Source organism: Rhopalosiphum padi, chromosome 3, assembly GCF_020882245.1.
Source record: "Rhopalosiphum padi isolate XX-2018 chromosome 3, ASM2088224v1, whole genome shotgun sequence".
In the NCBI taxonomy this organism is placed as follows: domain Eukaryota; kingdom Metazoa; phylum Arthropoda; class Insecta; order Hemiptera; family Aphididae; genus Rhopalosiphum; species Rhopalosiphum padi.
In genome coordinates, this window is record NC_083599.1 from 17,310,526 (window position 1) to 17,371,473 (window position 60,948).

A 60,948-nucleotide genomic window follows, 5' to 3' on the forward strand; every position below is an offset into this window, starting at 1 on the left:
ACAAATTATTAATGTATTTGATGTACATTGTTGAGACATTTAACAAATTGGATATGTTGAATGTTTTATTTAAAAATCAAAAAATTAATTAAAAAAAAAAAAAAATATATATATTAACAATTTAATATTTAACTAGTAGCTACTTATGTCCATGTTTCTCTCCATTTTTTTTAGACATTCTAATTAATAACAATATTTAATTAATTATTGCTAAGTATAAATAAAAATGGTGTTTTTATTAAATCTTTTTTTATATTTTATAGCTATATTTACCAACAAGAACTGCACTCGTGTTTTCTACGTCAAACTGAATCATTGAAATTATGCTGGGCTGCTTTAGCAAGTTATGATATAAGAACTACTCAATTTTTACAAAATTAATATTACTTCATATATTTTACAATTTTTATTTTAAAGAATTAAATTTAAAAAGTCTGATTTTGTTTTAAAAAGAAAATTTACCAACTCTATAATTGTTTGAAATTATATTTAAAATCCACTTATATTAATTATTTTTATTATTTGTACTATACGTGGAATAATAAAAAGAAATACCTACTTAATTGTTTACCAATATTATGTCAACAGTGAATAGTAAAATTTTACATAAAAAAGGTTATAAAATGACTTATGATTAAATGAATATGTTAGTTATATATTTTTCCTCTAATGTATATTATTATTTAATGATTTGGTATGTTTTTAATAAAACTACGGTTATTTCTGTTAGAAGAAAAGTTTTCACAAGTTATAAAAATAATAATATATTTTTAAGTGACAAATAATTTTTATTAGGCTGCTTGTAAATAGTCTTATTTTAAATTGGAAATCTATATAACAAAAAAAAAATTGAATTCTAAACAAGGTTATAGAATATTATTTATCATTAAGCAATTATTTTGATGTACTATTTAAAATAACAATATGTATTATAATGACAGACCTTAAACTCATACTCTACTTATATTAGTAACATTATGTGTCATGAGCTGATATAAAGCGCGCGATTTACAATGACCGTTGTGGCAATATACAAACGCAGTTAAATACATATATTTTCATAGTAATAATATGTAGTTTAAGTTTATATTACCACCAACATTTAAATTCACAAAGCTGATCTAAGATTATAATTTAACCATGTCATCATATTATTTGAAAGATAATAATTTAAAGATGTAATTTTATAATTCATTTTTATGGTAACTTGTCCAAAGTATTTGAGTCAAAACCTTTAATACAATAACAATTATGTTATTTAATGAGTTTAAAATTTATTATGATGTTATATTTTAAATATAAAGTGTAAAGCATTTCATGTTTTAAATAACACACCTTAAAATTTAAGACTAATTATTTTCATAATTGTACAACATAAAATCAAGTTAACAGAATATGAGCAGTGTACTATATACTTTGATAACAACTATAAAATGCAAGACATAATTCTTACATTATATTATCAACCATAATTTTTAGAATATCATTTAATTTTAAAGCTTGCCTTGATTACCAAGTTATATAAGATGCACGGTCTAGGAACTTTTTGATATTTAGTACGCCAAGAAATAATTTGTAATATTAAATTAATTAAGTACAATTAAAATAAAACTATCGTAATAACCCAATTATGAAATAAATCAATCTCAAATGATTATTTGTTACATTCAATAAGAAGTATTTAACAGTAAAATATGATTAATATAAACTTACTATTATTTATATTCACTAAAATTTACTACTTATCTATTTTGAGAATACAATTAAAGTCTTGTCAAGCAAACACATGTATAAAAATATGATTTTTATACGAAGTTTAATTCGCGGATTATGGTTATGGATTCTTGATGTCTAATTTTTTACCATTTCATCTGGCTTATCTACAGAAACAATTTCATTAGGCAACAAATTATTATGCCTAAGTTGAGAGTCTTTTTGATCTTTTTCAGCAGTAGAAGCAGTATTATCAGCAACTGATGTCTTTTTAATGAATGATATTAAATCCTTTTTTGGTGGTATAATTGGCTTATTAGGAGGTACTGGAGGTGGTGTCCCACGTCCCACAGTTGTTATTTGTTTCTTAATTAATCCAGGAATATTGCTTTCGGCTGTATTAGGGACCGACATGTTACGTTGAATACCAAACAATGATTTTTTGACTGTACTAGTTGATCCAGACTCTGACTGAATACTACGACCAAAAGAAATGGGATGTTTTTTAATGGTGTCTAAAGGTGTAGAACAATCTTCGTCGTCTTGAAGTTTATCTACCTAAAATATACAGTGTTAGCGTTATAAAATGTATAAAATGTTGTATTCAACAAATATAAAAAGGAACAAAATACCTGTATATCGTTAGTTTTACCACTAACTGGTTTCAAACAACGCAGACTTTGACCAGGATTTACTGATCGAGCAATTCCAGTCACTAAAACAAACACAAAAAAGAGGGAAATCAAACAATAAATTATATTATAAAATCGAAGAAAATATATTTAATAATTATATTTATTAAAAATAAAAAATATTTCAGTCAAATTCTAATGAAAGATTAAATAATTTAAGTGTTTCAAGATTTAAAAAGTGCGTAAAAAATATAATGTCTGTATTTAAATTTTGAAAATAAAAAAGATCACATTTTACGTAAATTCTGAATAATTTTGTCAAAAAGAATTAACCAAAATTATAAAGTATATCAAATAGAGTATTAAAAAAATTACTTGGACCAGAAACTCGAACGCTAGATGCAGTTGCTGTAGGTTGGACCACTTTAGCGACACTACTTGTTATTGGATCACTAGGTGAAGACATAACTCTTACACCTAAAATTATAAAATTACCATTGAAAATTATGCAATTACAATCATAAAATATTAATTTTTAAATAAACATCAAAATGTTGGTTTTTGTGATATAAGTAAATAATTTGTACATATTAAGAATACATACAAACATTGAAATTCAATAATACAGAATAAATATGTAACATGTAGGCTATTGGTAAATTGATTAAAATATATTTTAACTAGAAAAATTAATACATTGCCTAATCAAAACATTCTTTAGTTGTAGTAAACACGGACAATTAGTGTGACGTCACGTACGTTATTAATCCTTATCATCATTTTATTTTGAATCCAAACAAAACAAAATACACATTTTAAATGTAAATAAAATAAAATAAGTTTGTAAGTCGTAGTCTTTTAAGACAGCTAAATCTATTAGATATATTCACAAAAGAAAAATGCAAAATAAAAAAAATTTTCGAAACTGTTTTAAATTGTTTTAACAAACAAAATTTATTTGATAATTTATTTTATATACATTTTAAATAAGTATCTTAGTTTGTTTGGATCCAAAACGATTCAATTGATAAAATTTGATAATGTGTATGATGTAAGCACTAATCGAACGTTTAGTTAGATTATAACTTAAATTATTAAAAAAAATTGATAAAATTACAACTCAAGTATTAACTTAAAAATATACAATATTTCTAGTCAATTTAATATATATTGATGACTATTCCTTTTTATGTACTTTTATAGGTACATAAAAATTAAATTATAAAGAGAATTATAATATAAAAATAATATAGCTATATTAAGAATTCAATTGGGGAACCAATATTCTTGATAGTATTTCAACTCGAGCTTATATCAAACTTAATATTATTAACTCGTAATATAATAAATTAAAATAAATAAATTAAACTTATAAAAAAAGAAATTAGTACTAATAAGTCTAATTTTATGTTCAGTAAATTTGATTTAACTCAAAGTTATAACAATCATATTCTATTTTAAAATTATGAAAATTATATGTAACATGTGAGTTTTTATTAGTTTTTTTTTATAATGTTCTATAAAAGTTTGTTCAATATTTTAATTAAAATTAATCAAAACAAAAAAATATTTAATAAAAATGTAAAAATACTAAAGCCATATATAATAAAAAAAAATGTTAAATAAAACAAAAAAATTATTATAGTTTTTATTGCTAGAGCTGGACTAGATAATTCAATTTAGTCTAGAATATATGAATAATTTTACATATTAAGACTTGTTAGGCAGACACATTTATATTATTTTATCTTATTTAATACAAAATTGTTTAACAATAATTTAACGCGGAGTTTACCTGTGTTAGTCACAATAACAAAATTAATTTTACCAAAAAACTGTATAGGTATTAGGTAGTCTCGATAAATAATAAGCACTGATTTTGTAGAACCTTAATCGAATTTGTATCTAGGTTAATATAAAACTAGGTAAATACAACAAAAAAACATGTTATTTCATAAACAACAGAGCTCTAATTTTAACTTATATGGTTTAGTTTTTAAATATTCGGATAAAAACTATAATTTAATATATAACAATCGTAATAATAAATGTATAGAAACTTTAAATTAAAAAACTTTTAAATTACCAATTAAATACATTATATCATATAAAACTGGAATTAAATATAAAAATAAATTTATATGATTACCTGAAGATTTACTGGAAAGCTCCATCAAATTATTATGAAGTGCTTCACTTAGTTCTTTTTCTAATGAAATAATCTCATTTCGACATTTTGCCAATTCCGCTTCTAAAGCACATGTTCTATAACATCAAACATTAATATTTATAAAAGTCTATACAATCAGTTTCACAATTTTACTAAAGCCTTCCTCTGAATTTAAGTTAGGTAATAATAAACCTTATTTATGAGTAATGCTTAATAATCAGTAAGTAAATAGCAATAGCTAATTGTGCTATTACTCTGACAAATATACTCTGCGCCACGAGAGACCGCAACTTTAATGGCAGTTACTGCTATGAGACTGATTGTAGACTACAGTCTGTTTTAGTCACTTCCAGGTTGTGGTCTCTCATATTCCAGAGAATAGCATCTACAATTTTTAAACAATTTACTTTTTTTCTTCTGAACTTAAAGCTGCCATCATCTTTTTACTTTCAGTATCAAATAAAGCCAATTGTTTTTCTAATTCTGCTTCCATCTGTAATGACTTTTTACTTTCTTCTTCCAGCCCTTCAGCCATTGAATCAATTTTACTTTTTTCTTCACTTAATATCTAAAATAATAATTAAAATAGATTTTACCAAAAAATTGTTATTTATTATTTTAGTTTTAAAAATAATTTTAAATGCTAAATATTATGATAACTGATAGGTAAAAAACTATTAAATTAAGAAAAATATACAGTCTTCAATGAATTTTAAAAGAAATTTAATTTGGAAATTTGAAATTTTTACTTTTTTAAGTAAACTTTTATAAATTACAATATTAAGGATGTAACGACCTTTATGTGTTTTCGCCATCTTAATAAACATAAAACATGATAAATTTGCATCTACCAAAATCAACTTTTAAACTACACTAGTATTTATCTATTATCAAATTTAAAGGCAAAAATATAATATATGTTTTCTCATTGTTTTGTTATAACTTATAACTTATAAGTATAAAAAATATTGAAATATTTATAGCTTGCTTTAAAATGAAAATAATGAAATTGGAATTAATACTTTAAACACAAAATTTGAACTATTTTATTGATATTAAACATTACATACCAGATATTTTTAGAATATGATCAACTGACACAAAGAATGATAATTTTTGAATGAGGATTACAGCTTTTATAGTATGTCTCGTTGTTAGTTATTGTAAATTTAATTAGTTTTTATAGTAAGTAATAACTTATAACTTTACAAGATATGAGTAAAAAGTAATAATAAAAATTAAATACAGACATACCAATAATATATAAAATTAATTAAGATTTTTAAAAAGGCTCAAATATATATGTAAAGTTTCATAGTTTAATACAAATTCTGAATTAATCATTTTTTTTTATATTAACTAAAATTTAATTGTGATACTTTAGGTTATTATATTTTATTGAATATTTAAATTATTATAATAAATTCTTAGAAGTTATATTCAACATATTATTTTATCAATCAAAACACTTTAGTGTAAATTACCTTACTTCTATATGTGTGGAAAGTGATCAGTGAATATCAAATGTTCTAAATTTGAAATAAAACTAATGAGAAAACATAAATAATACTCTTGTTCTTGAATTTTATAATACATTAATTTACTATAATATAAACTAATATAAAATGGATTCTTCTAGATGAAATTTTTTCGTAAGACAGATAAAATATTTGTAGGAACACATCGTTTTAATATGAAAAGAAAACTATTCATATAATATTTGCATTTATACTATATTGTTAAAATAATAATTATTAAATAAACTTCTAGTATTGAAATCAATAACAATGGTTAAAAAGATAGAACAATAACATTAATAATAGTAGTGATAAAAATAGGCATTACTTGTCCAAGATCTTCAGAACGTTTTCTTTCTTCAATATATTTCATTACAATTTTTTTTCTCTCAGCTAGTAAAAAAAATACGATTTGTTTGTGTTTTAATCGTTCTTCTTCAAAAGTATTGTGCAATTTTTTGTATTCATATTGTAATTGTTGTTTTTTTAATCGCTCTAGATCTAATATCTAAATTAAATAAATACAAAGAAACAAAATGATTAAATATAATAATTGTCTATATCAGAAGTTCTCTAACTTTTATTTACGCAAACTACTTATGTGTACTATATATCAGTCATGTAAAACTTATGACTAAAAATAGAACTATCCAAAATTTCAATAAAATCTATTTACACAAAACATAAAAAAAAATTATATATTTGTTACAAATTTAATATTAATAAAAATAGTACCGATCATCAGTGTCAAATGGTATTGCATAAAAATAAAATCTGAGATAGAAGACCCCAATAAACAATGAATTTGTTACATTAAAAATATGAGACAAATTGCATATACTTAAATACCTAAATCTTACAGATTACCATTGCCTACATCACCCATCTAAATTATGTATTACATTTGTAATACTTAAACATAGTGATCGGCACCACTGTGCTGAGTGAAGCCAATTATTGGCGTCCCCTATCTTGACTAATAATATGTAATGTTAGCAAGATCAATAAATAATAATTTATAACTAATTTTTGTTATAATATAATAAACTATATAAATTGAAAACGTACAATGGGTAAATGGGTTATTGTGACTACCGCACGCCGTGAATACTATTATATCTAATGTCGTTACAATTTTATTGTAATAAATGGATTTACGTAGGGCATAGCGTTATTATATAGTATTTATTCTATATTTCGAAAAACTGGCAGGGTAACTTTTAGAACAGTGGACTTTGGTAGAACGGCTGTAACATCATAATACTTAATCACGACCACACTGCTATGCTTATTTTTCAGTTCTTTTTGTACTGACGATTATTTAGCAATGGATCTGTGGAGCTTATCAACTACCGAAAAAGATACAATAGCTTTTTTTCAAGAAAATAACATTTTACCACAAAAACAAATCAGTTCTAAAGGTTAAAAGGCAAAACTGTATTTAGGAAAACAAGTGTTTTGGAAGTACAATGTGAAAACTCATCAAAAAAAAAGTTAACATGCATGTTGACAAATTGTTTACGAATAATTGCATTTGAAAACTGTACATTTCATATTTAATAGACAGTAAAAACACTTAAAACTTTGTAATAATACAGTAAACGATTCATGATTGGAATAATTATTTACGGGAAGTATATGCTATAAGTTTGAGTGAAAAAAAAAATAAAAAATTGGAGGAAAAGAGAACTAGTGGAAATTAACGAAAGCTTGTTCACTTAATGTAAAAATAATTGTGAAAGAGTACTACCACAGCAATGGATTTTCGGGGGAATATGTTGTAAAACAAAGGAGACATTTTTAGTAGAAGTTCCTGTTTGGTCTTCTGCTACTTAGATGTCATAAATACATAAAAACATAGAGAAAGGGACCAGCATTTCACAGTGAATCATTCTTATAATTTTGTGGATCAAAGTACACAAATTCACATACAAAATATAGAAAAACATTGGGGTTTGGCGAAATAGAAAAACAAACGTCATAGATGTACAGCAAGACACCATTTAAAATACTACTTGGCAAAATGTATGTAGAGGAATATTCATAAAGAAGACCAGTTCAACATGTTACTTCATTGTATTGCAAAATATTGGTCACTAAAAATTGAATATTAAACTGTTAAAACAGATTAAATTGACATGATAACTAATAACAGTTAGTAGTAGTTACCTATTTTATAAATTTTACGTATTATAGAGATATGCATTGCAGCATGCGTTTGTCACATAGAGTTATACTCTATGATTTATCACCAAGGTAGTTGTGATAAGGTGATAGCAGTCACAATAATCCATAAGTACCATTGAAGATGTTAGACTTAATTGTTCAAAAAGTGATTAAATTTTAAGTTTACTTTACCTTTCGATGCATAACTTGATTATCTTTTAAGACATTTGCTATCCTTAAATGAGTTCTTCTTTGCTGTAATACAAGATTTTCAAGCGATCCTAACTGTTGATATGAAAGACTATCATTATTTGTTTCAAAGGTAGCAAAGCAATCACGTTGTAAAGCTGCTAATGGATCTTTGACAACACGATCACTACCTCTGTTTCTTAACATACATTGTACTTTTTCACACTGTTTGGAAATATAAATAGAATTTAACAAGAATTTATCATATTGTAAACCATTATGTATTACCTTTAAAGTTGCAATAACAATATCTCTTGCTTGAAGTTCACCCTCTAAATAGCTTAAAAGCTTTAATAAATCAGACTTATTTAAATCCATTTTTGGAATTTTCTAAAAAAACATTAAGATTAATATTATGAGTAATTGATTGAAATAAATAAACGTAAAATGTTGGTCTACCTTTACAGTATTTCTATCACTATTCTGACGTCCTTTGGTTTCATTTTGAGAACTATTACAGTTTATTGAATTTTCATTCTTGGTAGTCATAGTGCAAATAAATATTGTACATTATCCTAACAAAAAATAAGAAGTGTTACTTAAAGACAAAGCAAAGTTTATAATGTTTAGATATGACACTCTTTATTTATCCTATTAAAAAAAAAAAAAACTGAAGACATTATGGTAAATATATTATTGATGAAAATAATCTTTTTCAAAAACATTAAATATCAGGTAGGTAACTTACTATGCAACAGTAAGTACACAATATAACAAATCTTATGAATAATTAATAATAATTGAGTTATTCTAAGTGCAAAACACGGGTGTACGTTACATGTCACCTCTGAAGCCAGAATCATAATTATCATACATCTTATAATATTTATGTAAAATTAAATTTGTCATCACTTTGCCTACAAGTCGAACGTACTCAAGAATAAAAGCCACAATGTAACGTGCACCGCTTGCGACTCTAAACACGAATAAAGGTTTGACTAACAGAATATCAATGGGGACAGTGGTTAAAATTGTGATGTATTTGCCGATGAGCAACAACATAGTGACTAGCAGTGGTACCTATGGTAATCAATCGAACGGTCTGGTGATTCGCACCTCGAGAAACGTTGTGTAAACCATTGATGTAACGATGAATCGCCGACAGTGGTCGACGGTGTGCAAACACGATCGAAACAATATTACAGTCGTGATGCGTGCACGCACTCACTCTCTCGTACCAATCGTGTCGGCGGCAGCTATGCGGACCTGTGGAGACGCCCGACGTCCCAACAGTACCGGGAGACGAGGGACAGAAACGGCGTTGGGATAGCGTACCTGGTGGCGACGCGACGCATGACCACTACGACGGGGCGGAGTTCATGCCGATGCCGATGAGCGGTCGACGACGGGACGGTGAAACGGTAGAACCGGCGAAAAACGCAGCAGCAAACCGGAAAAGACGTGAAGAAAACGGTGCGCACGTTTCGAACAACCGGATGACTCGTCACTGGATCCACCGCCGTCCGTGATCTACGGAGATCGTCGTCATTCGCAGTTTTCACGCATCACTCGCGGTATCAATCTCCCAGGTCGCGGTACCGATGGGCGGGGCGCGGTGCGGCGGACTGGCGCGGAATTGATTAGACGGCCGCGATATTCGGCCGGCCGACCGTACCGCACACCGGTGCGCGTCCGAAAAACCGAAACTGTCGCAATTCGGGCGACGGCGAAACGTTCGGCGAACGCACCGGCGGTGCGTGAATCGGTCGGCCGCCGCCGACAGGTGTGCCGATCGCGCGAACCCCGCGTTTCACGACCGCGGAGCACAATGCCCGTACAATAATTATGTAAAATATCGTACCGTATCACATAATATTTTTTACGTGCGCGTATCACATGATTATCGAATGGCAAAACGTAGGCACGTAGCGCGCCTGTGCGTGCGCGCGCCGTCACGCACACGAGCACAAACATACGCACACGAACGCACCGCAGACGGGCCGCGCGGCGCACACCGTCGTCTATCGGCACGGCACCGCTCCCCACCAGACCACCACCCACCGGACCGTCAAACCCACCGAGTCTGCCGGTTACGGTGCCGCGTCGGTACATAATCTTTACGGTCAGGGTCAACGGAACGAAGCATGTGTTGTGTTGTGTACACTGTACGCGCGCTTTGTGTTAACCGGCCATATTGGAATGCTTGTAGTGATTGCACCACGGCCGCGGCGGTGACGGCGATGATATTGTGAACACACGGTGATGGACGGACTCAATGCGTGTACATCCGTCGATTAGATTTCCTCTGCGCCGGTGTCTGATAAAAATATAATATAATAATAATAATATATTATAATAATCGTAATGAAAGAATGACGAATAATGGATAAGACTGTGGAGAAAAAATTATTAAAACAATAATTATTGGTATATTCGGCACGACACGATAAATACCATTTGTAATAACGAAACGATATAATATATCGTAATCGTATCGTACGTCGGCGATTGCGATTTCCTTTTATTTTAATTTTTTTTTTTTTTTTTTACGGCACCGGCGACGACGACCGGGACACCGGAAACCCGCCACGACCGGCTGGCGCGATATAACAATATCGTGTCGCAGAAATTATTGTACGCGCGCGCGCACGGTTTTTTTTTTCTCTCCCCCGACATCAACGCGCGCGCCATTTACGCACCGAGATATTATATTATTATTATTCCATAGTACCGTACTCGGGCCGCCGGATCGTGTAAACACAACGTTACTCGCGCACTACGCACGCCGCCGGTCAGCCGGACAAAACGTCAAATAGTCATAGAGACACCCGTGTCCGAATACCCGTGGATCACAACAGTACGATAATTATTGTTATTAATGTGCTGCCTATCTCGTGGCGGCCAGTGAACGACGGCACCAACAATAACAACAACAACAATAATAACAACGCACTGATAATGATAATGCGACCGCCGCTGTTGGTGCAGCCGTCCGGACCGGATTCGACGATTCAAAGTGTTCGCAATTATTGGTAGTTTTAAACTATCGCGGGACATGACCCATGCAGTTCGGATTGGATGGTAACTGTACCCGCGCTGTGACATGTACCCAGTTTCGTCAGGTAACTAACAAAACCCACGACAATAAATAATAGTTATTAATCCCTCTAACAATAATAGAATTTACTATCACCTCGATTGGAGGACGGCCTCTGGGGAGGATCGAGCGACACACTTACTATACCGTCCGTCTTGTGCTATGTGCACTCGTCTAGAGCTCACCGGCTCTCTTGTAAAGCCGCCGTCGTGTGCGACACCATCTGCGCAATCAAGTATTGTGTCGTATTACGTAAAATTTAATCCTACGACGAGTATGTGATGCCAACAATACTTGTTCACGGTGTACTTGTAGACTCGGTCTCCGGTGTACTGTACACCTATATCATTTGACGCGGTTTCCTCTGAATCCAAACGATAAATCTGTTTTTAACGCTGTCACTATACCATTGAATTTTTGTTGGCTGTACAATCTACATGCATTTGTATAAAGTACGCTATTGCTTAAGGTCAAGGCCTAACATTATTAACTCAAACTAAACACAACTGTCAATGGCACTCGTTAATCAAAAATGCTGATAGTGCCTACTCGATTCGAATAAACAAAATTAGATTAATTAGCGTCAGTAGGTATTAAGTTCTTTATATGATACATATGTTTTTAAAACTCATATCAACACATAATTAACAAAGATAATAATATACTCCAATGTTACTTATTGTCTGTATAAAATTTATTGAATATAAGTATGTTTCAACATTTAATTAATTGTCTTAGTGTTAGATTTTTTTTTATGCTTTTTTTGAATGACCTAAAAGATTTTCATCTTATCATATTAAATTAATATATAGATTGGGTAAATAAATGTACACATTTATATATTTCTTCAAATATTGTTAAATTTTATCTAGTTAAAATAATTTTCTTACTCCTAAAAAGTCATAAGTATTGGTTAGAAAAGATTTACCTTTGGAAAATTTTGTTAGGTTGGACATAAAATAGTTAAAAAAAATTATCTCTCAATTGTAATATTATTACTATAATATTAGTGTAAGAACTTACATTTTATGCATAAATAGCTGTTCCAATTACCTAGCCTTATTACAGTTAGCCTGTTTATTTACCTAAAATACCTTTATCATTATATTATCCACAAAAAAATGCTTTATCAATGTAAATGTCTGATAACTTAAGCTGTCTATTAGTATAATAGGAATATATGATAATTTATGCACATTTATTAAAATCTGAATGAAGTTTTTGTATAATGCTTAAAAGTTTCTTAAAAATCTTATCTACTGTGGTTAAAAAAGTTCTAATATCAATCAACTTAATTGATTAATTTTATGTTTTATATTTTTTAATTTGTTTAGTGTTGATTATCTCTTATATAATTTATTAGGTATTTAAAATAATTGTCTTAAGTAGATTATTGATTAAATTATTAAGTCATTAGTACCCAATAGGTTTCTTAAGTTAATTTAAAAACAATTATCTAGCTATTAAATTGTGAAATAAATTTTCTATTAAATAACCATTTTAAGTTTTAGCCAGTTAAATATATGAATTATATATAATAATAATAATTCAGATTTAAGTAAGTTTAGTTGGTACATTGTGTTATTAATAATAACCAATTGATATTAATTTCTATTCATTTGAATTAGGTCACCTAATTCTTTAAGATTTTTTAAATAGATTATTGAACATTTAGCTTTTTATTATTGTGCCCAACATTTATTATTTATGTATTTCTCTTGATTAAAAAAAAGAAGAAGAAATCTTCTCAGTTAAGTATTAACTATTATTACTTTTTTTGATGATAATACTTGTTTTTTATTTTTAATGAAGCAATTGATCAATAAATATCAAGACAATTAATTTTAATTATTAAAATAGTAAATTACAAATATGTAACTACTATCTATATTCAAAATAATAAATGACATTTACAATGGGTAAAAATATTCATTAAAGAAATTAAATTTTGTGTTATTAATAGTGAATGTAAATAGAGATATGTATACCTAGTCGTTAGATATTTTAGGGGACCATTCTATAATTTGACTACAACTGAAATAAAGGAGTATTAGTTTCATTAACAGATGTTACTATTAAAGTTTGTTTTATGATATAATAGTACTTACTTTAGTATTGACCACTATATATGTGAGTAATTGTATTATAAATTAGATTTACTAAATAATGTTAAATGTTGAGAACCATTATTTAGTCTTAAATATCCTGCCGGCATAACGCCAAATTATTTGACGATGACTGTAAGGTAAAAAAAATTACCCAATGGAAATTCATTAAATTCCGCCATTAGAAATATTTTATTTTTCTTTAAATAGAAAATACCAATGTATGATAATTGGTAGTTAATTGGAATTTATTTTTAAATTTAAATAATAGGTAGCTTTATTACTACCTATAATGTGATTGTACTCTGTGATAAATTTAACAAGCTTTAATTTGTTTTATAGCTTATAGAACTATGATAATAAACCAATTCTCAATATTTATTTAGGCATATATTAATGTGTATATCTTTTGCTATACTCAATTAAAATAATCTCTACAGCTAACAAATATTCCAAGCTTACAGTTAAAATAATAATTAGTATGTTTTAAATTAATATATTAAAGTTCTTATATGTCGCAAAGTGTTAATTATTTTTCGTTTTTGTAATTTTATGAGAAGGCATCTTAATTTTAAAATATTCTCTTAGGTTAGGTTCGGTATTTTATTTAGTACTTTATTGTTTTAACAATATTAGGTAAATTTATATATTTTAGATCTTTTAATAATAAGTTTATTAGTAGTTTTGCATTAGTTAACAGATTATTAAGAAATAAGAAATAGCTTGTATTCTAAAGTATTATAAATTGATATGTTTAAGAATCTTTTGGTAATACAATTGTTTTACCATTTATTTTTATTCCGTGTAATAAATAGTTAACATAAAATCTAAAAATGTTGGTAGAAAAACATCACTACTATTTTTATTGACTATTATTTGTGAATCTATGATAATTAATAATTTTGTATTTTCTATTTATAAAAGTTTATTAAATCATTTTTTTGTACATAATCACAATAATATCACAAACGACCACAAAGTATTATGTTATCAATATATTATTTTTATTTATTATACTACTCATCTACAATTCTAACACTATTTAAGATAAATTTTAACCCAAGGTACTTCAAATATAATTTTGAAATTTACTAGGTACCCAATAATATAAAATTGAACAACCCACAAAAAAATAATCATTTACCACTACAATCATTATAGCATAACACACAATGCTCGTGTCAAGTTCTAAGTTTGTAAAAATCATGTCATGAATACATTTTATAAGTAGAACCAGTAATTAATACTATATCATCTATCAACATTATACCGTTATGTCATACTTAATGATTTATAACTATGAAATAATATAAAATATAATATTTATATTATTAAATAATTTATTAAAGACTATAATACCTATAGGATTATTTGCCAAAATTATGATTAAATAATAATATATATCTATATCTATCTACAACATGTACACAAAATAGTATCCACGGCAACAGATGTCCCAAAGGATAAATAAGATATTTTATACTTTGTATAGAAACCTAAAACTTAGTACCTATCCACAACCATATCAGATTTGAAATCAGCTTTCTATTACCTAACAAAAGTCATATTGTCACATCTTTCATTTTTAGTTGTAAAAACTTTTCCAATGTAAACTAATCAATATATTATTTATATTATTGATTTACTTAATAAAAAAAATAATATATAAAGCATTTAAACAATGTTTGATGCTAAATTACAATAAAACATTTTCTGAAATGTTTTTTAGGTTATTAAATGTGAACTTAAATTGCTTTTTAAAAACACATTAAGTACTTTATTACAATAAATTAAGGTTAATGTTATTTAATTTAATTATAAAATGTTACTGATAATTTTAACTCATTTGATCATTATTTATTACAGATTATTATATTGTTAATATTTTTTATAAAACCTACTGAATTAATATATAATATTTAATCAACCAATTTTAAGTTTCAATTTTGTACATAAATCCTTATTCCCCAAAACAATTTCTAGTGGAATGGCCACCTTAAGCATTTTTTCAGACAAACCATATGTATGCATTTTACTAGTTAATAGTTGAAATTATGATTATATTGTTATCACAACAAGTATATTACTTGGTAAAAATTCAGGTACATAATTATAGTTTCCATTTAGACATATTTAATTATTTTTTTATATACCTATTACTAGCTGATTCTCATATTATTTCAAATAGTTTATATGAATATGCATATTGATGTATAAATAAATTCTAAATGTTTATGTTTGCATGTATGTAATTGATTTTTATATTGCATAAAATATCTCTATATAATAGTATTTACTTTATTTGTGCTTTATCATTATTCCTTTTTATTTTAATTATATTTCAACTTGAAGAAAATTGAATTGGTTTATAATAGTTGTTTATTTCCAGATGCCAACTACCTAATAAAACATAATTTCACAATTATTTTCAATAAAATTAGTTTTTTAATTCTACCTAATGCTAAAAAAAATTAGCTTTAATAACTTAATATGTATTTGTTTTACTATTAACAAACATAATGCATATACATTAATTAAATTATTTAAAATAAAGAGGAACATTAAAGTTTGATATTAATTTAATTTGCTCAATTTATAATGTATTATAAGGTATATTTTAAAACCCAAACTGGTTTTATTGCAATACCTATAGATTATACAGATTTTATGTGAGATTTTATTATTACCTTTTATTATAATGAAAACTGGATAAAGTAAGAACCTATAGATAGAAAAATAAAAATGTTACTATATAAATAACTACTAAATAAGGCATTTGAGCTCATTTTAAACACACCCTAAGAAAAAATAGATGTGCTTTGATTAAATATAATTAGAAATATAAAATAAATTTAGTGTATATTTTATGGTTTTGCATTTCTTCTTCTAATTTTATAACTATTTTACTATTTATTGCTGACCATTTTGGAAATCAGTATAAAATGTGATTATGGAAAAAGAAAAATTTCAACCGTTTGTCAATGATTGAATGTGAATTAAAAATGTTTAATAAATATTTTTAATGCAATAAAATATAGATAGATACTCATACACTTATAATCAATTTTGCATAGTGATAATATAATGACTGTTATTAATACTATACCTACTACCTATTGCAAATCCTTTACTAACTTTCTACCAAATCATTTTTTGAAAATCTGTTTAAAAAATCAATTCTTGAAACTAGTTTATAAACTGATTTTGAGCCTTGCTTAAAGATTTAGAAGAAACAGTACAAATAATTTATTGATGACATTTTAGTTTTAGGTTTTTGAATTTGTGGGTTTTTTTACTTGGCAACTGTACAAGTATCATTTTGTGTATTTTATTAAAACTGTGCTTTATTTTATTTTGAGCAACAGTATATTTTGAATTATAAAAATCAGTCTAATTCCTTTCAACAGTTTTTATATTTTTATTTTATATATAATATTGATTGTCAATCGAGTTGTCAATTTATTAATTGAAAAAATATATAATAATACCTACCTATCTACTTTTTTTTTATTATTTTAACATTAGATAATTTATTCATGTATCATCAATTTACATAACTATTAGTATATTTTGATGAGATTTTTTTTTAAAAAAACATGACACTTAGATTAACGGATGTGTATATAATATATTGCATACTCTCAAGTTAAAGGCTTTGTTGTTATAAATTGTTGTATCGGGATGAGACGTAAACACTATTCATGAGGTTCCTAAAGGAAGGGACTCATAAAATAAATTGTATACATAATCCAAATGTTGTGCATATAATACAAATTATTAACTTGAGTATTTTAAAGTTAAGATATATTTAAAATAATCTTCATATTTTCTCTATAAGGCTTGGAAACCATACACAACTTGTAGAGTATATAGACCACAGAAATAACAATAAAAATGTAATCACCCTGTCTTTCAAAACACGCAATATTACAATAATTTACAATTGGACTTTTGTGTGAACTTCAGTTTTTATATAGGTTATTGGTATGAATATAACTAGTTACGTTTTTATTTTTACATTTTTCACTGCGTAATTTAATGCTAATAAATAATAGTATTTTGATTAAATGGCACTTACTTTTTAAAATATTCAAACTATACCAATCATTTTTTTAACAATTATTTTCATGCAGAAGTGTATTAAATTATATTTAAAAAAAAATCATTATTTGTGCACTTATATTTATGATTGTAAAGGAAATATTATTTTAATAAAAATATTTCAAATAAGATTTGTATTCAAAATTGTTCTTAGAATGTTTTTTTCCTTTTTCTTAAAAAGTATTTGTTCGTATGGTTTTTATAATTGAGAAGAAAATTGAGTGAAATCAGTTTTATATAAATAATTATAATTTATTTAATAGTATTTATACGCGTGTATTATTTATTTTACTGTTTTTGCGAAATATTTCCACCTAATATAATTATTAATATCTATTTCGTGAAAATAAAAATCTAAAAAATATATTAAAAATAATATTTATCATATTTTTTACTGATATATAATTATTATAATCTCGAATATATTTATTTTATATATGTTAATCCTACAATAATCTATTGGGAATACTTTATTATTGATTTAAATAATGCCTCGACGGCTCGACATCGAGGTCATGAGACGACTAATATTTTATAGAACATAAAGTTTATTAGTTTAATATTTTTGAATTATATATCGTCATGTCTTCATATAAAATTAAAAAATGCTGGACCAAATACATACAAATACGTTGAATTGTATTTGAATTTGTTGTGACTTTACTAATACGATGAATAGAACTGCGTGTTTTCGTATTCTCATAAAAATATATATTTAAGATTTATTGTTGAGATATTTTAAATGTTAACAAAGCGGCCTAATGGTTGTGTTAATATGTGCCAGATGGTAAGTCTACTGTGTGAATATTCATCCAGGTGGACCAAGATTTACCTGCCTCCTAGGGTGTACGAAGCAACCCTTGTGTGCCTATTCACTTTTTAACAAGACATTCTTCATTTATTATATTTTACACACGCCGTAAAATCTGATTATTTTTCATTCATTCAACTCTACCCTCTTTTTGAAAGTCGCATCTGCATTTTGAAGGTTATTTCTTTCCACCAAATTATTTAAAAGAAATGTTTTTTTCTAAAGATTAGTTGGTGACAAATAAATAAAAATAACACGTGTCAATAATTATTTTACAAACTGTTTGGTTATATATTAATTTACATATTACATATTGTAACATAAATTTTAGCTTACTATTGCTTATACTCTATACAATCACTGTTAATTATTTATGATTATTCTGGTGTAGTATAAACTTAAATATAGGTATAAAATAAACGTGTGTTTTATTTATTCTTTTCTTAGAACGTTATAAAAATACATTTTGACATAATTTTTTTAATAATGCTGAATAACAAGTAACATAAAAACGTTGTAAATCATATTTTACATTGTTATAATAAAAACAAACGATAATTGTCTATATAAATTAATATAGGTGTATAACACAAATAATATATTATAGTTTTTTATTAAGTAAATAGAATATTATAAAAAAAAAATTTTCGTTTTATTATGAATTGTGATACTCGTATGCTATGAACTGAATATTCTATTGAGCTATATATAAAAAAAATATATATATATAATAAATAAATATAAATTTAATAATATATTAAATACAAATTTAATTTTGGTTTTATTTTGACATTCCATTTTTTAAATTTTAATAAAACTTGTAGCCTTATTAGTTATTTTGAAGTAATATAATTTATTATAGTTATATGAAATATTATCATCAAGTTTTTTATTTGATTATTAATTCAATTTAAATAAATAATTAATGTTTTTCCTTACAAAATATCTCACAATTTACCAAAAATAGACTAATGGACTTCACGTTTCAAACTTTACTAAATATGGTTATATAATTAATATAAACTATTTTACTTTAGTTAATTTTATCTTGTTTATTTTAACATAACTATACATACTTAACCTTTACTCCCTTGTTGGTTTTAAATATTTATTAATTATACGTAATATTTACGTTATAGATATAACCTAATAAAAAATGTTCGAGACTTAAAAAAAACCATTGACAGTTAACTCGGAACCCAGTGGCATAATATTAATTTGTCTCGCTTTTATTGCTTTAGCCCTCGAATAGGATAATATATTATTAAATTAGAAAGATTTGATGAAAACAATTCTAACGTTTTTCAATTGATAGATGATAAGGCCAAGTATTCACCAAAAAAATTTTAAATATTATAATTTCAATCTACAAATGTTGTGGGCCTCGGAAATTCATATTATGATTGTTATTTGATAATACATGTATTGAAAGTAAATTGAGATCTTAGACGATTTTATAATATAATATTACCTACATTTTGTCAAATAATAAGTCTTTATTTGTATTTTAACTTCAATCATAGCTTAGTTATAGTAATAAAAATATAACGTGAAAATGTATTCGCTATTAATTTATAGGTACCTTTTGTTTCCATACTGTTGTTATTAATGTGCCTTTATTTTCTTGAAATATCTGAAATACGTTTTATGTCATACAGATTATGAAATTACCTTTTTACTACATTAATAAAAAAAAACAATCTTTATTATTTATTTCAAAGTGTTAAAAAAAGTGGAAATATTCAACCTATAAAAAAATATATTACCTATCTAACTACGAGTGTACATTTTTATGCAAAATCAAAATGCTTCTAAAATGTTACCGATTCTCTCAAATATTTTGTATCCCCGCGATGCGTATAGTCATATATAAACACACTCAAACAAATAATACCTTAGTATTAGTGCGTTTCCATATAAATCCATACCTATACTCGAATGAATTGTTTTACTAGGCGGTTCATAAAAAATCGATTTTATAGTAGGTAATCGTATGGTTTGTTAAATATCTAATGAATAGGTATATCGATTTAAACTGCCATTAAAAATAACACTTTAATAGGCCCTATTGTTATTGTACACTAAAATATGTAAGAGCGAATTAGTTGCACGTTTAATGTAGATGGATCATTAAATGCCTATTACGACTCTATTATAATTTACTTATAAAATCGAATCCAATAATATAAGTAATACTTATCTTTTAATTGTTTAATTTTTGTTGTTGTTTTTTATTTTTATTTTTTACCCCATCGAAAATGAAATACGACGTGGTATATTAAAAAAATAGGCACGCATTTTAGTCTTTTAGAACAATTTACATCACGTATTAAATACAATATGTATATTTATATACACGTCTATTCTACCGTTACCATGGATACTGTAATACTTTTGGATATAATGATATGAAACGTTTCGGCCGTTTCGGGGATGGTATATCGTTAACTGTAACCTTAATATGTATTTAGATATATAGCGTGTTATTCAACAGTATATTATGTACCGTACAGTCATCTTTTTGTATGCATACACTTACATCATTGGCTGTTTGGAGTGTGAAGTGTGAAGTGTGGGCAAGACGAAGATCACTGTGTCGTCAGCGACCACCAATATGTCCATGTTGTGGTATAGTGTGTTTGCGGTAGTGCGTGCGCAACATTGCGCTTGGCCTACTGACCTGTTTGCTCAGGACCTGCCGAGTGCCGACTTCAGTCTGATTCTAGTCGCCGAACGTGACGCGCGAATTGCGTGCATTATATGTTGTGTCGTACTTCTCACCTCTCCCAGTGAACTATTATTATTATTATTATTATTAGTATTAATTTATTATATTATTTAGTTTGTTTTCATATATTATTCATAAAACATTATTATTATTAATATTATTGTTTTCCTATACGATTCTTATTAGTATTTTCATTACATTAACATATATTCACATTTTAATGTAACGATGAGTTTTTTTGACTCGTCGAGCAGTGGAAAATCATGTCCTCTATAAAACTGCAAAACAGCCTGTCTTTGAGTCCGTTTAATTTCGAAAACGATGCCGATGAACCGTTCGAACCGTCTTCTCCCGATTCGCTGTGCAGCGTGTATTTAGACACGAACAATTCTCGGTACGTTAAATTATTCAAATATCTTCTGGTACGTAACTTATAACTATTTACAAAAAGATTGAAAACAAAATAATGTACAGTGTTTTATTAATATGACATAATTACAATATATTATATTGCTATACGTGGATTGCAGAATATCTGATTATAAAATAAAAATAATTTTTGCATTTACTAAATATATAGTTATCTATTACCTAACCTATCTATGTGTTAGTATTTATTCTGTAATTAAATACATTTTAAATTCAGAATTTAGCTTAGTTAACTCGTTCATTTGAAGGTTTTAGTTATTTCTAGTGAAATATATATCTTTGATTTACTTACGTTTGTCAATTAAATTATAATAATTATTAAAAATTAAAAAATAACTTTAAATTTTTGATTCGTCAACTATTACAATCAATATAGAAATAAAGGTTTATAATAATTCTTAAAAATAGTCAAATACCTATACATTATATATTTTGCTTAGCTGTAACGTATATTACGTGTATTATGATATTGCGCATAGCGTCTAAAGATAAGTTATAAGTTATTAAGATAAGTTATCTATAAGATTGTCTCCATTTTTCTTGTCAATGTGGTTTTATTGTATTTGTACTAATAAATACGACTTTTATTTTAATATTTTGTATTTTTTTCATCGGGTAATTTTATTAATTTACATTTCGGTGAAATAATAATGTAATAAAAATTTTAATTATTTAGAACGTGTACTTTATTAAATATGATGTACTTATATATATTATACTACTTTACAATTATTTAACAAATACAGTAAATAATTATACATATTAAAAACTATATACCTGCTGATATAAATACTTTTTCAAAATGATAATCTAACAAAAAATGATGTATAATTATATTTTATATGTATGTTGTATAATTTCATTTCAATTTTTTGGATTCAGCGATATTAAAAATGATGAGAGTATATAATATATGTGATGAGTGGTTTGTTGTTGACTATTATATTATGTATGAATTAAACAGAAATTTGAGATTTATGTAACAAAGATGCCTTCTTACATTTCACATAAAATAATGAACATCTGTACAATATCTTACATTTATACATTTTTATATTCCCGGAATTTGCTGAGCAAAATATTAATATAGGTATGCATATTTTATATTTACACATAATTATATTTAATATTATTTATTTCATTGATAACACTGTTCAAATGTGGTTAGTGATTAATCTACTATATTATGTTGTGTGTGTGTGTGTATATATATATATATATTATTCGTTTATACAAAATGAAATAGAATAAACAATAAAAAATGTTTTTACAATTCACTGTTGCTGTTTTAGACTACTTAAAAACACGTACAGAGGTTTAGAGACTTATAGAATTTATTTAACTGAGGGTAATTTATTTTTTCTTGTAAACAATACGTGTGTTCTTTAAACTTGTAAATTATTATTTGAATTTTACACTTTAACATTTTTTTAAATGTACGTGATCAAAGTATAAAAATAAAATAGGTAGATACTATTATACTAACAGTATTGTATTCTGTTTATTTAAACAAAATGTATTGGTTCACCCACGGGTCATTTAGTCATTACTGCGAACATTATTATTTATGATCATATATAAATTGTATGTTACAAAATAACATCATTGCTTATTTTTGTTGTATTGTATTGTAATGGAATATATTTTATATTATGTTGTTGATTTCTACCAATATAAAATAATTATATTATTATTTTTATTTTTAAACACACAATACATGTATGGTAGTATATTATGATTTCGATAGGTAACTATGTAATATGCATAATATTATAATACACGAGTAGTGGGCATTATTGTCTATACTTCATAGGTAGTATATTTAAAAGAAAAAAATTTTTTTTTAATTTAAATTTGATTATATATTATTCCCGTTGCTTGGTAATAATAAATATATTTAAATTATGTTATCTGTAGAGTTTAGAATAAACAAATTAATAAATATATAAATTTATATAGTTAATTTTATAGGAAATACGCGTAGCTTTATTGTTGTGCTAAATATGAAATTTAATTTAAGCTTCAATTAATAACTCTCTGATTGTATTCCAAATTATCTTAATATGATTCAATAACTTATTTGATTTTCAATAGACGCCCAACTTGTGCTCAACATATAAAAAAAAATTAAGAAAATCAGTCAACTCCAGACTTAACTTGCTTCACCCACTTCTCTGTTCCAAAATATTCTTTCAAAGTAAATTGTTTTTATTAATTGATAAAGCTTTTAGACTGCTATGGTTTTAATGGTTCTATGGCATATAGATATAGACTATCAAACCTTCTATTGGAAAATTATTCTGGCCTTCCAATCAATTTGCCTTCGTTATATTGTCTCTGCTCCTTTGATCATTAAAAAAAAAAGTCTACTTACAATACGAATAAAAAATTCTAATACTTTCTGATAGGTACCTCCCCACTTCAGTTATTCTCGTTACTTTAAATATGTAATCAAAATTGCTTATAATATGAATAGATTGTAATTTTTATTTTTAATACAAAAAAAAAAAATGAAATTGAATTTTGTATTGAAATTAAACAAGTGCTTTGAATTTAGATATGTTATTTGGTTACATTGTATTTGTTACCGTTTTGAATACATTAATCAGTCTTCGTATACTATTTTCAGTCTCAAAAACATGAATTTGTAGCATTTTTAAATGTATATATAAGTGTATAATACAGTTATTGAAATATTTAATTATTCTCACCACTATTATAACAATCTATTATGTATTCTGGAATATATATTTTTAATTTCGGTAGAAAAACGTAATTTTACCAAGAAGTTAAAAAAAAATAAAAGTTTTTCCAATTTCACAATATAAATTTCCTTGTTAGGTACCTACTCAATTAAAATTAAAATATACACAATTATATTACTTTTATGTATGGAACTCACGAAAGACTTGTAATTTTATATTTTTAATAATTTCCAAGAATACAAAATAATTGCTAAATTAAAAAAAAAAACATTTTTATCGTTGTTATTTCATCGTCATTTCATTAGTAAATATTTTTGTAAACTGCATTGCCTCGTTTTTAATATTTACTAAAGCAAGTTTAAATAACCAATTTGTACATTTCTTATAAAAGTTCCTCATCCAGATCATCATTGACTTCGGGAAAACATAAAAATTATATTATTTAGTAAAATTCACAGCATTGTGAAATATTACATTCGCGAATAATGCTATATTTTCAATTTATTAGTGTTTTTTAATTTGAAACAATACTCGTCGAGCCAAAGTTATTTAGGAACATTTTAAACACAATAATTGAACTAGTGTCATTGAAAAAAAAAACAAAACATCCAGTTAAATAATAGGTAGTTATCATAGATTATGAGGTAATTTAAAAATGAAATGCAAATAATGTAGTGAATTGAAAACTAGAACATCGTTTTGGTTAACTGTATTCCGTGTTTCGCCATATACTGGCCCTCATATGCGGGTGTGCGAAACGTAGTAAATACGACAAACGGCGATAATAATAATATGATGTTATAAATAAGAATATAAAAAATAAATTACAAAAAAAAAAAAAAAACAAGAGATTTTGACTCTGAGTGGTGAGCCAAAAATAATAATAATAACTGTTGTATAGGTAGAAAAAAATAGTGCCCCAATATGGAGAGTTTGATAGTATTATCGAACGTCAGCGATAATAATTATTATTAGGTAGCGTGTTCCGTTCGAAATGCCGACATGGCCAAAAACGATTTGATAATTATTAATTAGTAAGCACGGAACGGCATAGGCGCGTCGCGAACGTACAATAATAATATATAAATTACACAACGCGATTGGGAAAAGGGAGAAAAAGAGAGAGAGTAGGCGAGAGACGACGGCTGTGCAGTGTAAATCGCTCGGGGACGTGATATATTTTATTTATCGTTTTCGTCGTCAGCCGCAGCGTTACTTATATATTATTATTACTGCGTTGCCGAAAAACGCGCGCGTTATCAACATTGACACTGACTGTGGACGGTACCGGCCTACACACACACACACACACACACACACACACACAACTACTGTGTGGCCATCCCGAGTGGGCGCTGTAACGGGGTGAGGTGCGAGGCGGAGGTCGCGTGCGAATAGTATAATAATACGTACATAGGTATATATTATATGTGTACACACCTATATAGAGTAGTGGTGTTGTATAATACACCTTTGGCGCTGTTAGCACCGGTCGACCGATGTGTGTGTGTGTTCGCGCTCGCACCGTACGCGTACGTCGTGCAGTGCTGATGGTGATGTACCTACATCATCGGTGTACGTCATGTATAACGTATTCGCGGTGTATATAATATGATGATGGTGGTAGTGGCGGTGATGGTCGTGGTGGTGGTGGTGGTGTGGTCGTCGTCGTCGTTGTCGTTTACATCGACAGCAGCAATGATTATTAATTACAAGACCGGATCGGTGGTGGTGGTGGTGGTGGTGGTGTGCGCGATCACGCCTTGGATTTCGGGCAAAACCGAAACGTGTCGCCGAGTATAATGTAGTTCAAGAGTAACACACACACGCACACTCGCACGCATACAAATTATATATGATATACATCGGACGCGCGCGCAGGTTTGGTCTGCGGCGGCGGTGGATTCCGCGGCTTGGAGGTTATAATATTTTTATCGGACACGGGCGGGCGGGTGGGACGGAGTGTATACGCGTATACACGTTCAGACCGAAATATGAAGGGCGCAGCGAGCCGTTGCTGAGGGGGTGGGTGGGGGGAGAGACTAGCCGCGGTGCGATATAGTGTCACGGACAAACGCGGGGGGCCCGCCTGCCCCCCGTTTTCAATGGTCGCCAATGTACTGCGTGTTGTGCGCGGCGCCGGTAATGCGGAAAAATCGTCAGGGGGGATAACCCGTGTAAGGCGTTGTGGGGGGGGAGCGGGCGAGAGTCGACGCGAAAAAAAATTGCGCGATTCGGTCGTGATGGAGGGGACGGAGGGGGTCTAGTGTCGCCGGGCGTAGAAGGGTTGGATGACTCTCGCGCCGTTTTTTTTTTTCCTTTTTTTCGCTCTTATCGTGTGCGCGACGTGCGTATAAACCGCGAGCAGCAGCCGCCGCCGCCGCCGCCGCCGTTGTCTCGGTACCATCGTCTGGGTCTGGCGAACGATGAAAAATAAAAGGCCACCCGTTGTCTGGGTGAATGCGCCTCGTTATTATACGCGCGGCCCAGACGGGTCGATCGTTCGCATGTTGTTGTTGTTGTTATTATTATTATTATTATGAGTTCCATCACACCCTCCACGCGTAATCAATTATTAAAATATTATAATATCCTCACTAATCAACTTGACCTACAACACACTTGTGTCGGCGACGCACATGTATAACGTCACATCGATATTATATTATTATTATTATTATTTATTACCCGACAAATACGATCGTCATATAGCGTGTGTGTGTGTGTGTGTGTAGCGGGTGTCCGTATATCCGTGTGTAATAAGGTTTTTTATTTTATTTTTCTATCAACCTGTACAAAAACTACGATCCGCTCTCTCGCATGCCCGCGTGTGTCAGCCGAGTACGAAGAGAAAATATCGTCGGTTGTGTAACGCACGATGCGAATAAAAAAATAATAAAACATTATGCCGCCAATCGTTTTGTACCCATATACCTATTACATATTAATTCAGAGACCGGATTTTTATGTCCTGGTAAAGGTTAAGATTAGATGTTGTTTAACGCAGACCAAATTTAGAAAAATGTAATCACTTATTATTTTATTTTATCCTTGATTTAAAAAAATATATAATTTGCAAAAATAATTAAATCGTGAGTTATATTATAGTTTGTATATCGGAACAATAGTAAATTTAATAAACTTTTAAATGTGTTCTAAAAGTGAAAAGTTCTACATGCAGTCTTACAACGGTAACCGAACAATTCAACACTAATGTAGTCATTAAAATGTTAGTCTTATATTTTACCAACACTTTTATTATATAAGATCTTAATTTCTTTTTAAACAAATTAATATATATATATTTATTTAACATAACCTCTTGGTTAGTTTTATTATCCAGATAAAAAAAAAATATTCACAAAAATATGCTATGTAATTTTCACATTCAACTTTTGAATATGCTTTTTATGCAAAATGAAATTTCTTATACACATAAAATATAACATACGTTGTGATATGAAACATCAGGAAAGCTTTTATCCAAATATACTATACAGCCACAGTAAAAAGATGTAAATACATAAAAAAAAATCCCGTCTACCGGATAATATTATCATCATATTATTATGACTACGTTGTTGTTATTTGAGATCAGTCTGCCGATGTTTCGTCACAATAATGCGTACGACGTTTGCTATGCGTTCAATTCCCGACAGATTAGAGAATAGTAAGAATCGTGTCCGCCGCTTGAGATTGCAGTAGGTAGTTTTGATTACTTATTGACGATTGCACACTGGTTGCCGTGTATATTATTATGGTTGTTTGCGTTTTCTGTCGACAATAATTCTCATTATATTAGAAGATGCTGTATTGCTATGTTTTAAAACACAAAAACCACGTATGTATAATATAATGCTACCGCGTGCGTTATTTGCACTGTTTTGAGATATTAAATTCTGTCCGAACCAGATTTTTTATGCATAATGGATGTGTTGTATTAAAAAGTAGAACGCGCGTATATACACATTTGTATTTTAATGTATCGTAAATGAAGCAAATTATTCAGCAATGCCACTCATTCATATTTTTTTTGCCCTTCAAAACGAATCTGAACACTTTTTAATAATTTCGTATTAAATAATTATTGTGTCACTATACTTACTATATCTTCATTGTAATTTGTATGTATTATATAATAGTAATAAACGTTAACATTTTACACATTTTTAGTATATCATTAATATAATATAATAATTTTCGAATTCTCGCGCATAACTAATCATTATTTAGTTTATATGTATTATGTATATGACTATGAAAGAAATCCTGTATAGAATAACGATGAGAGATCTGCGCTGATTATATAATTTGACAATCGTGACTAGTCAAAGTGAAATTTTCGGGTGATGTAAACAAATTAACTCACAATGATATTGTTTAAGCATTATATTATATATTATATCGATGTTATTAAAATATTTGTAAAGGAACTACAAGGAGTCCAATGTTTATTTTAGAAGCAGTGGTCAGTAGCCACTATTTAATATATATATTATATTTCTAGTTGTATAGATATATTTATCGTTTTATTTTAATAAGATGATTGTATTAATTGGTTAAAAAATATTATTTATTTTTAGTTATTTGTCTGCTGTAGTCATTATTTGTAATCAATTTAAATTAATAACTTAAATACAAAGTGATTAATATATCATTGCAATGGTACCATGGTTATAAAATAAATCCGATAACCTACAATAATCATGTTTCTCATTTATCAGCTATGTGTTCATTAAATTTACTATTTTCTTCGCAGTTAATAAGATATGGTTTAGTACTTGTTAAGCAGAACCATAAATATTTCAAACGAACGTAATTCGTTTTAAAAATGTTCTTTAATAAACTCCGAACAAAACATAAATAGCAGTATCATAACCAAACTTAAGTGTTTTTGGAGTGTTGATGGCCCACCACCACACCAATTGCTCGAAATCATTATTCTAATCTAAAGTATTATATTGCATTCTAGATTATAATATATATTTTTATTTTTATTATTATTATTCAAGGTCTAATTTATTTTATATATTAATATTTTAGCAATTAAAAAGTCAATTTTTAAAACATTAATATACACAAAACTCAAAACGATTTACATATACCGTTATACGCGATACATGATACATCACATATTATATGCATGAACAACTGTACATAAACGACAATTTATTTTTATATTTTATTGATACTTTTGCGAATTGCCGGAAAATAAAAACGTTATTGTAAAAATAAAAAATCGTTTGTTAAATGTATTATTCGGTTCTTGAAATTAAACCGGAAAACGTACCGAACCGTTGTAAATTTATTTGAATCCCAGTTCGTAACGGTATCATTTTAAAACACGTATTAAATTAGGACGGGGCCAAGACATTCTCTCGAAACGTGTAATAATTTTTGTTGGAAGAAACAAACGCATTTACTACACTTTATCTTCTCTTGGTACGCTATTTTCCAGATAACGCTTATCCTGTACTGTGGGTTGTTGACCACACGCACGCATTGGTAAAAACCAAACGTCACTATAATATTGAACATACACGTACAAAACAGTCATCTATAAACCTTGCAACACAGTAGCGACCGAATATATGACGATATTTTGTTATCGGTTATAATGTTCTTTTAATGGTGAAAAAATTAAATAATTTCACTTAAACAAACAAGGACCTATTATATGTGTTTGATAGCAACTGTAATACATATGTATTATATCATGTTACATAGCACATACGACATACCACTATTATTCTATATACTAACAATATGCTTACATTATATTATTTTATTGAATAAATGCGTGGGACAGTGGATTAATATACATTTTATTTATATTATACATGGATTATAATATGTAAAAATTGTATCAGCAATATAGAAATAGGGTTCCTTTATTTTAAAACAATTTTTGAAAGAGGGATAAGTGTTAAAAAAAAACTATTTCGATTGGTGTAGAATACAATTATTGTAAAATCGTATAGAGTATAGGGTATACGTCTCAAAATAGTTCAGCTATCCACGTGTAGATATATATATTGTTATAGTGTGACATTAATGTTCTGTCTTCTTTTTTTTTTTTAAATCTCGTACAATGAAATATCCTGTTTACAAAATCCGTCTGCGATGTTAATATTCCCAAATGTTAGATCGCCGTCGTGTTTACCCGTTACCATAGCGTATTTATTCATTTTTCATAGTAATTCGCTTTTAATTCAAAACAAAAATACGAAGTTGTTTATTCAGCTATTCGAGTAAAACGTGGGTAGATTATTTGTTGCATGTATACAATTTGGTAATAAAAAGGTGAACGAATCACCTGATACTATTATTTGATATGATGATATATTGCTTATTGGTAACAGTATAATTCAAGATCAACATGTATAAATATTAAACATAAAACAAAAAATATGAATTTCAAATATCTATAATAAAAATGTGTACATAATTTAATTTTCAACCAATGTCATTCGTTCTGTTTTTCATTTTGCTCGTATTTCTTGTTTACGAATAAAACTACCTACCCATATGTATTATAATTATACTGGTAAACTTTAATTTAGTTTAGGACACATGCTTATAATTTCTATACTGTTGTGTCAAAACTTTTTAACAGGTTAAGCCGTTGTAATTACATGTCAAAAAAATATTTTCATAGTTTACACTGTTTTAAAACTATTTAATACTATACCCGGGTGTTATAGGTCGAGACGCTAAAATAAGTATACATTTTTGCGTTTATTTTAACTTTTACCACAAATCATTACAGGACCGATTTATTAGTGTTAAATTTTAAAACAAAAGAGTAATTATCCTTATTATGATCAAATCTCATTTCTTTTACCAAAGAGACCACTAAAAACGATACCATAAAAAAATACAAAACAATAATAACTACAGATAAAGTTGATAGTAGACGGGTAGTAAAAACAAGTTTTATTATGCCTAACGTCTATAACTAATATATTCATCCCACAATACGTCATTGTATCCCTCTCACAAAACATTCAGCATAGCAAATATGTAGGTTCCGTTTTGTATCGTTAATTTTAATGTAAGGGTGATTTGACATATGTATCATCAATTTTAAAAGTAAGAATATTATCTCGGGTATCTATAGTAGACTTTTATTGATATTTAAATTATTTATATTATGACTCGAGTTTATAATATACATATAATATAATGATTACAATAAACATATATTTTCATTATAAGCAGTTAACAATAGTTTCGTAATACGTTATGATTTCATGTTTATAGAACACATATGTATTATGTTTATATACTGCAGATGACTTAGTGAGACGACTGACAAGGTATATTATAAAAATAAAATAACTTAATAAGTACGATAAAATAGATCTGAAATCTAAAATAAAATAAGAGAGAATGATTTTTATGGATCGTGGCCAATGTATATAAAAAATTATGTAATTTTTCGAATAGGCTGATGATGGTGATCACATATATTGACTTGTGAAACAATGAAACATATTCAAGTCTAAGAATAAAATGGTATTCGCTAAATTATTTTAAAGATTGACATTCAATTTATATTGTATATTATCTATATTGTGATGATGCATCTGTATTGTGTATACTGCATAGACGTTTGTTTATGTGTGAGGTATAACTACGTATTTTGTGTCCTGTGGTATAGGTGTAGTGTATATGTATGATATGTCGTCGGAGGGTGTTGCAGCGTATGTGACAGGGGCATCATTATATCAAAAAAAACCACCCTTTGTCATACACATCTGTACCCATATGATTATGATTGATATTAAATTTATGGATATGGCATTGTATACAAATCTTTATGCCAACACAACTGATAACATTGTTAACCGTAACGTCGCGTCGTTATGCCTATTTTCTCTGTTTAAATGTTAATTTTTTTTTTATCGCTCAAAAGTTTCTGAGTGAAAAAGATCCATCGGTTCTCTCGCCGTTATATTGACCTAAAAGTGGATGTTCAGTATAGATAGGAATGCCGTATCCGTGTGTTTAATATGAATGGTCTGTGTTTTGTAAAAAGCGTATATTGTGCGTGTAGTGTGTATTATAATATAATATCTGATCGGTTTGATGTGTATAAAAACAACTGCGAGGGAGAGCATATTATAATGCACGCGAGCAATGCACATAATAATAATAATAAATAATAATATATCATATTCGTCTACACCGCGCCGGAATAGTGCAACGTCGTTGTTACTTGACTAGGGTCAAGTTCAAATGAGAGAGACCATCTTCCGACAGCAGTGGCATGTCATATTATATTATGTAAATTATATAATGTTCAACAATAATAATAATAATAATAATAATTTAATATACACAGTACACACATATTATTATATTATCAACCTACTTATAACCGATCTGTTGCCATCGATCGACCATACCGATACCGCGCCAATACTTTTGTTTTTAAATTCGTACTTATTAGTGTACATTGTTGGGTACCCGTGTATATTATATTGCCTGTAGCTAATACTTTGCAAACCGGTTTTGCGGCTAAGTTTTTTTTCAATCGATTTGATTTGATTTTTTTCATATCGCGACCACGACGATGATCCTAGGTCGTGTTTTTGTTTTATATACATAATAATAATATATTATTTACGTCACAGACGTAATAGTAGCCAGTCTACTTATTAAATAATAATAATAATTCTACGTCTGCGTCATGTGCGTCTGTATAATGCATTTATCCGCGAACATGTACACCTGCTAATTTTGCACACTTGCATATTATTATTAGGTATTATTATTATTATTATTATTATTATTACATATATTGTTATTGTTTATCGACTTATGTTTTGGTCTAGACATTGTATTATTATGATTATCGAAGTCGTTCGGCTGCGTCTTTATTTATTTTTCGAATTATTATTCATGTGCTGACGATTTAGTATTTTGCATTGCCGGTACGATCATTGCGCATTTTCAACGTACCTATTATTAGTGTTATTGGTTCATTGCGCAACGTACGCGCTTTATTACGGCGGCGCCTTATCCCACGCGGCGTGTGTCATCCTCGAAGGTAAACTTAAAACGCGTTGCGCCGTCCGATCGAAGTGAGAATCCCAATAAAAAAAAAAAACTGCGGTCGACTGCCGCCACCGAGCTTATCTCCAAATTCCGATTATACGGATTTATCGTCTATATTCACTGTGTTTACGTGCAGAGCACTTGAACTACTGACCTAAATTAAATGCACTTACGTTGTGCGTGGAATACAAATCGATAATATGATTTTCGTTTTTTGATAATAATTACCATTTTGTCTATGTATTATACATGTATTTTATATTGTTACTTTTTATTAATAATATTATAAAGAATGGGACAATAACACAACGTTGGCAACGACGTCGTCGTCGTCGTCGGCGGCGGCGGCGGTGTCACAATATAAACAGATAGTAATGTATAATGTCAATTGCCAATGGCGGCGTATTATTGCATAATGTTTTCTCTTAGTGTGTCTGTCTGTCCCTCTCTTTAGAGTGAACTAAAATATACTTTGGCTATTTGGCGCACGGGGTAGGGGAAACTGTTGCATCGACGTCTACTTTCTTTATTATACAGGGTGATTCGGTTGAGTATCGTGTATGATTATATTATATTGTTGTTTGTATTATATTTTTAATCTCCGATACATGATACTATATAATATATTCAATGGGACTGTGATATAAAAATATTTTTAATGAAAACGTTCAGTCGCGAATGTATAACATTATCCGCGTATAAATTATTTTTTGATAATAATTCAAAACTTTATTATTTTTTTTTAACAATAATACATAAGTAAACGGTTATCGGTATACCAAATACTGAAGATAATTCTGCAAAAACGACATTAATATTACTGTTTACCTAGTAATGCATGATAAATAATAATTATTAAAATGTATATGAATGTTTCGCAGTAAACAATTTAAAACGATATATACACACACAATAATAATGTATATAAAACTCTGTTCATTTTGACTCGTAAGGTAATAAATCGTAAGCAAAAGAAGAAATCAATGAACTGTGTAGTCATGAAAATAATAAAAATATTTATATACGTAGGTATTTTGACGTGTGTAATGTTACTATAAATTATTGGGTAGATTCGTAGATATGATATCTCGTACCGACGTTGAAAAATAATTAATTAAAAAGCCACGTTGTCTTAGTCTTGGATAAATTTATTTACCCAACTCATCACGAACGTTATAGCTTATTGTATAAATAGTTTACTAAAAAATAAATCCAATAATAGTTTTGCGTTTTATATAGATTTGATAAAAAATCACTGTCGCTAACCAAAGTGCAAACCGTTGTGCGCCGAACGTTATCGGAGCCGTGCCCACAGTATGGATACCTATACTACTTATTTAATTAATTAAAACGTATTTTAAACAGCGTCTTTTTACGCTCGCCAGTGATCGCAACGTAGTAATAGCAGACTGTAGTACACATCAGATACGCTGTGATTTGGCAACAGGGGGTTGGAGGGAGATCGTTTTTTTCCCCCTTTTCGTACGGAAATTCGCGCACACATTGTATATCATGCGGATATAATATTAGCTGCAGCTAATCGTGTATATAATCGGTACCGCAATGAAAACGAAACGCGGCGCGTAGTATTTGTGATATCGGTTTTGGCGAAAATCGCCGGCGGTACCACCTCGCCCGCCCCTCCGTACACGGGGGCCGTGTGCCGACGGATGATTAATAATGAATAAAATAACGCCACCGAGACGCGTCGTGCTCGAGAGTTCGTCACTCGAACAGAAAAATAACCATTTACATTATTTAAAACTTGGCAACACTGATTATTTAGCGAAACGATTTTTTTTTTTCATTTCCATCTCACACTACGCATTATCATATATATTTATATATATATACATATATATGTGTATAGGTATATTATATTCATATTATTACGCTCAATATTGACCCCCCCCTCTTGCACACCGACTCCCACTCCTTATTATCCCTCTCCCCCCACCTCCTCGCGTACGCAACCACCGATGTCGCCGCGCGTCCGACTCGGTCTACCCGCACACATGTCGTCGCCACGTTAATATTATTATTATTATTATTATTATACACATAATATATGTATCATATTATTACGCACTCTGGTTTATCGTCGTGTGTAAAAGTGATCGCTGTTGGCGCGTTTCGTATTATTATCATTATTATTATATATGTATAATATATATTTCGCATAATATTATTATTATATTATATCCGATGGCTATTATTTCTCTCGCCGTTATAATAGTAATAATAATAATATAAAAAATATTCCGTTTGTGCGTGTGTGTGTGACTGACGTTTGCGTGTTCGCATCGTGTGCGAGCGACCACGTTTGTTACGCGCTAAAGCGAGACAGAGAGCGGCGGCCGGCCGCTGGCGAACGAGCGAGACGGAACGAGACGAACGGTATAGGCCCCGGCGATCCGCATTGTGTAAACTTAATACGCGTCGCGGCGGGGGTAGAGTCGGCGGTGGTGCCGGCCGTGGCGGCGATGGTGATGGTGGTGGTGGTCGCCGTCGTCGTCGTCGTCGGGGCCGCCGTCGTAGGAAGTGGGAAAGTAATACGCGCGCGCGTGTGTGTATATACACCGTGCGTGCTGCGCGCGCGTTCGCGAACCTATGCGGGAATGACCATGAATCGCCCGTGGCCTCTACGCACCACACCGCGGCGGCGGCGGCGGCTACACTAATGCTTATAATAATAATGTATTATGTAGTTGCTATGCCAGCCACCGACTCACCTATGATAATGTTATGGTGTGTGTGTGTGCTATTGCTGCGGTCCGCAACGATTCCACAATGCGTAAAACTGGCCCGGCTCGGGCGAATTGTTGTTCGCAGTAATTATATGTTCATAAACAATGAAAGAGTTCGAGCGACGTCGTTTCCACGCGTTGCAATAATGGAAAACCGTTTCGAAATGTCGCCGTTGCCATTGTTGTGTTGCGTCGCCGCGTTTCGCGCACATTTTTTTTTTGGCGGCGCGCGCGATGACCGCCGCGAGGATTTGCGTACGGGTGCGATTCTATATTATGCGATCGGGCGTTGGGATCACGCTGCTGTGACATTTGTTGTACGTCTTTTTTATTTTGTTTTCGGATACTCGACCAGTCGAACGTGATTAACAACAGGGTCAAATAAAATCCTATTTGCCGGCGGGGGTGTGTGCGGCGCGTCCAAAATTGTGTTTGGCATACCCGGTACGGTAAATAATTGGTACAATTATTTTACGTTTTTAAGTGTTTTTTCTTTTGCTATGTTCTGCAAAAATTGTTTATAAAAATAAAATCTAAAACTCAAAACGCCTGTATTATTATGATTATCGGTATCTAAATATTTATGTAAAATGTAAATATTGTTGTATACTTTTCCATTGAGTTTTCCCCATGATAAGCTGTGCGCTCGTCGCTCTCAATAACGACTGTCTATAATATATTATTAAATCATTTAAATCTTTAGTTATTATTAAACGATCGCCAGTCGGATAACATAATTAATATGAGAAATATACAAATAGATAAAAATGTATAATAGATACATACAAATAAATATAAATTCAATAATTCAGTCGACAATAAATTGTTTTGATATTTATTTGGTCATTTTTTGGTGCATATCTGTGTGAATCTTAAGTCTAATAATAAGCTTTATTATCGACAAATTTTTAACCTAATCTTAAAAGATTGTAAATCTTCTATAAAAAAAAATAATAAGAAATAATAATAAAAATTATAATAAGAATACATAACAATACAGTTTTTTGCTGAGTACGTTTTCTGCAAAAAAACGTCTGAAACATTCGAGGAAAAGTCAGATCTTCGTTAAGGGAATGCCTTATCATCTACTTTATTTAATCTAATACAAGAAAGTGTAATGAGAGATTTATAGGATAGTCGAAAATAAAAATATGCGGAAAACGGGTAATATTGACGTACACGGATGACATCTTGGTAACGGGAGAGATGAAGTTATAAAATATACTACGCCTAAGCACCTGAAAACATGTAAAACTATATAGATCGTATATAGTATAATATAAACGAAGAAAAATCTAAATACTTAATGATGGCAAAAGGAAGACCATATTATAATAGTTGATAATTATGGTTTTAAAAAATTGTATATGTATTTAAATACCTAAGCGTTAGCATAAACAGCAGCAACGACATGCACGAAGAAATTAACGATCGAATAGCATGCGGTAACCGCTATTACATTATTACTACAATATTATGAAACTCTTTAAATCAAAACTACTGTCACACAATTCTGACTACCAACGAATCATAGTTATTTACAATATATTAATAATTGTCACATACTCGAGTAAAACATGGTCACTGACCAAAGGAGACAGCAGACGACTAATTACTTTCGAAAGGAAGGTACTGAGAAACATATATGGTCCAAGCTCTAACGCAATTCAGCAAATATACAAAAGAAGAAAAATCAAGAATTACAGAAGTTATATGACAAGCCAAATATTATATCATTTATAAAAAGTAAAGTCTGGAATAGTTTTAATATGTTTGGAGAGCGGATGGACGAGTTGTAAAAAAAAGTTTTAGTTGACAAAATAAATAGAAAACGACCATTATTATAGGAAGACCCTGGGTCCGGTGGATGTATGATAAGCCCAAGACATTGAAAATTTAAAAGAAAACTCAACTTTTGACGAAGCGTATGACAATGAGCAACTGCAATAGAGAGGTTTCGTGATGACAACAACAGCTATCAATGAGCTGACAAACTGAGAAAGAAGCCTAAAATCGTCAACACGATCAACGCTCATAATTGATAATTTGTTGTATAAAAAAAGTTTATAACTAGGATCCTTCATAAGTTTGGTATGCCGATGACTGATACCGTTGGTAACCTATATAGCACTTTTGTACAAATTTTTAATACAAATTACAATTTTGATACATGATTATTAGTTGGGTACATGTAACAACAGTGAAACCATACGAACCATATGTTCAAGGAGTGAATACATTATTTGAACAGCTAAATATTTAAATATTTATTTTAAATTTTACAAATTGAAACTATTAATAAATTGAGTGGCTTCAAAATTGTATTTTGCACCGTGGTCCCCAGAGTTCAAGATCTAGTACTGATTTCTATAACATTATATACCTATATAAGAAACTTGTGTCATCGGATGAATATGATATTGGTTTGCAATTGTCTGGGTTGACAAATCAGTTCTCGCATACATAATGAGTGTAACTTTGGTATTTCAATGTTCTATAACCTAAATAGTTTGCAATTTTTATATTTACGAAAATTTTAACATGGCGGACGAACTTTTATTATCTTGTTTACGTTATATTTGAAATTCCTAATTTAGCATAGGTAACATAGAAATCTATCTATGTTATATAATATTTTATCATCGTAATATATAGGTTTATCATTTGTTTTTCTCCGTGAACGTCGTTTATATCCGGCGCGCGTATCTGCTTTGTTGTTTGGGTAGTTTCAATTTTTACAAACCTACTTGATAATCGTCGCTGTTGTTGTCATGTATACCTTATACAACGGTACCGATGCCAACCACATGAGTTTAGAATTTCGTTTTACTCATATATTAAACTGCAGCTCTTATTGTACATAATTATCGGCCAATAGCTAATATAATACATTCTGGAAATTTATAAATTTATAAATAATGCAAGTGTAAGTAAAAATATGGGTACATTCTAGTATGTAATAAGTAGCCCAAAACTATTATTTTATTTTAAATTGTACCTAATCATATTTATTTTTTTATGATATGATTTTTGTATAACAAACCGACTATTTGATACGAGTGTTTTAATTATAAATATTTGAACGTCAAATCTAAATCTATTAAATCTTTTTCTAATTTCACACTACAACAAATATTGAATAATTCCAAAGCCCATTTCTGACTATAAAACTACATTGATTGGCTATTTTTATTTCAGCAGTGACATCAACTGCCAGTTGTTTGAGTAAGACCCTAATTGTGACCTCTAAAAAATGTTAAAGATATGAAATAATAATTTTATGTTTAGAAATGTTCAAAAGTTCACATTTTATTTCCATTAGATAATGGTTCTTAAATGGCATACATTTTTTTTTTCGTTGTACTTTATCAATTTTCAACTTTATTGTCATTGATTTACTATATATAATATAAATTATTATCGTGACTAAAACAACTATAATACCCACTCGCAATATTATTTTATAATAAAACAATTTTTACTGCCATAACTGAATGCTCGAGGTTTTAAATTAAAGTAATTTTTTAATTAACAAAAAGTAAAAATATCAACTCAAAGTTAAAATTTGAAAATCTAATGAATTCTCACTATATCATTAGCTAATACTAAATACACCATAACTATATAGATACTACATTATATCAAATTGAGGTACAATAATTAGTTTGATAAAGTTTTGTAATGTGTATGATAATTAACTTTATCTCGATTTTGGATTATAATTATAAATGATTCCGATACGTTTAATTGATAATTAATTACAAATTATCGTTTGAACAGTCAGAACCTCTATTTGAGAGACATCTATTCGGTAAGAAGAGCCAATAACCGCGTCAATGACCCATTGTGTTTAAATATAATATTTTTAGTAGGTAACATCATGTCACAAGTATTTATAGTGTAAATTATACTGATAATGAGAAGTTTTATTTTTCTTCTTTATTTCTTTTTCTTAACTAGGAAAACTAGTCTGGGACGATGCAAAGAGAACTTGTTTACTGACATGAATTGTAATATAGTATTGTCGTTTTATGGCTATGTTTACCGGTACAAGAAATGCTTGAATAGCTCTCAATGTAATCGACATAAATGAACAGTTATATTATAGCATTCCCTGAAAAAAATATCTAAGAGTTTGTGTTTTAAAAAAAATGTTATTGAAAGTAGATATATAAAATTTTAGAGATTATTTGAAAATCTTATAATAACACAATATTTTAATATTTATCCGTTTTGTCTACTAGCATATATTATGATAAAAGTATTTTTTTAAATTTTTTTTTGATAGTAGTAGTGAATGCATTCATGAGTGCTGATTAAGTAATTTTATCAAACTTATTGTGTTGACTTTACACAACACTATTTATGGTTATAATAAATATAACCATTTAAAATTAGTTTATTAAATAATAATAACTAATTATTTCATATTAAATGCATTCCAAAAGCCTCATAACGTCTATTTTTCGATACAGGGTTTTTATACACATATACTTCAGGAATAATTATTTTAATGCCCTGGATAAGGTGATTATAAAAACCACTATTTAACAAAATATATAAATCCTTCTTTATCCGTATCTTTTTCTGCAATAACTAGGCCCCCAAATATTTTATTCCAATTTACAAGTTATTTATCCTCCGATACACATTATATTATTATTACCATCCTCTCTCTTATCTCAAATGTTCCAGTTTTCCAGATGGGTTTAATAACTTTAATTCTTTAACTTTATAATTATAGATGATTTTTATGTATAATTAGATGTAATATTAATTTGAACGTAAAATATAGTTTAACCTATTAATAATAATGTTCTTTTTTCGTAAATTAGTAAAATTTGATCAAATCTTCTGGATATTTTTACTTACATTCATAAACAATTTACTACGATAAAAAACCGGCGAATGAATATTAATTTACTTCTGGCCATTCCCGGTTTATTGTCTTTCTTATGGTGGATTGAAGCATTCCACTACTTTAAAATCTCAGTAAATCACTAATCGTTACGGGACCCTGCAAGTATAAATATATGCAACACATACATCATTCATTCCTGATAATATACAAAATTGTATCTGTTTATAATTATTGTCATTGTTTTTGTTCGTTTCAAGTGTGTACTAATAAAGTATCTAATCCCCTACTGATCAAAAATGTCTATCTAACCAAATATTAAAAAAAAAACATGTGTGATTTTGCACTTATTGTATTTTATTAAATGCTAAACTAATCTTGTAGAGTACCTATGTAAATTTAAATATTGTTTTACATTTTTAAATTAGTGTATAGCATCATGAACATCATACATGCACAAATCATTTTTCTCGTTGTAATTTTACAGTGGATGTACCTATATCACGTAGTGTTTACACTAGATATATAGCAATTGTAAACATTACCCGTGTTGAATAAATCTTAAAACATACATACATAATCCAATATTTACGTGTCGCGTTTTAATTTTCATTTAATTGTATATTTTATCACAAGGATTTATTAACGAAGAAAAACTACTAGTAAAACAAAAAAAAAATAATAAATCCATACAGTATCACATCTGTATAATTCCCATATGACTCAACCTCGATGTATAGTCTTAGTATGGTCTCTAAATTAGTTCAAGGTCAATCACGGTCGTGGGTGTACAAAACTATTGCTTAGGATATAAGATACAAACACCCACGAAAATTCACTTTTTAACCGGAATCCTTTTTTTTTTAAACTACAGAATTCCACGATAGTCATAAGTATCATAATACTTGGCCAATGTTGTTTTCGTGAAAATCAAATAATAATAGACTAAAGAAAACTTACTATGACGAGTTATTTATATGAAATTAGGGTTTAATTATTATTTATTATACTACAATATAGTTCTGTTGTGATTTTTTTTCTTATAATAATCTGGCATACAAAAAAATTCAATAATAATGAATGGGTTAGTTTCTCAAGTGTTCCTTTGTACTACACACAAAAAAAAATATTATCGATTACTCTAAAAGACCCTATTGAATACTAATTTCCCACGTATATAATATTATATTATATTATATCACCAGTGAGTATAAATTATATTTTTATATTATGACGTAAATGAAAGTCATTTAAACTTCCCCTTCACGTGCTGTTAACGGACAACGGTTTGAGTTTATTATTTTTAATTTGTTTTAAAATACTCCATAATTGTATTTCTCCTTATTATCATAATTATTATATAAAATTTATATATATACACAAGTACATTGTGTAAAAAAAATAAATCCTAACCTTCTTTACAACTGGCTGTTGATTAATTATATTTTCACACGACACGCATTAAAACAGCACATAATTTTGTACTAACATATATGTTCTAAATCTAAACTAATGATGAACCAGTAAATTATATATAACAGCGTTTGTGTATATTTTCAGCCAATTTAAACTTTAAACCTGTTGTATATTTTATTAAGTTATAAGATGGTAGTCAATATTATTTTATCCCTTTTCGGCGGAGACAACCCTTTCAATATTAAACTATCTACTGTGTAATATATATATGTAATTTATATAACTAGGTCAATAAATCAACAGGGTGGTTGGGTTACGATGAACAAGAAATCACATCCTTACCATAAATATAACTTTACAATATAATATAATAAATAATAATGAAATGTGAGATATAGTAATGCATGTATTATTATAAATTTTATAAGGGATCTATGTCATTCGTTGTAATATATTTTTACTCGTGTATCAAAATTTATCAAATAAACGTGAATAACGCACTTACAACCTATCTCTTTGTCAATTTTGAATTGGCGCACAGATATTGTTATATTGTTATCCACCAGAGGCGCCATTTCAGTACATATATTTTCTATAGTTACCTCCGGGCCATTAAATATATTACTTTTTTGTAATTCAATACTTATAATTTTACCCGTGATCTTATTCCGTTATTAAATTGACTAGAATGATCCCATTATTTTTATATTTAGTCAACCTATGATCTATCTATAACATTTGATTCAAAAAAATGCCTTTTTTTACCTACTTAAACATTTTTATTTATACTAATTATTTATTCTACGACCAGCATAAAAATATGCTAATCAAATTATAAAATGTATGTATTAATGAAAATTAGCTAACAGTGTATTATTTGAAATGTCCAAAACAATTGCTATGATATATTATAACAATGTGAATATATGTAATTAATCAATACATTATTTCTTCGGCATAACATCTTTAATTTATTATGATTTTCAATTTGTCCAATATAATGACGACACTGGCTTAAATCATATTATACATGTACAAAATACTTAGTCATTTCTTTATTACTGTTATAATGTTATGAAATAGTGTTTTATAATATACTTAATGTCGTACAAATATTTACAAACAGTTTTATCATTTAACCTTTAAATCGTAATTTATATTTTTTATTTATTTAATTATTACATGGTAATTAATCAAAATTGTCTGAATTTAAATGCATTGTATAATATTTTTAAAGTTATTATTAACTTAAATTATTTTAATTATCTATAGGCTTAAATAATACGAACTTCAAACAAAATTTTAATAAATTTGATGATAATGCCTTTTATTTATTATGTTCGGGAAATTATATTGATCTATTCCAATGTGTTAAAAATATTGTTCAAATTCACTATAAATAGCCAATAGGTACCTAATACATATTAATTAAATCAATTAAACGAGGAAACTCAAAATGCCAATTGAATAAATTAATAAATTAACAATTACATGCATAACTTATAATTATTTTAAAATATCAAATGAGTTATAACTATTTATTTATTTAGAAAGAATCTTTTTTGGAATATAATTAGAATAACGTAGCTAGTTAGTTAAATAATTTGCAATATTTATTTAATTATTTCGTTTATTTTACAGACTGGGTCCATATGATCTCCAAGAGTCTAGGACTAAGATGAGCGGCGGCGCAAGCCCAAGCTCTGCGTTGCCCAAAAAGAAGAAAAAAAGTGACGCCAAGGGTCAATCTCAAATGTAAGTATATTATATTTAAACTCGGTATAGTTATAATTATATTATCTTTCATAGTTGTAGAAACTATGTTTTATACGATCAAATATAATATGTTTATTATTTAGTATATACCTTTTTGGGAATATTTTTAATAATGTTAGTTATTGGCTAATCTCTACAATATATAATATATACATATCTGAATAACCGTGATTTGTTGATTTAACCGTATCATAAATTATACCATATTTTTACTCCAAGATGTTTGATCAAATATTGGAGCATATAATATTTTAATAAATTATTAAATAATATTTACTTCTATTAATAAGCAAATTAAAATAATATAAAGCAAATCTAGGAGTGTTTTATTTTATCAGACCACCTATTATATTATATTTTTACTATTTCCTTGGCCTACTTTTTTTTTCGTACTTATTCATAATAATTTGCTAACTCCTTAAATTTAAAAAAAAAAAATTTTCTTTATGTTAATCTTGTTTAAAAATGTTTCTTAATATAACTTGTGATAAATAAATAAATATACTATTAATTAATTTTCTAACACATTTTGACATTCGACTAAACTAATAGTATTTTACGACATTAGATATTGATTACGAATAGTGCAAAGACCTCTAAAACTTTGATAACCTTACAATACAATATCAAACTTATTTTTATTATAGTTCTATACAAATATCATGCGTTGTTTTTTATTTTAAATTCGATTATGGAAAATTGATTAATTTTAGGATATACCTGTATTTAAATATAAAAGAACATTGTTATACCTAGATAAATTACCTATATTAATCTCCTATTTCAACTTTGTATACTTGTTTGTTTTTTTTCCTAATTTCTTATAATTTCATGGAAGCAGTATAATTAATCAATTTTATAAATTTCTTATAAACAATGAATCGACAAAATATAAATAGGTATTTGTATGAAGTCAATGTTATAACGAGAAAAAATTATAAATTTATTTTATAAAATATGAAAGATTTGAATGACAAAACAATAGATTTTCTTAGATCAAAATTTATTGTAGACATAATATTAGTGCATAATATTATATATATTTCTATGATTGTCAAATAATAATTGAAAATTATCAAATTCAAGTTGTTAAGATATGGTTAAATACACCGTGATGAATTACTTTATATAATATTCATGGATAGAAAAAACTTAAACTTCTATAATTCGTACCTACTGCCTATTACATCGTCAAGATAACGCATTTTTTAGTAAAACAAAATTACATTTAACAGTATCGTAGGTTCATTGTGTTCTTGTAATCATTATTAATATTTGAAGTATTTTTTTCTTCGTCCATATTATTATTATTTGATAAACGTTTCTTTAAAATAAAAATAAAATACATGTACCTATATAAATGTATAACAATGAATAATGCTACCAGAAGGTAGGCACTGGAAGTGTAGTGGCTGTGGCGGTTTGGTGGTTATGGCGGTGGGGGTGTTCATCGTTCTTTAGCGAATCACCTTGTACGCCAGTTAGTGAATTTGACGGGGAGATTTAATTATCGTTTTGGCGTAACACAACTTATTTTAGCAGCTGAGTCGGCGGCAGGTTTATATACTGTGGCTTTCTGCCGCCGCTGCTGCCATCGTCAAGGACACGCGTTTTCCCTCTTTGGTGGCGGCGCACACACCGGCACATGCTGCAGCACAAAGGAACAACGACCAAATAATAATAATATAACATAATACAATTTCTGTTTTCTGTTATAACCGATTCGAATGCTGTGTGCCCGAGTTGTGTGTATAATGTATATATTTTATTCGTGTATACATATATATATACAGCACACAAATTACGTATAAAATACAATACATATATATCATATTCGTAGTTCTCTGATTAATATCATATATATTTATTATTTAGTCGGCGTCATTTGCGGGGTGTGTGCATTGCGGTTTGTAAAGGACCTAATTAATTCCTTCCCCTTTGAGTTTATTTATACACAGCGCCTGCCGCCCTCGCAGCAGCACTACTTCTAACGCCGGAATCCATACTATACACACGATCGTAGTACCTTTTACGATTTCTACATTATTATTATTATAACGTAATATATGTTAATTAACACTGTTATATTACGTGTGTGCATATAATATTGTCATATATATAGCACAGCAATTATTATTATTAATTTACATATTGTGTACATATATCTTCAGTGTATAAGTATATTTAATATATACCTAACCCCCTTTTGATTGTTGACAGATATTAACGGAGAAGTGAGAGAAGGGTCGGTTTTTAAACATTATTATATTTTTCCGAGGTAATTTGTGTCGACAAAAGCAACCGACTGCAACTCCTCAAAAAGTACTCGAAAATCTGGAGGAGCCGTGCCGTAAAATAATGTACGACAATAATTAGGCGCCGCACAATATTTACGTTCGAATAATTAATCTCATTAAACTTCAAGTATCGTGACAATTATTACCGTGTTATTGTGTACCTCGGTCGTTAAAAAGTACTTAAAAGTGATTTTATTACACACTCGGAATCATAATATTATATTATGAATACGAGTAAAACGATTTGTAATGCACTGCACTGTTGTTAATTTGGTGTAGGTAATGCATGATTTATTTCAAAAACAATATCAAGTATAAAATAACGGTGTGTGCTGCTATTAATTATTGGGGCTTAAATTTAGTTGTAAATACATATTCGTTCTCAAATTGTAAAGAAAATAAGTCAATTTTTCACCTTCTTGTATTAATAATTATCCAATTTCCATATTGTAAATTTTATATGCATTTCATTTTTCTCGTGTAATAATATTGTCAAACAAATTCTTATGAAAATATTATACAAATCTGAAGCTTGCTTCCATTTTATATGAATATTTGTGTATACATAGTAAAATGTTGTCAATGTCTGTCCATTGATATACCTTACACAATATTACATGCTATAATAAAACCTGGGAGGTAACTGGTGTTATCATTTTTGGCTGACAGCAAAGTTTATAAAATGTCATAATGATAATTGTATTAGTTAAAATAAATTAATGTTCATTCCTAGTTCCTACCAACATAATATATGATTTTATTTTAACTAATTGAATTATAGTTTCAACTAAATGCTATATTGGTTTTAACTAATGCAATTATATCAACATGTACTTATATGAGATAGGGTTTGGTTGTAAATTCTTGCGCTCCAAACTTTTTTCAATACGATTTGCAAAAATACGTACTATAGAAAATCTATCATAAACTAAAATCTTATTTTATAGTTTTTATAATATCTATGATTAACCAACATCTTTAGTTTAAACTAAATATTGCCTTGCATCATTGTTGGTTTGGGTTAAAATCTTATTTTATCCATTTGTTTTTGTAACAATTAATTAAAATTCATTTATTGAACTTTTAAACAACATGTTACAACCTGTAGACTATTGGATTTTATAGTTTTCCTCCTACAAGAAAGTACATAGTACTTTACAGTAGGAGGGAAACCACAATCACAATTTATTTACTATATATTAATTTTTTATTTTATTTTACAAGAATATATGATGTTCAGCTGAGTAAATAATTTTAAAATGATTATTTCCATAGAAAAATAATTTTCATTATACTAAATTTGTGATTTAATTGATTTATTATATTATCAATTTATTTAATTATTATGTTTTTAATATGATTACAGCGTATTGGCATATTAACTATGAATAGGTGAAGAATTAAAGAAATACAATTGAAAATATATTATATTATTTAAATTCAACGCAGAAGTGAAGTTCTTCAAAATCGTCTCACCTATTTGATAAAATATATAATTTCTGAAATAGAAAAATAGAAAAATCTTACCATTTGCTTAATTCTATAATAATTAGTTACAAACATACCTAATATAACATAACCTAATATTTGTTATACATAATTTCACGAGTAAGTTATTTAATATTCTATAATTTCAATTGAAGCCATACCTATAATAATATGCTCAAAATTTCCATTGAATATTGTATTAAATGTGTTTATATTTGCTCAATAAAACAATAATCGTCTCATATATTTCTGTAGAATTCAAAAACATGATAAAATAAAAATATCTTTCAAAGTATGATATTCTAATCCCAAAATGTGACTTATCAAATGTGAGATGAATACTGTATTTACTATATATAAGTGATCTTAAAAAGTCTTAACAACTGTTATAAAGTTTGCAAATTAATTAATATTATATATAAAAATTGTATCCAAACATTACATTTAGCCGCTTTTTGGACAGCAACAGGAATGTTGCAGTCCCTCAAATACACAACTTTTAACACTATTAACTTTTAACATATTAAATCATTTATTTTCAGAAACAAGTGCCGTAATGAAAAACGTCGGCGAGAACAGGAAAACATATACATCGAGGAGCTGGCCGAGTTGATCTCAGCTAGTTTTGCGGACATGAATTCCTTGTCTGTAAAACCTGATAAGTGCGCCATTTTACAGGAAACTGTGAAACAGGTGCGAGCCGGGGTAAGACAATTTTTTTGTTTTTCTTATCCTATTTAAAAACTTCTTGTATTCCTATTTCTTAGGTTATAATTATTTATTTATTTCTAAATAATTAAAAAATTCCATAAACATTTTATCTTATTTCAAAGTTAAAGAAAATAATTTGATGATTTAAAAAAAACATTTCATGATTATTTTTGATATTAATATCGCTTATTATTTAATATAGTATAATACAATAGTCAAATGTTAATTTTAATCATATTTTTCATCTATACTTCTTGAAGTTAAAAAATATAAAAAAAATTAATTTTTACACTTCCTATTTGAAATTTATAAATTATTTGAACTATTCATTATCGATTTAAATAACTTTAAATGAGATAGGTTTGAACATTTTTAAATGGTTCTCTAAGACTTAGAGTTCAAGTAATGTAGGGTATGTTTTAACTTTTATCATTTAAATTCATTTTTTTACCCCCTAACTATTTACTAAACTATGGATTGTAAGTAGATAAATATTTTATTAACCATAGTTGTATTAGTAATTAATATACACATATTGTTTAAATATATTGTAAGTCATAACTGAATTAAATGTACAATAGTAAAACCACTGTATATGGTGATGTTATACTTATTTCATTAATTCACTTCAATATAAAATGAAATATTTATAATCTTATATTTTTTTATTTAAATGCACTTACAACATATTTTATAAATTTGAGTCGAGGATACAAGAAGTTTCTTTTTTTATGAATATTATATAAAATTTATTGTAATCATACACTCTGCATTAAACAATATAGGAATTAGATTTTATTTAATTAGAAACTAAGTTTATTTTTTATTGTTCATCATTTTATATCAAAAAAAGTTTAAACAATTGAATATTTAAGTAACTATTTCTATTATTATTATTATATATTTTATTTTATTTTTTAATAAATTATTTATTATATTTAAGTTTAAAATTAATAAAGTGTTTTTTTGTTAGGTTAGTTTAGGGCCTCGTTAAAATGTATCCACCTGATCATTCATGACCACAGTCCTCTACTGTGTGCTATTGAATATTAAAAATGTACTTTAAAAAAAAATCCATTTATATAAAAATTGAAATAGTAGATAATTTCACTTTCTGAAAATGTTTTATTGGTTAAACTGTTTATGTTTTGCATATTTCTAATTATAGATTTTTATGGAATTTTTTTCATGCTAATCTTTTATAAATAACATAAAATATTTTTTCAGTAGTTAATTTTATGTAGGAAAACAAGAAGTTTTAGAACCTTAAGTTTTACTTAAAAATAATTTAACATTATTATGGTTTTATGTAAATTTAAGTCACAACATTTATAATATTCACTTATTCAAGTATATACTTCATGTTTTTTTTATATACAAATCCAAAGATTAGTGATAACACTATTTTAGTTTTTTTTTTTTATTTGAAAACAATAACAATAATGAAAACCATCGATTTATTTAATAGTTATCAAGATTCAACCAATTAATATTAGTAGTTAATAACCAATTATATTTAGTAATAAACTTTTCATATATATTATGATATTTGTAATAATTATTGTACTATATTATATTTACTTATATAATTAAACTATACTTTTAAGCATTTGACACATAACAACAATTATTGTAATGACATTTTTATAATTTAACTATTTTAAACAAATTATAAATAATTATTTTTTAACAATAGTTTATTTTATTGCTTATAGACTCATAGACTTTCATCTGATCAAACAGAAAGTTTAATTAGTACAGAAGCCGCTGTCCAACAAGGCGAAGTATCTTCGTCAAAACCGACTAGAATATCAAATACAGAATTGGCACCTTTGTTACTTTCGGTATGTCATACAAGAAATAAATTCTGATGTCTTAGTTATTAATTATAAATACATTTTTGTAGGCATTAGACGGGTTTTTATTTGTTGTAAATGCAGACAGTCAGATAGAATTTGTGACAGAAAATATACAACAATTTCTACATTATAATAAAGAAGAATTACTTGGTAAGAGTGTTTATAATATTATTCACCACGGTGATCACACCAAGTTTGGTGTTCTTTTAAACAACCCATTGTTAATCTACGAATCGTCAATTGGTTCTCTGGGCTCTAACGTACCAACCACTCCTCTTATGGAGCAATCGCCCTCTGGTTCCAAAGGGAACAATTGGAATCAGAGGTTTACTAAAAAATTTAATTGCCGGCTATTAATCAAACCCCAATCTGATCAAGATCAAACTATTGAAGAAAAACAGACAAGGGTTAGCCAGTACGAAACGTTACAAGTAATTAATTATAATATATTCTATAAATTTATAAATCTTATACTAACTGGAGTTAAATTAATAATTAGATATCGTCTACAAAAATTAATGGTGGTATGGTCGATGACGAAGATAGTACAGATGGCATTAGCCAGAACTTGTTATGCATAGCACGACGAGTGCCATATAATGAAAAACATTTAAGTCCACCTTTGGAACAGTTTACAATTAAACTTGATCAAAATGGGAAGATTTTAGCTTTGGATACCAAAGATGTATCTGATGTTTATGCTCAACACATAAATAAGGTAAAATTAAAATATTATAAACTAAAAATTTGAAAAATGCTTTATTCTATAAAAATATTATTTGCAGGATTGTTTGGTGGGTAGAATGTTACATGACAAATGTCATAAAAATGATGTAATAAAAGTGGCCAACCATCTACAAGAAACACGTCGAGCCGGTTTTGGTACAAGTCCAGTTTATAAGTTACATTTAATAGAAGATAAATATGTAAAGGTTCAAACTAAATCTAAGTATTTCAAAAGTAACGAAAATCAAGAAATGGACTTTATAATGGCTGCACATTCAATCATTGTGTAAGTGAAAATATTAACAAATTGGTATTTTTAAGATAAAACTTTAATTACTTTATTATCTTAATTGTTAACAATTTAATTTTTTAATTTTTATGTTCAATATTTAGATTAATAAAGCATTTAAAAATAATGATCTGTTGGTATTTGATAGTACAAAATACTATAAAACAACATTAATTTCTTGAATCACTTCTTAGTTCACTATTACATTACATATTTTATTTTTTTTTAGTGATAGTGAAATGTGTGCTATGATCGAGAACAACAGTGCTCGTGCAGCAGCAGCAGACCCATTGAATGCCTCATTAAATGGGACAGATCCATTACCATTAATGGCTAATAATGTTGGATCTAATCAGTCTGTGTCAATCATGCAGTCTGAATCTAAATTCGGTAATGACTATAACATGACTCCGTCAGCTGATCTCAATTTTTCCGATTTCGGATTATTTCCAAGCACAACATTTGGTGATATGTTGCAAGAAAATAAGTGGTCTGAACCATCTACAAACTCAGTTGAAGCACCATCTAAAATTACACCAGTACCTAGCCCAGCTACTGTGTCATCCAATCCACATACTCCTGTGGCACAATCACAATACACTTCATTCCCTTTCAGTCCACTCATACCATCACCAAAAGACTCTTATGATTCTTGTGGAAGTGTGGATAGAATGGAATCAGCTCGGCTGCGAACATTGTTGATGAAACGAACTGATGGATCAACTGAAGAAAACAATGTATCAAAGAACAAACATAATATATTAAAAGGATTATTGAATCCAGATGATATGGCTTCTCAAAGTGCAGATGACGAGTCTACTAATCATAGCACTCCACCAAGTCCTGCTAATGTACGGCAAGCATCTCGCAGTAATTCTACCATGAATGAAGCTCCATCAACTCCAAATAATGCTACTACCAGCAATAATAATAACAATATGTTGCTTAAGGTGTGTATAACTACTACTTTGCATAAAAATAACTTCTGAACTTTTTTCTTTTTTTTATGATTTTGGAAATAATTTTTTTTTAATATAAGTTACGAAATATTCAAATTTTTATTTTATTTGATCAATTGAGATCAGTTATATTGGGCTACAATAAATTTTTCATAAAACCTTGCAGTTATTAAATGACAAAAGCGAAGATGAAGACATTGAAGCTCGAGCAGGGCTTAAAAAACAAAATGATCTTCTTCAGCAATTACTAAAAGATGATGATAATGTTAGGCAGCATGGAATCATGCTTGAGGTAATTTATTTACTAAAAAATAATTTGTGTGTGCACGTTTTTTGATTAATTTTCCATATTATTTCCAAAGTCTAAAATAAATTTTTATTTCAATGTGTAATTGTATAAATGTAATTCATAATGTTAAATTGACTTTTTATTTTTTTGTTTTTGTAGCAAAACGATCAACATTCGAATGAGGACTTAATACTCAATAGTATGGGTTTTCGTATTTTGTCCCCTACTTCACCAGATAGTCATAACCATGGTCGTAAACGTAATAGTATTAGTGCTGACGATGAAAATGATCATCCTCCGTTGAAACGTACCAATAGCTCTGGTGGAAATTCAGGTCCTTCAGTTCTTGAATCTATGCCTAGCCCTAGTGGCTCTCAGGCCCAAGTTACCAATAGTAAATTACGTGAGCGAAACAAAATGCTTGCTTCATTGTTAGCCAAAGATCTCCTCCTACTGCGTATACCAGCAATACCGGCTTCTGTCATATCAGCTACACCTCAAGACAAATTAGTTACTATTATAAAACAGCAGGCAACAACAGTCTGGTTTGTATTTTATAACTAACATTTTAGTAAAATAGTAAATTTAATAAATTAGCAATAACTCAAAATAAATTGATTTGTTTTTTGTAGCTAGCGGCTGGAACATGAACAGTGGACAACATCCAATGACTTCATCAAAATGTGCAACAAAACCAACTTCATAGTCACCAAAGATTTTACTGCAAAAAAGTAATCAAAATTATTATTATAAATTAAATTATATTACATGTTTGTGTGTAGGTTAACTTACACAAACTTACTATTCAGATGTAAAATAACTATAAACTAATATATTTTCTTTCACTAGGTGGTAATAACTTGTACCTAAATCATATGCTGGATCAACCACAGGCTAACCAAAGTCAAAACCAAATTCAAATTACAACAAATGCGACAAGTTACCTCCTCAGCTATTAGTGGCTACAGTTCTCTATTAAGTAATATAGCTGAATCAAATAGTAACAACTTACCATTTAATTCGGATCCAGAATTATCAGAACTTTTAGAAGAAGTCATGGATATTATGAATGTTACTTCAGGTAAGATATTTTTTAATTGTTATAATCATATTAAATTGCTATAATTTTTAATTAATATTGCAGATAATACAACATTGTTAAACTTATTCAACGTTTTAGAAACACCAAGTGCCCCCAATCCTGTTGGACAAAACACTACCAACCAAAATTCTTATAATTCATTAATGAATGAAAAAATGGCTGTAAATGCTATTCAGAAATCTTTAATGCAAGTTGAATCTACAGTCAAATCGCCTTCACCAGTAAATATTTGTGACAAACTTTATTTATTTAATATACTTTTATACTATAGAATTTGAATATTTTAATTTTAGTTGAACTATGGTTCTCCCAGTGGAAGCAATCATCATGCACAAAACCAATTTATTCCACCTCCAGCATATCAACCTCAGCAAAAAAACACTGTCAGGTTTAACCCACAGCAATCTCCTAGGCCACCATATCCTAAGAATGTTCAAACTCCACCTTTGGTTAGTTGTATTAACCATATAATATACAATTATAAAATTATTAAAATAGTTTTTAGTATCAACAATGTTTTTATAAAATAAATAACTGTTTCTTTTTAAAATAGCAACAGCAGCAGTTAATATTGCAGCAACAACAGCAACAAAAACAAAGGTTGATTCAGCAACAACAACAAAAGCAAAGGCTTTTGCAGCAACAACAACAACAAAAAATAATGGTTGTTACAACAAATGCTGCAACTTTACCAGCCCCAGATCCTACTACTGCTTTACAAACTATTGATTCATTGTTAAATAATACCGGTCCACCTAATGTTGCGTTACAAGTAATGAAAACACTTATTAATATTAAGAGATATATTTTATTACAATATACAATGTGTTTTTCAGCGTTCCTCAAGTGTACCTGATTCACAATCTCAACTAAGTCCAGTTTATGCTGCACCTTGCAGTGTGTTGCTCAATTCATCTCAGATCTCACCTTCATCTAACCGACAACCCCCATATTCTACTCTTACACAACAGTCTTTCCCTATTTTAAAGTGAGTAATAATGCTTTAATATCAGGGTATTGTTTATAAACTTAACTTTTAAAATGTTATTATTTGTTTTCTAAAGGACTGCTCACATTTATATGATAAATACAAAATATGTCTATTATAATCTCCACCATACTTGCTATCGTTATACAACAATATTTTTTGATATTCATGTATCATGAGTATTATAATATTTGCCTAAAATTTGTATTGATGACAACTTTAAAACTTATATGTTTCTATACATCGCTTAACGAGAAAGACTAATTTATAACTCATTCTGCAAAAAAATACTAATGCCATTAAATGTCTATGTTTTGGAAATTATGTTTGGGTCTTTTACTCTTTTAGAAATAGTTTATAATTTGTTACATACTAATTTATACCTGCAATGTACACTGTTTATATCTTCTATATAGACCAAATTAAAATGATAATTAAATATGTTTTGTATAATGCAATTGTATTATTTTAATACTACAATCATATTGTAATATAGTAGGATTTATAAATTTGATATGGATATTGAAAATAACTTTATTTTGTCTTATATACTTTTGATATTGTTGTGCAACACCAATATTTATTAAATAAAAATTGAATGACACAGATCCCAATGGCTCTGATGATTGGATATTATAATTGATATAATGATATTTCACAATAGAGTTCTGTAGAATTTTTGAGTTTAGATACATGCTAATTATATTGTTAGCAATAACAATTTAATAAAGTAAATACAAATATAAATATATTAAAAACATTAACATTAATAAATAATAATACAAGTATTAAATGTAACAAAATATTAATTGAAGTATGAAATTTTAAAACATCTATAATTTAATATAATATTTTATTTCTAGTTATGGAACTACTACACAAACTCAAACCACTACACAAGCGCAACAAATTGTTCAACAAACCACATCAAGAATGTCTCCATCATCACATTCACAATATCAAAATCCTATCAACCCTTGTGTTAGCCAAGTAATTAATTTTTATTTTTTATACATATATATAACTAAAAAAATCTTACATTGTATAATATAATAATATTTTAATTGTTTATTGTTATTACAGCAACAGCAAACACCAAATATTTATATTAGCCAAACACAACAACCTGGGGTTTGGACTCAACAAAGGTTGACATTACACCAACAACAGAATCCTATGCTTAACGCTCAACTACAGGTATAAAAATTATTTTTAATTAATTTTTGTGTATACATTAAATTAATTGAAACGATAAATAATTTTTATTTTAGATCACGGGTGGTTTCAATAACAACTCTGTTAGGCAAAATTTTATTAATCAACAGCAATTAAGTCACGGGAGTGCCACTCGTGTGTTAACAAGTCCTGTAGGTTATAATACTGAAGTACCACCCAATACCAATTGTCAGCCACAACAACAACAGCAGCAGCAGCAGCAATACCGGTCACCTAGAATATAAATATGACAACAACTAATTCACAAATCCAAGGTAAAAATGAAAAAATAATATATTTCGATTATGTAATCTAATATTTTGATTGAGATTAATATTTATTTGATTTAACAATTACAGGTGGGAATAATGGTGTCACAGAGTTTACTAGAAATGAATTGCGGGCATTTGTAGGTGTTCGTAGTCAACAGCAAGGAGTAACTCGGTTATCTAACCAATTATTACCTGGACAAAATGTTAATTCTGCAGAACTCGATCCGTTGGGTTTAAGTTTTGAAATGTCTCCTACAGGTATAAAAAAATATATAAAATATGTTATGTATTACTGATCACTAATATTATTAACAAATTTTAGGTGGTAATGAAAGTCCCAAGTGGTCTAATTTAAATTCAGATTTAAGTTCATCCTCACCACAGCCCCAGGGAATGCCTGCAAGGGTGAGTTAATATTAGTGGTAACGTGAATGGTGTTACATTTACATAATTGTGACATTTAAAATAGAAGTGGTATGTAGACCTTGATAAAGTAATTGCCATAATTTAACAATTAATAAATGTTCTTATTCAAAATGAACTATAACCTTTATTTATTATTCATGGGGTACCTTCTTATTCTGTTGGTAAATTACAGAATATTTTACAAATACTATACTTAATTACTCAATAATATTTGAGTTTTGCATTTAATAGTTAATCATTCAAATTAATATACAAACAAGCAGAGGTTGAAAAATAAATTATGTTGTTTTATTAAAGGTCAAAGTTCTCGTTGCCACTAGTTTAGAGTTTCTTCTTCATAATCATACTTTTTATGAATAAATAATAATTTTTTTAATTTTTTTATTTTTTAGAATTCAATAAATGACTCTTCTTCAAGAACTAGTAGTGCAAATTCAACCACTAATGTAACCGATCAAAAATCATCTTCTCTTCTGCAAAAACTGCTTTCGGAATAAAAACTTCTTTTTTACCTTATGTAAAAGCGGGTTACATTTTGGGTTGAATTGTTTTAGATATTATTATTATTACTTTTTTTTTTAATATTATATATTTAGTTTTTTATTTACTTATTTAATTTAGTAGTAAAAAAACAATTTGGAATTTTAACAATTTAACTATGTACAAACCTACCTACTTTACTTAAATAGGTGTACATAATATTTTTAGAGTATAGGCTTTAATGTTACATGTTGTTTTATTTATTAATAAGGATAAGTTATTAATCATTGTTTTGTTTTACTTGCCAATGTAATGTTGTAAATTAGTTTTTTATAGTAGTTTTGATAACAGTTTTACTTTGCTTATTATTTTGTTTTTTTTTCTTTTTTTTTTTAATCGATGGAAATCAGTATTTAAGAGCAATTATTTTCAATGGAGTCCAGTCATAGTTGGCATTTGTTCATGATTAGTGTTCATTGTTCATTTGTGTGCTCTTTGTTATTTGTGTTAAAATTAAATAAAATTCATTATATTTGTATATTATAAACAGTAATTAGAAAACATTTCTATAAATATTCCCAATTATTTTAATTTTAATTTATCCGCACTCTTAACATATTTATTTATTTTTATTATTATTATTACAAACTTTTTTTTTTTTTTTTTGTTAATTTGTCATAATAGTTTTGTTAATATTTATTGATATGTTTGATCGTTAGTATGTTTTTATTATACCAACTTCAATGATCAGTTTAATGTCATTGCGTTTCATACGGTGACTACATATCAACAAAATGTCTTCCTACTAATATTATTGATAGAATATAAATTAATTATTATTGAATATTATTTTTAATTATGTTTTTCTTTTTCTCTTTCATTATTGTTTTGATTTAATTATTTTCTTTGGTCTTCCTACAGTTTTATTTTTGACATTTATAGTAATGTTACAATTTAGGGTATTTAAATTCATAGGTTTCGTCTGTTTCGGATGTTTCTGTAATTGATTTCATAATAAATTAACATTTTGAGTTAGGGTCAACACATACAAAATACAAATATAAATGATGGGCTTACTCTTATGATTTTAAATTACCTCGTTATAATTTGAATATTATCACTTGTTAAATTCTTCTTCTTGTTCCTTCTAGTAAAAGATACTGGATTCCATTATTCAATTCACTTGGTCAATTTAATTATTTTTATTACACGCCTATTTCTCAATTGAACTACAGTGGCAAGCAACTATGTTTTTAAGTCCTAATTGTGTTCAGCAATTTTGCTTGTTCATGTAATAACATAATTTCTTTAAAATTATTAGATAATTAGAACACTTAAGACAATTTTTGTATTTTATTTTAAAATATATGAAAAACAATTATATTGTGAGAAAATTTTTAACCAAGTATCTTTTGACATGTTTTAATAATAATAAGTCGTTATTTTGCTTACTATTATTATTATATTTTTATTATTATATATTATTATTTTTACTGTTGTTGTTGTGAATTTTCTTTTTTAAGTTCCTTTTGTTATTATTTACAAATAATTTTTTTTCAGTCTTAAAACCTAGATTTTTAGGAAGTCATGTATCATTCAGTTTTATTCCTAGGTGTACATTAATATTATTATTATTATTATTATTATTATTATTATTATTGCCCTATTTTATTAATACAGTTGACTACAATTAGTTAAAATATTTTCAACAGTAAGCGCCAAATGCTGAAATTGAATTCTTCTAGGTTATCTGGTTGATGTTGTTTAATGTTGAAATTAGTATAAATTAATACACTTTTGGTGTCGTTTTTGAAAAAATATATATGTAGGGTGTTATTTGCCAATTAATATTCTTATAATATTATATTATAGTTACCTATGAAATACACTCAGGTTATTGCAAAATATTTATGTAATATAGGGGTGTTTGTATGTGGATTTTTTTATTATTATATATACATAAATATATATATTTTTTTTTTATATATATAATTTCAAGTCTAATGTGTAATGTTACACAATAATAGTGTTAGAATAATTTAGATTTATCTAATGTATTATAATATTTCGTAAATTTTTAAGCAACTATGTACATTGACCAATTTGGGTTATTATTATTACTTTTTAATTAATTATTATTCATTAAGTATTCTTAACGCAGGGAGATATGCATTGTTGATGTGGGAATGTGTGTGTTGAGATAGTGATTTTATTTATACACTTGTTTTATATGTAAATATTGTAAAAGTTGATACTAAATGTGAAGGTTATATGAAAATATCTCGTAAGTGATAATGAGAAAAAAATTTTGCAATTTTTTATTCCATTATTTTTGTAACAGTTCTTATTAATTTAATTGAAAATGATATATAATATGCACGTTTTTCATTTAAATGAATTAACAGTGTTATCTTTTTGAAATATAATTTTAATTTAACGTAAAAAATAAATATTTTTTTTTATTTATTTATATTTTTTCTAGTAACAAAACATGACTCAAACATTTCTCAATTCTCATGAATTTAAATTTTAAATGCAAAAAATTAATTAACTAAAAATATATTTTTAAACCTAATAATATTTACTATTTTTTAATATGAATGAGAGTAAATTTTACAATTTTATAAATAGTTTATATTTTTTTCTGAGTGTATTAAAAAATAAGGAATTTAAGAATGGTAACACATATTTAAGTAGCATTTAAATTTTATTTTTGAAAAATATGTTATAACGTCGGCATCTTGTTTTATTATTATATAAATATATAATTTCTGATGATATGAATTACATTCATCAAGAAATGTGTATATTTATACATATATTATACACAAATTCATATATTATACATACAAATATATTATTATATATACATTGTTTAAAATATATTTATTTATGTACTACATATTAAATGTGAATAATTTTTTAATGTAGAACTGTATACCACAAGAAATTACTAGTTATTTTTATGGATGTAATTTTTTAATTTATATTATATGATTATTATTATTATTACTATGTTGCAATTTAATTTTGGTTATGTAAAGTTTTATTTTGTGGATTTATGAATGTAATAATGCAATTTTTTAATATTTTATTAAAGAAAAGTTAATACTATATTATATTGAAGTATATATGTGTATACATATACTTATAAAATTAAGATAGTAAGGATACTTAATTCCTAAATTGTATGGATAATAAGGTATATTCCTGAATATTTTTTATGTTTTGAAAATTGATGTTTATGTCTAAATAGACTTTCTTTATACTAAATGGGTTATTTAAATGCATTTCCATCCCTCATTATTCTTATATGGTAAATATTTATTTTTTAATTTATGTTGTACAATTTATTATTTAAACTACTTTTTGCAAGAACTATAATTAGTATCAATTGATATATGAACAAAACTTAAAATTTTTACTCAATTTTGATATATAAATAACCTTAAATAAACCTAAAGTTCTTCTGTTTGGTTAATTAACTATAAAAACTTGAAACTCAGCGTTTATGCTGAGGTAATATAATTGGTCTTCTTTTAATAATAAATTTCAAAATATTTGCTTATTAAAGCAATAGCAAAATAAATACTGATTTAAATATGTATAAATTAGTCATTTTAA

At 27.8% G+C, this 60,948-nt stretch overlaps 3 protein-coding genes and 1 long non-coding RNA gene across 6 annotated transcripts in view; 3 read left to right on the forward strand and 1 right to left on the reverse strand.

Annotated features, from left to right (window-relative positions):
- The window catches only part of LOC132924296 (1,4-alpha-glucan-branching enzyme), an 8,286-nt gene extending 7,723 nt beyond the window's left edge, over positions 1–563 (forward strand). The window contains exon 14 of the mRNA XM_060988520.1: positions 264–563. Within this exon, the coding sequence (XP_060844503.1) occupies positions 264–311 (48 nt within the window). The 3' untranslated portion in view covers positions 312–563. The remainder of the gene's footprint in view (positions 1–263) is intronic.
- A 331-nt stretch (positions 564–894) lies between these two features.
- Positions 895–10,199, reverse strand: LOC132924297 (CTTNBP2 N-terminal-like protein). Of its 3 annotated transcripts, none has more exons than XM_060988524.1 (10): positions 9,723–10,199; positions 8,847–8,962; positions 8,676–8,777; positions 8,391–8,612; positions 6,361–6,540; positions 4,923–5,083; positions 4,495–4,610; positions 2,721–2,822; positions 2,346–2,428; positions 895–2,271 (listed from the first exon to the last, which is right to left on the reverse strand). In XM_060988524.1, exons 2-10 carry the CDS (start codon positions 8,934–8,936, stop codon positions 1,852–1,854), a joined length of 1,476 nt encoding a protein of 491 aa, XP_060844507.1. In that variant the 5' UTR covers positions 8,937–8,962; positions 9,723–10,199; the 3' UTR covers positions 895–1,851. The 3 variants fall into 3 exon arrangements, with proteins under 3 accessions (XP_060844507.1, XP_060844506.1, XP_060844504.1); XM_060988523.1 differs by having other exon boundaries at positions 9,504–10,199; XM_060988521.1 differs by having other exon boundaries at positions 9,468–10,199.
- A 98-nt stretch (positions 10,200–10,297) lies between these two features.
- On the forward strand, positions 10,298–12,209 carry LOC132924298 (uncharacterized). The gene is made up of 2 exons (XR_009661307.1): positions 10,298–11,509; positions 11,568–12,209. It is a non-coding gene; the product is annotated as an uncharacterized LOC132924298 (long non-coding RNA).
- An 8,505-nt stretch (positions 12,210–20,714) lies between these two features.
- On the forward strand, positions 20,715–60,597 carry LOC132924295 (nuclear receptor coactivator 3). The gene is given in 25 exon segments (XM_060988519.1): positions 20,715–21,623; positions 44,089–44,202; positions 48,551–48,713; positions 50,435–50,563; positions 50,626–51,009; positions 51,078–51,296; positions 51,364–51,590; positions 51,823–52,543; positions 52,719–52,844; positions 53,001–53,371; positions 53,373–53,386; positions 53,474–53,572; positions 53,691–53,761; positions 53,763–53,922; positions 53,986–54,164; positions 54,237–54,392; positions 54,497–54,715; positions 54,780–54,931; positions 55,795–55,921; positions 56,015–56,128; positions 56,203–56,380; positions 56,383–56,421; positions 56,506–56,676; positions 56,741–56,823; positions 57,237–60,597. Coding segments are annotated over 25 exon segments (4,452 nt in total). The 5' UTR covers positions 20,715–21,492; the 3' UTR covers positions 57,342–60,597.
- The last annotated feature ends 351 nt before the right edge of the window (positions 60,598–60,948 follow it).

Coding starts and splice junctions, on each gene's coding strand:
- LOC132924297 (XM_060988524.1), bottom strand. CDS start 8,936: ATGACTACCAAGAATGAAAATTCAATAAACTGTAATAGTTCTCAAAAT. Junction 2,823..4,494: donor GCTTTCCAGTAAATCTTCAG/GTAATCATATAA, acceptor TTATAATTTTAG/GTGTAAGAGTTATGTCTTCA. Junction 2,272..2,345: donor GTAAAACTAACGATATACAG/GTATTTTGTTCC, acceptor TGTATATTTTAG/GTAGATAAACTTCAAGACGA.